The sequence below is a fragment of the Artemia franciscana genome, chromosome 3 (genome assembly GCF_032884065.1).
Source record: "Artemia franciscana chromosome 3, ASM3288406v1, whole genome shotgun sequence".
Taxonomy (NCBI): domain Eukaryota; kingdom Metazoa; phylum Arthropoda; class Branchiopoda; order Anostraca; family Artemiidae; genus Artemia; species Artemia franciscana.
Window position 1 is genome coordinate 43539934 of NC_088865.1, and position 64883 is coordinate 43604816.

Sequence of the window (64883 nt, forward strand, 5' to 3'; positions counted from 1 at the left end):
ACTATGTGGAACAAAATGGCTATCTCAAAATTTTGATCCGTTGACTTTGGGAAAAAAATGAGGGTGGGAGGGGATCTAGGTGCCCTCCAATTTTTTTTGTCACTTAAAAAGGGCACTAGAACTTTTTATTTCCGTTAGAATGAGCCCTCTTGCAACACTCTAGGACCACTTGGTTGATACGATGACCCCTGGGGAAAAAAAAACAAAAAAAAACAAAAAAAACAAATAAACACGCACCCGTGATTTGTCTTCTGGCAAAAAATACGAAATTCCACATTTTTGTAGATTGGGCCTTGAAATTTTTTATATAGGGTTCTCTGATATTCTCTAATACGCTGAATGCGATGGTGCGATTTTCGTTAAGATCCTATGACTTTTAGGGAATGTTACCCCCTATTTTCCAAAATAAGGCAAATTTTCTCAGGCTCGTAACTTTTGATGGCAAAGACTAACTTTGATGAAACTTATATATTTAAAATCAGCATAAAAATCCAATTCTTTTGATATATCTTTTAGCATCAAAATTCCGTTTTTTAGAGTTTCGTTTACTATTGAGCCGGGTCGCTCCTTACTACAGTTCGTTACCACGCACTGTTTGATTAATAAAAAGAGTCTCATCGATTATACAAACAGAATCAATAACGATGAAACTAATTTCATTGTTGGCTATATAACCTAGATCCTTCACCTCATGCCGAATATGCAGTGCATTTGAGTAATATAGCTCCTCTAGTTGTCGTTGATGACGATCAACGACAACCAAAGAAAAAAAATTCAACAGAAAAAGAAATTTGAAGGGAAAAAAATCCAATACACAAATCTTTCTTTTCGGTCTGCATATATTTTTTGTTAATAAAGAAATTTGCAAACATTATTTTTACTGCTAAAGTTTATTCTTTAAGGTACTCAGGTACCTGTCAAACAAATTCGAGAGTATGTTATTAACGGGAGTATATTATAAGGTACTCAAATACATGTCAAACAAATTCGAGAGTATATTATTAACGAGAGTATATTATAAGGTACTCAAATACATTTCAAACAAATTCGAGAGTATATTTTCCACTAGAATATATTTGCCACTTTTCTTGCAATGTATATCCCTATAAATTTTCATAAATGTTCATAACCGTATCTATAACAAAAGTATAGTAGGCATAACAGTGTGGAAACCACAGCTCTTGGCTGAAAAACCTTGCACCTTCTTCAGATTTTTAACTATACAGTTTCGTTTATTATGGGTGTATACCTCGGTTTGAGGGCTGTAGAATGAGTATGTAGACTAAAGGGAATGAAAAACTATATATATTTTTTTTATTACATATGTCCATATCCAAATATGTCCAATTACAAATACAATTGTATACTCTCATATTTTGTCAAATTTATTGACAGTAATTTTGCTAATGCGATAGTTAATACTATCAAATTTTGAAATCTGATCCTAAGTGATCCGAATATGCGCCTAAAATCCCTATTCTGAAGTTTCCCTATTCTGAAATTTTTTTCAGAAAATCCAGAATCAGAATCTTCTGATTTTCCAGAAAATCAGAAGATTATTCAGAAAATCCCTATTCTGAAATTTTTTGCAAATGCAAAAAATGAGTGTTGCTGCCATCCCTACTTACCAAACTTAAAAAGCTTTTGATAGAGCAAATTTTAGAGCTTAATTTCTAAAACTCTTTTTAATTGCACTGATAGAAAGCGTAGATCCACTGTTTCTCCTATCTCCAACTTCATGGGGGTTTTCGCGAATTTTCGTTAAATTGGTTTGTCTAAAGCCTCCCCAAGAATTAAAGTCGAAGAAAATTAACGATTTATATTTGGCACAAATGTTCAAGTACATACGAAAATTAATTTTGGAAGAGAATTCAGAGAGTCAAATTTTCTTTCGGGGAGATTCAGGAGAGCCTGACAAATTTAGGGTTTCTCCTTAAACAACTTTGGAGCTGCAGTGATGACAACAACTACGATATGTAATCCTTTGAACACTTTTTTCTAAGCCACTTTGAAGCTGTAGTGAGCACATTAAGCTGCAATATTTAATTTGTTTCCACCTAAAAATAAAACTCTCAATTTGACCTGAAATTCCCTCAGTTTGAATTATATCTAAGTAGAAAAACTTCAATCATAAGGTCATGAGAGCTCACATAAACACATGATCACATCAAGCAGTAAACATTGATCATTAGATTTCCAGAAATCAGATTTCTTGGAACGGTTATGGGCTATGAATTTGTCCAACTAAGAACTGTATAGAATTTTGCTATGTCCTTGGTCTACCACACATTCTACAGTTAAATCACATCAGGACCTTGAAACTGAAGGAAAAAGCATGGTTCAAATCTGAAGAGAGTGCAAAATTTTTAACCAAGAACTATGGCTTCCCCGCATTACTATACATTCTTTGTTAGGTGAATACACTCATAAAGGAATTCTAAAAACCTATACAGAAATACAATGTTTTGAATGACATTCTAGTTGAAAGTATACTTTATTGTTCGTATTATATTGATTTTAATGTCATAAGAAAAATGTTTAGTTGTAAAGATAATGTTAAAAAAATGATTAACAACAATACACGAACACGAGAAAAGAATTTTTTCTATTGCATATATTTTGTTTTCCTTCAGATCTCTTCTTTTGTATATGAATGCTCATCGAAAATAACAAGTAGAGAGGGTAGGTCACTCAGATTCACTGCATATTGATCTTGAAGTGATTTCCCACGGGGAAGTTTTTTGCCTTTGCGTTATCAGTGCGACTCTTTTTTTATTCATATTATAAAACTAGCTTTCCAGCTGTGCGTTGGTGCTATCTCAAAAGCAAGAAAATTCAAGGAACCCCCCCCCATTGAAAATTGCCCCAAGGAAAGCTTACCTCTGATGAAAACTCCCCCTCAACGGAATATTCTTTCCACAAAAATTTCAAGCGAAAAATCCTCACTCACGGAAAATTCAACTCCCCTAGAGATAATGTTCCCAGACGCATTAATATCGTATTTTTAAAATTCAAAAAATTAAAAAAATTCCTTATAGAAGGTTTCCACAAATTCTTCTCCCCCCCCCAAAGAAAAAAATCTTCCGGGCCGATTTCCTGATAAAAAAAATTCCTTTCCCCATGGAAAATTACCCCCTTCTTCCCAGTGGAAAATTCTTCCTTGCGAAAAATCTTTTTCGTCCACAACATTTCTCTTTCATTTAGGAATAAATTCAATGATTTGAAAAAAGCAATAATGTGCTGAATCGATAAACACCACTGTCGATTTTTTTTACGTCATGTTTTTTTACAATGGAGTGAATCCCATGCGGGAAAAAGGCGTCTTTTATCCTACATTTATAAAAATTACATAAACAATTAATTTTGATAACGTATACACACACACACACACACACACACACACACACACACACACACACACACACACACACACACACACACACACACACACACACACACACACACACACACACACACACACACACACACACACACACACACACACACACACACACACACACACACACACACACACACACACACACACACACACACACACACACACACACACACACACACACACACACACACACACACACACACACACACACACACACACACACACACACACACACACACACACACACACACACACACACACACACACACACACACACACACACACACACACACACACACACACACACACACACACACACACACACACACACACACACACACACACACACACACACACACACACACACACACACACACACACACACACACACACACACACACACACACACACACACACACACACACACACACACACACACACACACACACACACACACACACACACACACACACACACACACACACACACACACACACACACACACACACACACACACACACACACACACACACACACACACACACACACACACACACACACACACACACACACACACACACACACACACACACACACACACACACACACACCACACACACACACACACACACACACACACACACACACACACACACACACACACACACACACACACACACACACACACACACACACACACACACACACACACACACACACACACACACACACACACACACACACACACACACACACACACACACACACACACACACACACACACACACACACACACACACACACACACACACACACACACACACACACACACACACACACACACACACACACACACACACACACACACACACACACACACACACACACACACACACACACACACACACACACACACACACACACACACACACACACACACACACACACACACACACACACACACACACACACACACACACACACACACACACACACACACACACACACACACACACACACACACACACACACACACACACACACACACACACACACACACACACACACACACACACACACACACACACACACACACACACACACACACACACACACACACACACACACACACACACACACACACACACACACACACACACACACACACACACACACACACACACACACACACACACACACACACACACACACACACACACACACACACACACACACACACACACACACACACACACACACACACACACACACACACACACACACACACACACACACACACACACACACACACACACACACACACACACACACACACACACACACACACACACACACACACACACACACACACACACACACACACACACACACACACACACACACACACACACACACACACACACACACACACACACACACACACACACACACACACACACACACACACACACACACACACACACACACACACACACACACACACACACACACACACACACACACACACACACACACACACACACACACACACACACACACACACACACACACACACACACACACACACACACACACACACACACACACACACACACACACACACACACACACACACACACACACACACACACACACACACACACACACACACACACACACACACACACACACACACACACACACACACACACACACACACACACACACACACACACACACACACACACACACACACACACACACACACACACACACACACACACACACACACACACACACACACACACACACACACACACACACACACACACACACACACACACACACACACACACACACACACACACACACACACACACACACACACACACACACACACACACACACACACACACACACACACACACACACACACACACACACACACACACACACACACACACACACACACACACACACACACACACACACACACACACACACACACACACACACACACACACACACACACACACACACACACACACACACACACACACACACACACACACACACACACACACACACACACACACACACACACACACACACACACACACACACACACACACACACACACACACACACACACACACACACACACACACACACACACACACACACACACACACACACACACACACACACACACACACACACACACACACACACACACACACACACACACACACACACACACACACACACACACACACACACACACACACACACACACACACACACACACACACACACACACACACACACACACACACACACACACACACACACACACACACACACACACACACACACACACACACACACACACACACACACACACACACACACACACACACACACACACACCACACACACACACACACACACACACACACACACACACACACACACACACACACACACACACACACACACACACACACACACACACACACACACACACACACACACACACACACACACACACACACACACACACACACACACACACACACACACACACACACACACACACACACACACACACACACACACACACACACACACACACACACACACACACACACACACACACACACACACACACACACACACACACACACACACACACACACACACACACACACACACACACACACACACACACACACACACACACACACACACACACACACACACACACACACACACACACACACACACACACACACACACACACACACACACACACACACACACACACACACACACACACACACACACACACACACACACACACACACACACACACACACACACACACACACACACACACACACACACACACACACACACACACACACACACACACACACACACACACACACACACACACACACACACACACACACACACACACACACACACACACACACACACACACACACACACACACACACACACACACACACACACACACACACACACACACACACACACACACACACACACACACACACACACACACACACACACACACACACACACACACACACACACACACACACACACACACACACACACACACACACACACACACACACACACACACACACACACACACACACACACACACACACACACACACATACACACATATATATATATATATATATATATATATATATATATATATATATATATATATATATATATATATATATATATATATATATATATATATATATATATATATATATATATATATATATATTGATTTAGCCAATATAAATTTAGGGCGTATTATTTGCCTCTGTGCAAACTTGATAATCAAAAACAAACTTAGTTTATTAGAAATTAAATTTTATTCGACTGGATATGTAGCTATATCAGTCAAATCAAATAAAGGTAAATAAATATTAAAACAGCGGGGAAAGTGGGATCAAACAGTTCGTGGTAACGAACTGTAGCAAGGAGCGACCCGGCTCAATAGTAAACGAAACTCTAAAAAACGGAATTTTGATGCTAAAAGATATATCAAAAGAATTGGATTTTTATGCTGATTTTAAATATATAAGTTTCATCAAATTTAGTTTTTGTCATCAAAAGTTACGAGCCTGAGAAAATTTGCCTTATTTTGGAAAATAGGGGGTAACACCCCCTAAAAGTCTTAGGATCTTAACGAAAATTACACCATCGCATTCAGCGTATCAGAGAACCCTACAGAAAAAATTCCAAGGTCCAATCTACAAAAATGTGGAATTTCGTATTTTTTGCCAGAAGACAAATCACGGGTGCGTGTTTATTTGTTTGTTTTTTTTTTCCAGGGGTCATCGTATCGATCAAGTGGTCCTAGAGTGTTGCAAGAGGGCTCGTTCTAACGGAAATGAAAAGTTCTAGTGCCCTTTTTAAGTGACCAAAAAAATTGGAGGGCACCTAGGCCCCCTCCCACGCTCTTTTTTCCCAAAGTCAACGGATCAAAATTTGGAGATAGCCATTTTGTTCCGCATAGTCGAAAACCATAATAACTATGTCTTTGGGGATGACTTACCCCCCAGAGTCCCCGGGGGAGGGGCTGCAAGTTACAAACTTTGACCAATGTTTACATACAGTAATGGTTACTGGGAAGTGTACCGACGTTATCAGGGGGATTTTTTTGGTTTGGGTGTGGGGTTCAGGGGAGGGGGCTATATGGGAGGATCTTTCCTTGGAGGAGTATTTCATGGGGGAAGAGAAATTCAATGAAAAGGGCGCAGGGCTTTCTAGCATTACTATAAAAAAAACAATGAAAATATAAACATGAAAAAGTTTTTTCAATTGAAAGTAAGGAGAAGCATTAAAACTTAAAACGAACAGAGATTATTACGCATATGAAGGGTTCTAAAAATACTTTAGCATAAAGAGCGAGGTATTTAGGAGGAGATAAATACTTCGCTCTTTATGCTAAAAATTTTTTAAATAATTTCAACTATTTATTCTACGGCCTTTCTGATTCAGGGGTCATTCTTAATGAATTGGGATAAAACGTAACGTAAGTTACGTAAGTTATGTACGTTTGTTACATAAGTTAATTCTTAAGTTACGTTTTTTTTTACTAATAAAAACGTTCGTTAAAAATTAAAAGATCCTGTTGCCTTTTTGAGTAACCGAAAAATTGGAGGGCCACTAGACCTCCTTCCCCACCCCTTATTTCTCAAAATCGTCTGATCAAAACTAAGAGAAAGCCATTTAGCCAAAAAAAGAATTAACATGCAAATTTCATTTTAGTAATTTATGTACGGAGAGCCAAAATCAGACATGCATCAATTCAAAAACTTTCAGAAATTAAATAAAAAAAAAAACAAGTTTTTTTAAATGAAAGTAAGGAGCGACATTAAAACTTAAAACGAACAGAAATTACTCCGTGTATGAAAGGGGCTTTTCCTCCTCGACACCCCACTCCTTGCGCTAAAGTTTGATTCTTTCTCGCAACTCTACTTTTTAAAACACTAAAAAACTTTAGCGTAAGGAGCGGGGTGTCGAGGAGGAAAAGCCCCTTTCATATACGGAGTAATTTCTGTTCGTTTTAAGTTTTAATGTCGCTCCTTACTTTCATTTAAAAAAACTTGTTTTTTTTATTTAATCATCATTTTAGACTGTCTTTCTATCAACTCACGAACTAGGAAAGAATTCATCTAGGATTTATTGAGATACTGGGAAGTATAAGACTTGAAATTCCATAAAAAGAGTAAAAGAAAAATTAACCAATGACTTTTGCATTGCTGGCAATCCAGTCAAGGTAAGCAGTAACACGCACGAATGCTGCTGGGTAGTCTTTTTCACAGCCAGCTGATGAGCCAAAAGAGGTAATACCCAAAGTCTTGTAGGTACCGTCAGCCATTAGGTAGTTAAGTGGTCCTCCTGAGTCACCCTTAAAAGAAAACATAAACTAAAAATAGATCCTTTGAAGGGATTGCATTCTGCTTAATCTTCTAGAAAAATTACTTTTTTTCCTATAGAGAGACACTTTAATATCAGTTAAATATTTATAGGCAATAGACTTTTAAGTGCGCTAAAGCACTAAAACAAATTTACTGGTTAGTTTATATACACACAGACACACACATATATATATATATATATATATATATATATATATATATATATATATATATATATATATATATATATATATATATATATATATATATATATATATATATATATATATATATATATATATATATATATATATATATATATATATATATATATATATATATATATATATATATATGAAGAATGAATGAATGTATTCAATACCCATCAATGGAAAAACAAATGGAGCATAAAAAACAAAACAAACAAAGCACAAGACACTAATTAATCTGAGAAAAAAAAAACAAACGAAAAAACACAATCAGAAACAAATGCAAATTACTGCTTTAAAACATTAGCCCACGGGTGGGTCTTGACATATGAATTTTACAGGTCAATTTGCGACAGAATCGCTTCTTCAGGGTTGGTACCACTGTACTGGCGCGCAACATACCTATTACTTGTCCATAGTGGTAAACGCAGCAAAAGCTTTGCACACTTGTAGTGAGCGTAATTATAGTTTATCTATAGCCGTAAAAGTGTACCAAAATGGGCTAAGGTACAGATAATGAGGCAAAATCGTAGCATTTTATACCTGGGCCAGACGACGATCATACTTTCGCTTATTCGCCACTATACAGCTATACGTAAAAGAAGACCGGTTCTGAAAATTAGAGAGCAGTAGCCGACGTGTCTCTAATATTGACAGTCCAATAGGGAGGCCCAGATATACAATAACGTCCACAAGCTCAACAATAGAATCACCAAGTGTGACGCTCCGACCATTATCTTATTTCGTGTTAAAAAGCAGCAATTTAGACTTTTCAGCATTGAACTGGAGTCCAATATGGGCATACTCTTGCTGCAAATTGATAAAATTAGCTTCTAGCCTAAAAACGACAAGCCGAGGCAAAAGAAGAAGGTTTGTCCCACCTCCTGAAAAATTTCAAGAAACAAAGGTGGTCACCAATGACTACCATACCTCGGAAAATCAAAAATCTTGACTAGATAAATCTTTGGAAGAAAAAGAATTTTTTCCCAGCACCTGAACAATTAAAACAAACAAAGTTTCTGTGATATTTCTTTCATAACGACAGAAGGCAAGCCAAGGCAAAAGTCGAAGCTACAATAAAATATGTATCAATATGGTATCAATACTATCAACGGTATTCAATACCTTTTGAAGCCCGTTTGGGCATAAAAAAATTCGATATAATGAATATTTTACTTTACTTAACAGTACTTGCAGCAGAACTAAGCATTTCCGTCTCACTCGATATCTAAAAAAAGATGTTAAATGAAGACCTTCCACGACACACCTTTCAAGTAAAATAAATGTGTTTTTTTCAAATTTTACTTGAAAAATCAAATTCAATTTACCCTTAATTTCTTTTCACTCATAGCCATAATTTGCATTGAGGCAAAGGGGGCAAATACCCTTCCCAGACTTAGATTTGCACTCCCCAAACACCATTTTGCCTCACCACAGACCCCTGTTTGCCCTTCCCCTCCTAGCTGAAAGTAAAATATTTTTTTTATATATAGATAATTTTATAATAATAATTATATATAGATAAAACAATTTTATGTAGCCTATATATATATATATATATATATATATATATATATATATATATATATATATATATAAATATATATATATATATATATATATATATATATATATATATATATATATATATATATATTTATATACATATATGAATATATATATATATATATATATATATATATATATATATATATATATATATATATATATATATATATATATATATATATATATATATATATATATATATATATATATATATATATATATATATATATATATATATATATATATATATATATATATATATATATATATATATATATACATATATATATATATGTATATATATATATATATATATATATATACATATATATATATATATATATATATATATATATATATATATATATATATATATATATATATATATATATATATATATATATATATATATATATATATATATATATATATATATATATATTCAAGTAATAATTAATTGATTTCTTAAGTAAAATTAGCCGACTGTTCGGCTTATTTCTGAGTTGAAAAAAGCCAAACATGGGTACTAAATTTGTCCTCATCGTTCCTATCCAAGTTCTTCGTTGATCACCAAGAGGCTTCTTCCAGGAGGGCGGCGAAAAATGGACTAAGTATTTCCGCTTCAAATATTCCTTGGTTTATCAACAGACCTGCCATCCTATATATGCCAGGAATTTCTTTTCTTAAGTTCACTGTGTCAAACTTTTGAAGCCAATGCTCTCTTTATTCAGAATCCTGTAAGGCGAACATTGTCAAAGTCTCTTAGCACTTCTGCATTAGAAGCTTTTTTAGAGGAAACTATACTTCTCTGAAATAGTATTGACTAAGAATAAACAAGGTGCATGTAACGTAATAGTTGACATAAAATATAAAAAAAGAATCAAATAGTAATCAACCCCCTAACTTCCCATAAAATAAAATAAAAACGATATACTAACATTGCATGTGCTTTTTCCACCAGTAGTATCAATGCAAATCTGGCTATCAGTAACAATGCCGTAAACAGCATCACAATCAGCATTGGTCATAACTGGTGCGTCAACCTCACGAAGAACTGGTGAGATACTGTTGGTGCTGTCTGAAGGACGGCCCCATCCAGTTGGGGTAACCATTTCACCAACGAAAGTATTTCCGACATCATCAGAGGTTGGCAAACAAACTGGGCTAATTGTTTCTGAAATAAAAAAAAAAAAAACTTTTCATGACGTTGATCAAAAACCTTTTGGTATGATTTATATTTACCCTAAAATGTAAATATTAGCCCCCTGTTCCTGTGAACTATATGAATAAAGATTGCTCAGCTGATGTTGGTATTGATAAAACTGCGTTGATGCCTTATCAATACGCTTTAAAGTAAAATTTTGGCTCACTATTGATTTGTGCTTAATGTTTACAATACCATTTGAACCGTTTAAAATTGGATGTCTGCTGAAGGTCAAAATTAGGTTTACTTTGATACAATTTTGTATTATTTTGTTTCAATTTTCTTTTGAAATTAGTTGTAATTTGGTGCAATTTCGTATTATTTCCAATACAATTAGGTTTTTTCATACAGTAATATGACAGAACCGTGCTTTGATTTCATTAGTTAATGTCCGTGACGTATTTTTGCAAGCCACAGGCTTCTAAAAATAATTCACCACTTGGTTATAGTAAATAAAGCCATTAAATTGAACAAGAATCTAAATTTCACATTATTGGCTATCTTGCTTGAAATTTGAAGCCAGTAAAAGAAACACAATAGCTACATGATTCATTTTGCGTTCTTAGTTTTGGTAGCAATTACGTTCATATATCTTACAAGAGAATAAAAAAGCTGAAAAGATTACTTTCTTAGTTTTTCAACGGTTACCAGAAACCATATATTTACAAAAGAAGGTTTTTCATACATCCAAGATGCACCATAACATTTCTCATGTCAAAAATTCTATTCCCCATTTTTTTTTCAAGTGAGAAAGAAAACATAATATATAAAAAAAATCCCAAAAATTGCGAGAGAAGAGGGCAGGGCCAATCGACCGAATGTCTGATTATCAGAAAGCTATGTTTAGGAGGATGTGCTCCGGAAGACATTTATTTAACCGCGGTCAACATACTGTCCTTGGGAGTTAAAATCATAAAAAGTATTTAAGAAAATTCCCAAACATTCTGAGAGAAAGGGGCGAATCGACAGAATATTTGATTATCAGAAAAATTTAATTTTTAACAAGACGTACCAAATAACCAGTTTATTTAACTGCAGTAAACATAGACTCCATGGAAGTTAAAGCCATAAAAAGCGTCTTTTTTCCCACTATTTATAATTTTTCTTTGGTGAACGCAGGGGAGGTGGGGTGGTCCTCATGGTTTCGTCGCCTTGGTAATCTATGTGGCCTGTAATAGAGGAGTTGTCATGACCTGAACAATATGTACTGTTTTTAATTGGTATTTTAATTTGCTTTTTTATTTTTCCAAAAGTATCTTACTTCATATTTGTTCGTCTGAATTTCTTTCAGTTAATTCTATGTATTCATCAAGGCTCACGTTTTCCTCTAGTTCCTTGAGTAGCTCTAATTAAATTAAACCTTCAAAAATTTTACTTAAGGCTCTTTTTCGAGGATTCTCAAATGCTTTGTATGAGATAAAGAAAATAAAAGGTGTTTTGTAGGACATCATCACTGAATAATAACAGACAGTGACACAATCATCCTGCATAGGTTAAAGTTGGGAAAAGACAAATCTTAATTTTCTTTGAGGCAATTTTAAGTATTTGTTTTTGACAAACTTTATCTTCCGACATCCTTTACATAGGTATATAGACAATTCACACCAAAGGAATAAAACAAATACAGTTAAACGGACTTCCAGAGGTGCTTAGGGAATCCAGGAAGAATCACCAGTCATTCCTAATTGCTGCGGCCGCCAAGAGATCTTCCCATTCAAGGTTGGAAGGAAACACTGAAATTTGAGAGGTTAGTCCAGTAGCTACTCTGTAAGGTGTTGTTGGGGTATCTTTTCTTTCTGGTACTGCGAGGCTGCCACTAGAAGACGATCTTAAGCAGTTGAGTTTCGGGCATGTGAATCACATGCACGAGATACCTCCATTTCCAGCAATTAATAACTGCAGCAATCAGCGGCTAAGACGTCTTCTGTCATATATAGTGTTCGTTTTATCATTATTTAAGAATTAACGACGCTTCCTGACTACTAAGGTCCCTGTGTCGGCCCTGCAGTTCATAGGCAAGTGTATTCTCCTGATGATCCCTTGTGTTGGATTGTTGCCTCTGGATTATTTGTCTTTACTGTTTTTATTGTTTGGTAAAAGACGACTTATACTTATTGACGACATGATTGCCTGTCCATGGATTATTCTTTATGGTTGATTGTGTATGGCTATGCTGCTTGACCTATGTGATTGTATGGATGAGTAGGGTTAAGACCTTGTTCAAGTGCTGGTCTATATTAATCACTAATTTAGGAAAACAGTCTTCCTTTTCTCCTTCTGTCTCCTTTTTTTCAATGCGTTTGTGCTGTTGCATTGGTGATTTCTCTTTTCGTAATATTTCAAATACAGCTTAAATGCATTTCCTCAAACGCGGGGAGTTTCTTTCCAAGGTTTGGTTTATGTACCAGGTCTCAGAACTACAGCAAGGCGTCAAAAGGACGTTGCTTTTGAACCCTTTTCAAGACTCTTTTAAACACTGTCCACTTCGTTGTAATTAACTAACTTTTGTGTGTGCTGGTTTTCCGTGCTTCTTCCTCTCTTTACTTTATGGTATCTTTTTTTTTGCACTTGTAGTGGGTATTAAATCTATTACCACTTAAGGAGTTTGTTAAACGTGCTTTGAAAATTTATTCAGATCAAATTTTATTTTTAACCATAGGCAAAATGAATATCTGACAAGACTGACTGCAATTTTCTGCTAAAATATTCACTGAAAAATAAATCAGTATCAATGAGCAAAATATGAGTTTTGGTGTTTGGGTAATGTTTGCTGGAACAAACTGAAACATGTTATATAGATTTCTTATGAATCTGAGTTAAAGCTTGTTACCTATGTCTATTTACCTCACGTACCATTTGTCTACGAAAAAAGAACATTTGACGGGTTTGGTAAAGAACATTTACCTCATAAGCCATTTGTCTACGAACAAAGAACATTTGACGGTTTTGGTGTAAAGATGGACAATTTTGTTTTTCATTTTTACAGATCCTACTCGTCGCCATAAATAAACTACTGCATTTATCTGTAAATTCTTCAATTATGTTTTTAATTCATGGATTAGCTAAGATGCGTCAGTATTTAAAAGTCTTCAGGAAATATATCTAGACAACTCATTTTTTTATCATTGGCAGATATAGAGTAAAATCTCGGGGGTTTGGGGCAAGGGCACCAAAAAGAAAAATATTGGGGGCCCTATGTGACAAAGTTCCAAATAATTGATCAAACTGACACATTTATTCTAAAGAAGAGGGAAAAAAGGAAAAAAACAGGGAAAGAGGGTGCCAGAAAAATCATAGGGGCCAGGACCTCTTGCCCCCTGGATATGCCAATGTTACTTGGGGATGATTTCGAGTTGATGAAGTGATTACAAGTAAATATAAGTAAGAAGTAATCGGTAAAGACTGATTAAATTAACCAGTTGAAGCTAAAGGATAAAAATTCAACTAACAAACTAACCGGTGAAAGTAACTGGTTCTGGGAGTCTGATAACAGCAATATCATTTGAAATTAAAAAGGAGTTGTATCTGTTGTGTTGTTTGAAGTCGCTCGTGGTAACCTCAATACGTCCCGCCTCATTTCCGTTGTTAATTTCATGTGCTCCAAGGACAACGCGGAAGAAGGAGGCCCTGAAAATAAAAACACATTTCTTAAATCTCCTAGGTAACCGTCAGTAACCTTCAAGCACTAAAGAAGTTTTACATTACCAGTATAGCTGCCATTAATGCTAAACATAAATTATGCTACCAATACTTACTTCAGTTTGAGTTCAAAAGCCAAATATATCCCTGTATATTGTTTCACAAAAAATAATTTGGAAAATATGTGAAGGGTAATATTTGTGAAGGCTTGACAGCTGTAATCGGACCAATGATGAGGCCTAATTTATTAAGAAAGCCTGATTAAAATTAATTTTATTAAGAAAATTAATTTGCTTTTTTTTTAGGTGCGCGCTTTTTATTATTAAACTAATTGTTGACCGTATAATCAATCTTATAATGAAAAAAAGGCAGCAAAACTAAATTTAAATTAAACAAAATTTTTCAAATTAATCAACATAATTGTCAGCATTGTATTTAGGTTCCAATATTTAGCTGAATCCATGATTAACAATTCTAATAGATTGATTACATCAGTCTGAGCAAGTTGACATATTTTCTATTTTCAAGTTTGACATATTTAAAACACTGGAATAAAACCAAAAAAAAAAAAAAAAAATACAAGCTCCAAGTACGATTTCAGTAAAAAAAAGCTTCTTTTTTCAATTGAAAGTGATAAATAACATAAAAACTGAAACAAATGGAAATTATTATATTTATGATATGAATAGATTTGAAGGGGATAGCCCCTTCTACAGTATCTCGCCCTTCACGCTAAAGTTTTTCTCATAACTTTTGAAAAAGTTTATTGTTCTAAATAAACGGCACCATTGCTTCAGGAGTCATTCTTAAATAATTGGAACGAAAAGTCAAACCTTTTTTTAGTCAGTCAGATCATTTTTAAATAATGCCGAGAAATCTGGATCTCCCCTCCACCGCGGAAAATTACCTTCCCTCATGGAAATTCCCTGCACGGTAATTTCTTCACACGCAAAATACCCCTCCCCTCACCAGGAAAGTTCTCTCCAGACAATTCCATTCTAGCCTAAGTTGCCCTCTGAAAATTTTCTTGCTGACGACTCCAGCTGATTTTTTTTTCTTAGCACACTTTCATTTAAAAATAGCTTAATTTCTGATTGCTTTTAAAATCATATCAGAAATCCCCCCATGTAGAAACTTCTTCCTGAAAATATCCCACCACCCTCAAGTAGAAAGTTGTAAATTTTACAGTTCCTTCTGGAGAATCTACTTCGTGGAATTCCCCCGACTACGGAAAGATACTCTAGATAATTTCTACACGGTAAAAATTTGTTCTCGGAAAATTCCTCTTAGCAACTTTATATGTAAAATTGAGTCAGTAAATAGAAAGTAGAAAAAATAAAAATAATTTCCTATAAGGATTCTGGCAAATTTCCTCAGGGTAAAATTCCCTTGTAAAGTTCACCTCCCCCCAGAAAATTTCCTCCTAAAGAAAAATTATTTCCATGGAAAATTCCCAGCCTCCCCCCTCACAGAAAAGTCATCCCCCTCCCCAAGAAAATGTCTCTATATTTCCTTTTAGCAAATACTATACGTAAGCAACAGGCACATTTCACGATTTACAGACCTTTCCTAAGGGGCTGTAGGGAGAGGGTCATGTTATCCCCAAGGACATAGTATCTAGGCTTCCAAAGTGTGTTGAACAAAATGGTTACCTCAAAATTTTAATCAGATGACTTTAAGGAAAAAGCGAGTGGGGGGGGGCCAGTTACCGTCCATCATTTTGGTCAGTTGAAAAGGGATCTAGAACTTTTAATTATCGTTCGAACAAGCCCTATCGCGATATTCTAGGAGTATTGGTTCGATAGGATCACCATGAGAAAAAAAAACAACAGCAACAAAAATATACTGAACACGCATCCATGATCTCTCTTTTGGCAAAAAAAAAAATACAAAATTCCATATTTTTGCAGATGAGAGCTTGAAGCTTCAATAATTCAGTTTTCGGATACGCTGAATATGATGGTGTGATTTTCAGTCACTTGTTGTGATTTTCTTGAGTTTTATGAAGTGTTTCCCCCTTTTTCAAAAATAACGCAAATTTTCTCAGGCTCATGGGTTCGGATAGGTAACAATAAACTGAATGAATATTATATATTTGGAATTAATATAATAATACAATTCTTTTGATATATCTATTGATATCAAAATACCATCTTTTAAAATTTTGTTACTATTGAGCCGCGTCGCTCCCTACTTAGAGTTGGTTACCACGAACTGTTTGATAAGGATAAACACATACTTAAAGATTACTTTTTGCGGTAAAGGTCCTATCCAGTCTTGGACATATCCTTCCAAATGCCTTGTTTCTTCTCGTAACTGGTGCAGATCTTCCCTTTCGATATTAGCTGGGTATAGGCTATTGCAGTACTTGGGTTCACAAACTCTTAAAAAACTGATTTTTGAGAAGTGTAGTGTCCAAAAACACATATTTGAACCCACTCTACATTTCATTTTCAATATTTTATTCGTTATTTGGTCTTTCTTAGTCAATCAAACAGTTCGAGGTAACGAACTGTAGTAAGGAGCGACCCGGCTCAATAGTAACCAAAACGCTAAAAAATTGAATTTTGATATCGATAGCTACATCAAAAGAATCGCATTTTAATGCTGATTTTAAATATATAAGTTTCATCAAGTTTAGTCTTACCCATCAAAAGTTACGAGCCTGAGAAAATTTGCCTTATTTAGGAAAATAGGGGAAAACACCCCCTAAAAGTCGTAGGATCTTAACAAAAATGACACCATCAGATTCAGCGTATCAGAGAACCCTCCTGTAGAAGTTTCAAGCTCCTATCTACAAAAATGTGGAATTTTGTATTTTTTGCCAGAAGACAAATCACGGGTACGTGTTTATTTGTTTGTTTATTTTTTTGTTTGTTTTTTTTCCCCAGGGGTCATCGTATCGACCAAGTGGTCCTAGAATGTCGCAAGAGGGCTCATTCTAACGGAAATGAAAAGTTCTAGTGCCCTTTTTAAGTGACCAAAAAAATTGGAGGGCATCTAGGCCCCCTCCCACGCTCATTTTTTTCCCAAAGTCAACGAATCAAAATTTTGAGATAGCCATTTTATTCAGCATAGTCGAAAACCATAATAACTATGTCTTTGGGGATGACTTATTCCCCCACAATCCCTGGGGGAGGGGCTGCAAGTTACAAACTTTGACCAGTGTTTACATATAGTAATGGTTATTGGGAAGTGTACAGACGTTTTCAGGGGGATTTTATTTTGTTTAGGGGTGGGGCTGAGCAGAGGGGGCTATGTTGTAGGATCTTTCCTTGGAGGAATCTGTCATGGGGGAAGAAAAATTCAATGACAAGGGCACAGGATTCTCTAGCATTACTATAAGAAAACAATGAAAAATAAACATGAAAACGTTTTTTCAAATGAAAGGAAGAAGTAGCATTGAAACTTAAAACGAACAGAGATTATTACGCATATGAGGGGTTCTAAAAATACTTTAGCATAAAGAGCGAGGTATTTAGGAGGAGATAAATACATTGCTCTTTATGCTAAAGTATTTTTAGTAATTTCAACTATTTATCCTACGGCCTTTCTGATTCAGGGGTCATTCTTAAAGAATTGGGACAAAACTTACGATTTAATGTAAAGAGCGAGGTATTAACGAGGGTACAAACCCCCTCGTATACATAATAAAAACATAAGGTTATGAAAGTTTGTTACGTAAGTTAATTCTTAAGTTACGTATATTTTTTACTAATAAAAACGTTCGTTAAAAATTAAAAGTTCTAGTTGCCTTTTTAAGTAACCGAAAAATTGGAGGGCAACTAGGCCTCCTTCTCCACCCCTTATTTCTCAAAATCGTCTGATCAAGACTAAGAGAAAGCCATTTAGCCAAAAAAAGAATTAATATACAAATTTCATTTTAATAATTTATGTGCGGAGAGCCAAAACCAAACATGCATTAATTCAAAAACTTTCAGAAATTAAATAAAAAAACTAATTTTTTTAGCTGAAAGTAAGGAGCGACATTAAAACTTAAAACAAACAGATATTACTCCGTATATGAAATGAGTTGTCCCCTCCGCAATCCCTCGCTCTTTACGCTAAAGTTTGACTCTTTGCCACAATTCTACTTTTTAAAACAATTAAAAGCTTTAGCGTAAAGAGCGAGGGATTGCGGAGGGGACAACTCATTTCATATACGGAGTAATTTCTGTTCGTTTTAAGTTTTAATGTCGCTCCTTACTTTCAGCTAAAAAAATTAGTTTTTTATTTAATATATAAAAATAACGGTGTTAATATGATGAACTTAAAAGTCATCCAATAAACCTGTATTATTATGAAGGCCCATTCCTCTTCATTGCTCGCTTTCTATATTTCATTTATGCGACATTTTATATTTATTTCTTCAAAATATTTAATGTTTTATTATTTTTCATATATATATATATAAACGCTTAATACATAAATATAGTTATCATAATTATATCTATATTTATTCTTTCTTTTATTCTATATTTTGAAAGTAAAACAGTTCAAAATAGGGATGATACCTTTTTATTGACAGTGAAATATAAAATTATTTAACTGGATATTTCGAACACATATACAGTGTTCATCATCAGCAGTAAAACCATAAGCAGTAAAGCAGTAAAATCATCAGCAGTTTTACTGCTGATGATGAACACTGTATATGTGTTCGAAATATCCAGTTAAATAATTTTATATTTCACTGTCAATAAAAAGGTATCATCCCTATTTTGAACTGTTTTACTTTCGTCATGGAAAGGCAGTGTGGTCTTCGAAGTTATCTATTATATATTTTATTAGGGAATGATTTAGTTAATTAAAGAGGAATAAATAAACTTTTCTTGTTTTATTAAGGAATGATTCCTTTAATGTCCAGTCAAGTTAAGAAATGAAAAGAACTTGCTCCTGTGGCAAATACTTCGTGTTCTGGTGAATATCTTTGACTGCTATATTTCTGGTAAACATCTTTCTTAAACATTTCATAGAAATATGTGACAGATGAAACTCCCCCAGCTGTTCTTAGAGCTTTCGAAATAAAGAGAGTTAAATTGTAAATATAAACTTACCCATCAGTACAGTGAGCGGCTGTAAGAACCGTTGTGTCAGAAATCAAGGAACCACCACAGAAGTACATACCGTCAATGTAAACACCTACTTGCCACGGCCAAGAGTGGGGAACCACTTCCTGGCCACCAACAATTTTTGCTTCAGCTCGGTTGCCATTACCACAAACAGCTGGAATTGTATGATTCTTTCAATTGTAATTCAATTATTTGAAAAAAAGTGAAAAACCTTCTAAGCACTTGAATACAGGGTCCTATGGAATTCACTACTGTAGCTGGTAATGTAAGTGGTTAAACTTGTAAACTGTAACTTGTATCTAGTAACTGTTGCTCGTGAGAATTCCAATTGAAACTTACTAACTTCTATTTTAGTATAAGTGGAAGCAAACTAGCCCGTATAAAAAATCAAATGTTATATTCCTAACATTGTTCACAGATCTCTTATATGACAAACTTTCGACATAAATATTTAAGTTTTTTCAAAACAAGAAAGAAAAGATAAAGGAAGCAAAAAATAGGAAACAAGATATTCCTGAGGACTCTTAAATATTTGTATAATTATATAAACTTGAATTACACAATATACTGGAGACTTAAAATACGGAATTACATTATTTTTCATTGACCACCGTGGGCTAAGATGTGCCATGGTTCTTTTTCTCTTTTATATTTGAAAATTCTAAATTAAGGTCTCTTAATATAAACCCTCATCAGCACATTTAGAAATTATCAAGCATATGCATTGGATCTCAGCCCCCTCCCTCCAAACGTAAGGAAAACATACAATTTAATTAACAAAGTTATGTTTCAAATACATATATAAAGGGTTGGGGAGTGATAAAGGGATTGTGCGCCCTCTTAATACTGTCAAAAAATCTTCCTGCCGAAGAAAGCATGCCAAGAAACAGGCGATTAAGAGTGAACTTGATAAGAGGCCTTGGCTATGTTAGTTGGTTCTAATGGTGTACGGAAGTCAGCGGTGACCCAATCATTTAAATAGTACCCTTATATTATTTTAGCCAAGCTAAGCGTGTCTAGATGGCCTTGACGCCTGAACACATTTTATTTTGTAAATAGCATATCTTTGCTCAGGGAAAGAATTTCAAAATCCTCATTCCGAAATTTAATATTTTATCATTAATCAAGTAATGAATTTCACAAATGAATTAAAAATAAGAAAAAAAAGTTACCGTGGTTAACTACAAGAATTTAAACACGGGAGAAAATACTAAAGTAACGAACCACAAATTTCTATTTAAGTTCAATTCCAACGATCGATAGTGGGTCTATTTGCAAATCCCGGTCTGGTTTCACTGCAACCTTCAATTTATTTTCTGTAATATGCAAAAAAGAAAATATTTGTAACATAGTTCATTTTAGTAAAGCACCAAATGCGCAGTTGGCCTTGTGCTTTTACCATTAAAAAACGGGCAACAGCCAAATTCTTATTTGTAGCGAAGAATATAGGTGTCTTGAACAGTTTTGGAAAGAGCTAATAACATTAAACTCAATTCCCATGATTTTTGGAATAAAATACCGTTAATAAATTTTTTGGATGGAGGGAGGATATAGTCATAGAGGGAGGTCTGGGGTTCAGCTCCCATGATTTTGTAATAAAATATCGTTGATAAGCTGTTGTGTTTTTTTTTTGGGGGGGGGAGGACATCTCCCATGATTTATTATTGATAAGTTTTTCGGGGGAGGGAGGAGTATCAGGACATGGAGGACTAGGGGTCAGCTCTTATAAGTTTTGGAATAGAATATTTTAATAGGCCTAAGTTGTTGTTGCTGTTTTTTTTGTTGGAGGATTGAACCAAGTAGGGCCAGGGATTAGTTACTATAATTCTCAGAATGAAATACCATTAACAATTTTTTATTTTGCTTTTTCCTTTTTTTGGGAAGGGGGTCAGGTCCTGGAGAGAAGGCCACGGGTCAGCTCCCTTATGTTTTGAAATAAAATATTGTTCATAAGTCTTAATGGGGGTTGGGCTTATCTGATCTTTTATCTATTTTCAAAACCCTCACATAAGAACCTTATATTCCCCAGGGCATAACGTATAACACTTACCCCCGGGCTACAGGAGTTGTGTTTACCCTGGAATTTTTATTACCTGATCTTTTGACTTATTTTAACAAAAAGGCTGTTGCAAAAATTCGATCGGATGAATTTGAGGTAAAGAGGGCAGGAGGGCTAGTTGGCCTGTAGTCCCTTTTGATTCTTTTAAGGGACCTTGATCTAGAACTTTCAATTTCCAATCATTTGAATCCCCTTCGTGGTTTATACGACCTCTTCCATAAGAATCTTATATGCCCTTGGGGCACAATTTACAACCCCTATGTCTCCCGGGCTACGGGGGGCATATTGACCCCGAAGGTTTTTTTTATCTGATTGTTGGACTATTTCAAAGAAAATGGCTATCTCAAATTGATGGGAAGCATTTAAGGAAAAGAGGGTGTGGGGGGAGGTTATATCCTCTGAACAATTCAGTTTCCAATCAATTGAGCTACCTTTAAAGTTTATATAACCACTCCTTACATAAAAAGCTTATATGCCCCAGGGGCAAAACTTAAAACACTTGCCACTGGGCTTTGGGAGGTTTGTGTAGACCCCAGAGTTTTTATTATCTTATGTTTGAACTATTTTCAATGAAATGGCTATCTCAAATTTTTATTCGATGGTTTGGCAGAAAAGGGTGTGGGAGGGATTGTTGACCTCTGATCTCTTTGTAGTCTTAAAAAGAGAACTAGAACTTTCAATTTTCAATCAAGTGAACCCCCTCTGAAATTTATTCGAGCAGCCTTTCCATAAAAACCGTATATGCTCCAAGGGCATAACTTATGAAGCCTGCCCATGGGCCCTGGGGGACTGTGTCGAGCTCGGAGTCGGATTAATTTGGGTAAAAAAGGGCATGGGGGGTTATTTGCCCTCTGATCACTTTTGACTCTTAAAAAGTACGCTATAACTTTCAATTTCCCATAAAAAGAGCCCCTTCTAAAGTTTATACCACCATCCTTTCCATATGAAGTGCCTCTGGGAAAAAATAAAACACTGGGGCCTTATGGCTTTGGGGCTGGTGGGGAGGAGGCTAATTGTTTTTTAACTGTTTTAAAAAGTAAAATTGAGAGAAAGGACCAAACTTTAGCGTGAAGAGCGGGACGTTGAGGAGTTAAAAGCTTCTTTAATATAAGCTTCTTACTTTTTTCGCTTCTTACTTTCAGTTAAAAACTTTTTTTTTCATTTAATTCTTTCCAAGACAGTTCAAGACAAATGCAGCTTCACTACGAGCAAGAGTTTGAATATCGCCCCTTTTTCTAACTGTATAAGTCCAAAACCTACTGCGCCACTGGCAGTTCACTGAAAACAAATCATATTATAAAAAAAATTTTTTTACTCATTACAAAATTGGAAACAAACAGAAACTGGAAGTACAAATGAAAGCCAAAACGAACAGAAATTAAATAAACAATCATAGCAAAACGAACATACAATAGGTACTGATGAAAGTAAAACAGTTCAAAATAGGGAAGAAACCATTTAATTGACGGTGAATAGATACAAAAATTATTTAACTGAATATTTCGAACACATATACAGTGTACATCATCAGCAGTAAAACTCACCTGCTACTATCACCTACTGCTATCAGCAGTTTCATTCCTATTTTGGACTGTTTTACTTTCGTCATGGAAAGGCAGTGTGGTGTTCGAAGTTATATAGGTACTGATATAAACGAACAAATAAATCTTTAAACGAGTGAAACTCAAAATGAATGTTCAAATCAAGCTTAAAACGAACAAAAATCACTATAAACCACAGTTTGGGTTATGCCTCCTAATCCTACTAAAAAAGCCTTAAGCCTACTGTGCCATTGGCAGTTTACTGAAAACGAATTATATTACAACATTTTCTTTTGTACTCAATACAACATTGAAAATAAATATAAAGATTACAGTAAAATTAAATAATGCATTGATAAGCTTTCAGTTATTAATATAATTATATTTCTCCATTATACATCATTATTCATTCATTGTACATCACTATATTTTATTAGTTCTTTCCAAGACTATTTAAGACAAATACACCTTCACTACGAGCAAGAGTTTGGATACTGCCCCTTTCCTTAACTGTATTTCCCTTACAATCGGCAGTTTACTGGAAACGAATCATATTATAAATATTTTCTTTTGTACTCATTACAAAATTGGAAACAAACCTAAAAATTACTGTAAAATTAAATTATGAACTTATGAGCTTTCAGCAATTAATATCGTTATATATCTTTATTATATATCATTATTTATTCATTATACATCACTATGTTTTATAAGTTCTTTCAAAGACTGTTCAAGACAAATACAGCTTCACTTCGAAAAAGAGTTTAGATATTGCCCCTTTTCCTAACTGTATAAGTCTAAAACCTACTGCGCCATTGACAGTTTACTGAAAACGAATTGTAATACAAATATTTTCTTTTGTACTCATTACAACATTGGAAATAAACACAAATATTACAGTATCATTAAATTATGAACTGATGAGCTTTCAGCAATTACTATCATTATATATCTTCATTATATACCATTATATATGCATTATATATCACTATATATTCTGATGATCTTTCAACAATTAATAGCATTATATTTCAAACATTTAGTTTGATTTTATTTGTACTTTCCAAGACTTCTCAAGGCACATTTAGTTTTCAGTAAAGCGGCAATGAAGCAGTAGATTTAATGACTTTTAGAGTGAGAGAAGGAAGCAAAACCAAAACTCTTGTTTGTAGTGATTTTCGTTCGTTTCAAGCTTGCTTTGCATATTCAATTTAAGTTTCACTCGTTTTAAAATTTATTTATTCATTTATATTTGTACCTACGGTATGTTTGTTTGCTATGATTGTTTATTTAATTTCTCTTCATTTTAGGTTTCATTTATACTTCAGTAGCAAAATACTTTTAATCGTGTTAAGCTTGGTTTACATATTCAATTTAAGCTTTACTCGTTTTAAGATTTATTGATTCATTTATATTAGTAACTATTGTATGCCGTTTTGCTATGATTGTTATTTAATTTTTGTTCGTGTTGGGTTTCATTTATTCTTTAATAGTGATTTTTGGTCGTTTTGAATTCAAGTTATTATAGCTTTCTATTTCTTCTGATCTCAAGTTTAATACAGCCTTTACTTTTCTTTAAAAAACTTGTTTTTCGGTATATATCACTATATATACTGATGACCTTTCAACAATTAATAGCATTATATATCAAGCATTTAGTTTGATTTTATTTGTACTTTCTGAGACTGCTGAAGACACATTTAGTTTTCAGTAAAGTGCCAATGAAGCAGTAGGTTTAATGACTTTTAGAGTGAGAGAAGGAAGCAAAACCAAAACTCTTGTTTGTAGTGATTTTTGTTCGTTTGAATCTTGCTTTGCATATTCAATTTAAGTTTCACTCGTTGTTATTTATTTAATGTTCGTTATTAGTTTTTCGGAGTTTTCTTTCAATTAATTTTTTAAAAAGACACTACTTTAAACATTGATTAATTTGAATACTTATGCCCAGCTAGGCATAATGCCAAAAAGAGGCAAATGTCCACAATATCAACGCATTATCTAAAGCCAAGTAAGCGTCGAGTACATTACGTAACCATATACATCTTTAAAAGTTAGGAAAAATAGTGAGCTCAAGCTTTAGTGCCAAATTAATAAAAAAGAAATGTAATGGAAAAATCCGCAAATTAATCAAGGTGGCTACACTGATTGAAAGCCAGTATTACCCTAAATTCTTTATAATTTTGTAACAAACAAAGTTAAATACTCAAAAACCATGGTTTCCATGTGTGAAAAGGTCTAAGATGGGTTAAGGGGGAAAAATGTTTCAATTATGACGTCCTAGGTATTATATATGACTGCTGGGAGAGCAGTTGCTGTTTTTGGAAAAAGCTAAATTACGACCATTTGGTATTACAACGCTTACTAATTTATTGTATTTACTTATTTATTGTTTCACTTTCTATAGTAGTTAATAAAAAAAACTTGCCACGGAAGTTTTTAGCATCAGATGGTATTTCGTATGTTTCTTGTGGCTCGTCGTGTTTGATAAGCTTTAGAGTATGAGGTGGGACTTTGGGTGTCCTGAACTTAATCTTGCTCCAGTCAATATCCCTGTAGGGCCGGTACGGGGAAGCAAGTGCCTGTAAGATATATACAATTCCATAGAAAACTGTTAAAATTGATGAATACCGGACGAAAATACTATTTAATTTCACAGAGATTTTATCCTAAAATTGCAGGCTTAGAAATTGCCAATTAAATGGGTAACCAACGGATTTGTAGAGGATAGATTAAGAACCCTTTGAGGTATTGCTCTTCAAGGTTCTTTTAATATAACCAAAATATACAATATATTAGGTATCTCGAGGCTGAGAGTATAGCTCGAATGCAATTGAGCTTCCTTTAAACAACACTAAATATGCACAAAAATTAAAAATAAATAGTTCTCTTAACCAATCTTGGCAGAAATAAATAAAAAACAAATCTCATGCCGTACAATACCATTTCCATCCTCCGCGCACCATTTTGAGACACAATTAAATTTACAACTTAAAAACAAGTGAGTCATAAGGCATCTGGAGGCCTCATGGGCGAATCCCGGAGACCAATCCAATACTCAAAAAAATAATAAACATCCTTAAAGAAAAGAAAAAAAACATTTTTTATATTATTTAGATTTATAACTTTCAATCAGCACTCTTTTCAACTTCCGTCTTATAGCATCTATGCTTACATTAAAATCAATCTCATTTTTCAATCTTTCCCAATGTAGAGGAATCAAATACCTCAGGCAAAAACGCGACCTCTCTGTAACTACCTTAGGAGTCCACAGATTATATTTACCACGGGTTTCAACTTGTGAAGATGAAGGAGAAAAAATAAGACCCATCGATGCTAAATATCTGGGGAGCTTTTCTCGTTCAAGCTTAATCTTAAACATAACACTTAAAAATTGAATACTTTGCCAAACAGGAAGAATATTATGAAGTGAAAAAAGGGTCTCTGTTGTGGATTTTAAGGGGAATTTTGAAGGCGATGGCAGAAAAGGTTTAAGGATACGAACTACTTTATTTTGGATAGTCTGTAAAGGGGTAAAATTACTTTTAAAAGTGTTAAAAAAATAATAGATGCATAATCAAAATGGGATTGCACAAGGGAAATGTAAAGGGATTTAAGAGTGCAATATGGAAGAAGGTTTTTCAGTCTGCACATTATACCAACTTCACGGGCAGACTTGCTCTAACCAAATTGATTTGCTCTTTCCATGACAAATTCTCATCAAACACAACTCCCAAATATCTTATCGATACAACCCTTTCAATAACAGGCTCAGGTTCATTCGCAGAAAGGGAAACTGATTCTATATCTGGAAACTTGTGACCCGTCCTTCTGTAAACAATAAACTTCGTCTTCTTTTTGTTCAGAAGTAGTCTATTATCAGAGAGCCAAGTAGACAATCTATCATATGTGGAAGTTAAATTGACCACTAACTCTTCATGAGATTTACCAGAAACGGTTGCTGCAGTGTCGTCAGCAAACTGAGTGTCTATAGAAGAAACTCCAGTAGCTGAGCACAAATCATTAATATAAACTATGAAAAGCAGAGGTCCTAATACGGATCCCTGGGGAACACCAACCTTATCTGACTGCTGTAAAGAATAAGATCCAACATCATTATATACAAGTATCTGCTGCCTCCCATGAAGATACGATTCAAGTAACCTAAGGCAATTACCACGAATACTAGCATTCGAAAGCTTATACAAAATAATTTGATGAGAAATGGAATCAAAAGCTTTCTGTATGTCTAAAAATATAGTTGCAGGCGTTTCGCCACGGTCAAGACAATCACTAGTATGTTGGACAAAAATAGCCATAGGATGATCACTGCAATGTTCTTTTCTAAATCCAAACTGAAGTTTAGAAATGTAATCAAATTTCTCAAAAGAAGAATAAATTCTGTTATACAGTGTTCGCTCTACAACCTTCGAAAAAGCAGAGAGTATCAATATAGGACGATAATTAGCAGGAAGCCTCGGGTCATCACCTTTATGTAGGGCCACAAATCTTGCTGATTTAAATGTTGAAGAATAGACACCAGTTACAAATATAAGATTAATAATGTGGCATAACACCGGTGATATAAATGGGAATATTTCTTTGACCAATTAGTCGAAGATCCATCAAGGGCTTCAGATGAACCGTTCTTCATTTTAGATCTGATGTGTTTCAGTTCAATTTCAGTGACCGGGGAAAGGAACATGCTTTTATCAGAGGGAGGGGGCATGTGATCTTTAAATAAATCATAATTATTATTTGGAGAAACATGAGATGCATTAGCTGTTTATTCACCGATTCTTACAAAATGAGCATTGAGCAAGTTCACTATTTCCTGCTCATCGAAAGAAAAAATACCATCACCACGTAACATTTCATTCGGAAATGAAGATTTCTGAGACCTTCCCAACAGAGAGTTAATAAGTCTCCAAGTGTGTTTTTGATCCCCACGAGCTTCTAAAAATGATTTTTCAAAAAATCTAGCTTTTGCTTTCCGAATTAACTGTGTAAGGATATTTTTATACTTTTTAAACTCTTCTTTATTTTTAGTAGATGGGAATGACATAGATATTTTAAATAGCTTATTTTTTTATTGAAATAGAGTGTAGAAGCCCGCGTGAGATCCATGGTTTTTTAGGGAGTGTACATTTTTTTATTTTAATGCGCCATTCCTTGTGCTGCACCATTCCTTCGTCTGCACCTGCACAACGACTTTTTTCGGTAGGTGATGAAATTATTACTCGGAAAAGAAACATGCTCGGAATTGGTATGTGTGAAAAGCTTTTGCTGTTGAAAGGGGCAAGAAAGCAATAAAAAATTACGATGAAACTGTAATGACAGCTCTTTGTGATTTTTTTTCTTTTATATCTTAATTGAAGAAAAATTCAAGTAAAATCGAAACACTTGGGTACTTAAGTACTGAAGTATTTTTTCAAAAGTACTTATTACTTAATTATATTTTTAGAGAAGTATTTAATACTTGTACTTAAGTAAAAATTTCTCTGAGTATTTGGTACTTCTACTTAAGTAAAAAAAAAAGTACTTGGTACAAAACTGCATGGTAGAGTAGAGGTCTTAGTGGAATATTTGAAACTGACTTCTATTTCAAAATTAAGGATTCAGAAATAAAGTGAAGTGGTTTTGGAAAAATTGCTGTTTTTTCCTTTAAAATTTGTGCTTCACGAAATTTGGACCAAAAAACTCAATTCATTTATGCACTTATGAATTAATAACAGACCAGTTTCATATTTTACCCTTTCCCCTTTATTGTTCCAACTTGCCCTTATTTTTTATTAGTATTTGAAGTTTTGTGCACATTTTCTCTACTTTATTTGCATTTTAGGGTTCCATCTTTAGTTGTGTATAAGATAATATTGTTTCCCTGAATTGTCAAAACAATTTTTTTTTTCAATAAAAATTTTAGACTTAGAGATGTTGAAGAAAAAGTATTAGAAAGGTTTTAGGAAGGGAAGAGGAATTATCAACAAAATTTTTATTCTTAGATTAATAATTTAGAAGTGCCTGAGCAATGAAACACCTTTAGTCCTCTGTTTTATAATTTATGAGCAAGCGTTTGAATCAGCTGATGGAAGAGCTTTATCGAAGGCTTTATCCTTATATGGTACACCGCACAAAAAAAAAATTAAAGTTGTGAGTGGTATTTATGAAAATAGTATTGCTGGGTATAAGGTAAGAAATAAGGTTAGTAGCTGGTATCGTAATAAATCGGGAGTTGAGCAGGGTCGTGTTTTATCCCTATTTATATGAATGATTTTAGAAGGCTTTATATTAAGGAACACAACAAAGACAATGGAAGAACACGGAATAAAACAGGGAAGTAAAATTCTCCTAGACTAGTCATTATGCTGGTTATATAAGTGTCTTTTATGAAGGTGCTAAGAAAATGAATGAACTTTTAGAGGTTTTGCGAGTTAATGTGCGAAAATAGGTGCCTGGAAAATCAACAACCTTTCAAAGGTTTTGCGAGTTAAGGATATCAGAAGCTGCAGTAACGACAGCGGTGAAGTGTGTTTCCAAAGTATGGGTGCTCCGAAAAGCGGAAGTAGATATTTTCCAGAAAAATTGCCTACGGATTGTTTTGGGTATCAGACTGACTGAACATATCTAGAACTGTAGATTGCATTAATATTACGATTCACTCCCGCTGTCAAGAGCTATAATTAGAGAAAAGTTAGGATGGATAGGGTGAGTTCTGTGGATGAAGGATGACAGATAGCCAAAGACTGTCCCTTTAGGCCAACCGTATAGGGCGAAAGGAAAAAGCAACTGTTTATGTATGTTGATGCATACTTTTTTCTGTTGAAAATAGTTCAGTTTATTTTTTTTCTAGAAGTCCGCACGCTGATTTTTTCTGGCATGAAAAGCCACGAGTTTGAGAAAATTTGTTTAGTGGCTTAATTTTGGTAGATCATCTTTCATGTAAGTAACGTCACATGGCTATGAGTCTCTCCTCTTGAGAAGATGCTTACGTAAGAATGCTATTAAATGAAGACAATAAATAAAATCTTTATTATTAACAACTAAAAAAAATTCCTTTTAACTCTTGAAAAATTCGAACTGTGTATAAGCGAAATCACAAGCAATTGACAAGCGAGATGTGTCAATGTAGTGACAAGCAAAAATCTTGATTCTTAGGATATCATCAGCGTCACGACATAAAATTTTAATAAACTTTAAAATCCAGTGCCGTATCTTTTAATTATTTTAATGAATCATACGGAAAATACGGAACGATATGGAAAATGTGAGCAATATATTAGATTATTCTGCTTCTACTTCCAAAAGAAAAAATATATTCTACCTCAGTAAACCCATTAAAAACTATATAGTGATTATTAACATAATGTGGATTCAAATTATACTTACTTAATAAAAAGTGTATTTCTACAAACATCTGGCATAAATTAATTTGATCCTCACATATTTTTAATCCTTCGCACTTATTATAAAACAAGTAGGTTCAGCAACTTTGAAATGGAGTAAATTCTAACAAAGTATTCATTTTTTAAGCAAGTATAGTCTCTAAAACTCATAAAATATCTTACGGTAACCGCCAAGAGTAGAAGAAGAGCGAATTGTTTCATTTTCAAATCCCACTAAAACAATTCAATTGAACAGCAATATTTATATTAATTTTCCACTGATAAAAGTGTCTATTTTCGAATCCGGTTGATATTGGTTCGTAGAAATCAAAGTAAACAATAAGAAACTAGAAAATTTATACTGAACTTTATACAGCAAAAACTCTTCATCAAAAAACAAATAAAGATATATTTTGGACAGATGATAAAATGCAAATATAAGATTTTTTCAGGTGCGTAGTTTGAACAGGGATATATATAATCTTCTTTGAGCTGTTTATTCAGAGTGATTTCCCCAGAAACATAACTTTATCTACATCTTTTCGTTTATCTACACCTAAAAGAAGAAAGTTCTTAACTTCTTGCCAACGAATCCCTTAAGGAACAGTCAGAAATTGCAATGCAATTTCAAGTGAAAGCCATGAGGGCCAAATATGGCTTCATCAAACAGTTCGAGAAAAAGAAACTGTTACTAAGGAGTGACCTGGGTTAACAATAACCAAAAATCTAAAGAAGCTTTGAGCCTGAAAAAATTCACCTGATTTTTGCAAAGCGGGAAAACACCCCCAAGAAGGCAATTGATCGTGATGAAAATTACAACATTTAATTCAAAATATCAGCGAATCAATTCAACACATCAGAGAATCAACCCTATTGATGAGGTTTCAAGCTCCCGTCTACAAAAATGTTGAACTGGCATTTTTTTTTTTTTTTTTGACAGTTAAGATCACCAATGCGTGTTTGTACGTGTGTTTAATTTTTTTTTCATAGGTGTGACCCTATTTAACAACATGAGAATTTCATAGAAAAACATAAGATTTCCACACAAATGGAAAAGGAAGTTCTAGGGCTCTTTTTACGTAGGAAAAAAGATTTAGTCATAGCAAAGTGGTGTTTTCTGACATTTACTGACATAAAACTATAATCAGGTCATGACCAGTGGCGTCGTTTGGCAGGAAGCAGAAATAGGGGAGTCATTTGCCCCCCCCACCCCAGATAACATAGAGAAAAAATTATTTGAACATCACCCTTTTTTGTTATTTTTTATTAAAAGATGAAAAAAAATACAAAGTGCTTTTTTTTGGGTGTGATGTGGCACTTTATGACTGCTTTATTTAGCCAAATTTATAAAAAAAAGCAATTAAATATGAAAATTAGCTTATAAATGAGCTCATAATTAGCTCGCAATCATAACCATGTGTCCGGCCTATCCTTTCCATTTCAAAAATGTCTCCATTAAAAAAATATATATTAAATACAAAAAAAAGCTTTTTTCAACTGAAAGTAAGGAGTGACATTAAAACTTAAAACGAACAGAAATTATTCCGTATATGAAAGGGACTGTCCCCTTTTCAACGTCCCGCTCTTTACGATAAAATTTGACTCTTCGTCTCGGTTCTACTTAAAAAAGAAAATAATACACTTTAGCCTAAAGAGAGGGACGTATAAATTATTATAAAATCCTATAAATTAAATTACCTACAAATCCTATAAATTATTAATTCAGAATAAGCGTGTCTGTAAGCTCAGCAATGTAAGACGGCCAAAATTTCGGTTTGTTAAACAGTACTACTGCTACTACTACTACTGCTAACAACTAACCGCAGCACCAAGCCGCCTGAGGCCAGCATATTTGACCACTGTTATCACTGTTCCTTCCAAAATTCTAATCTTGATTAGCAGACATATCTTCCTATTTTCCAAACATTTTTTAATTTTGAAAAAAACACCCTGAGCCTTCGATATTATACTTTTAACACCTTCAATGCTCCCACCGTCTTTGATAATAATACAACCAAGGTAAGAGAAGCTACCATCCTGATTAATCTTTTCGTTACCCAACGTCACCTTTAAATCATTACTTATTCCTATCCTTAGTAACTTTGTCTTCTAAACAATAATTTTCAAACCAGTTTCAGCAAACTGATCTCGCAAAACCTATAAAACCCATTCATTTTGCTCAATCTTTCATTTAGGATGCTTAAATCATCAGCAGAATCTAAGTTGAGGAGATTTTTCCTCCCCATCCGATTCCAAAGTCTCCCAGTGCCATTCCTGTCCTCCTTAAGACAGAGTCCATCAAGATGATCCATATAAAGGGGGATACGATACAACCCTGCTTAGCTCCTGATTTAATACAAAACCAGCAAATAACCTCATCTCCTAGCTTAACCGCTGCACTTTTAATCTTGTCTATAGCAAAAATCACTTTAATGTATTTTCTGGTATACCATACACGGATATGACCTTTTCTAAAGCTCCTCTATCAACAGAATCGACCGCTTGATTATAATCTATAAAACTGAGGACCAAAGGTGTTTGACAACTAAGGTATTTCGCAATTATTAATCTAAGAGTGACAATTTAATCGACACATCCTGTACATCTTGTAAAACCACACTGTTCTTCTCTTAAAACTTTGTCTAAAGCTTCTCTCAGTCTAAGAAGTACCATATTACTAAGTAATTTGCTACCTAACGAGACCAGAGTAATGAATCAATAATTATGATACTCACTTTTATCACATTTCTAATACAGTGGTTTAATGAAGGTTTTCCTAAAACCGTTAGGTATTTCCCCTTTTTCAAAAATCATAGTCATTATCTTCAGTAGCAAATTTCTAACCTCAGAGCCACCATATTTAAGAAACTCATTTACCACACTATCAGCATCTGGAGTCTTATTATTTTTTAATTATTTTAGTACTGTCACTATTTCTTCCTCAAAAAACGGTCTTCCTTCGCATCCAAAGTATTAGAAACTTTTTCATTTTCCTCTATATTTTTCCTGCAACTCTATCTCGGTTCGGAACATTCCCAAAATGATCTTCCCATCTCTCTTTAACTCTTGCCTTATCAATTATTGTTGCCCTGTTCCTATCTTTAACAGGGACAAGTCTAGATTGACTACTCCCTCTCAATTTATTAACATGCCAGTAAAATATTTTACTATTGTGCTGTCTAGCTCTATCTTCCAGATCCTCGGTAATTTTATCCATGGCCTCCACTTCACATCTCCTTAGTTCATATTTTAATGCTTTCTCCACTTTCCTTACATTCCTTTTGTTCCCATATGTTCTATCACTCAGATAATTCTTGTACAAATCCCCTTCCCTCTCTATTAAACATAAATCTTTTAAATATAAAGCTTTTTCACTGATATTCCTAGCTGCAGTCTTAACTTTCTTCTCTAAGACACCATCAGCTTTTTTACAAATTTTTTTCAAAAATTATTCCAAATATCTTCCACATTGTCAAACTTTAAACTCTCAAGTTTAGTATTAAATTGTTCCTGGAAAGTTTCTCTCAAATTCTCGTCCTGGAGTCTAGCAATGCCATAATTTCCCGGGAGGTAATTACTTTTTCGAATTTTCAGCTTTAAATTAACCCTAGACAATACTAGATGGTGATCTTTGCTTTTAACATCAATAACAGAACTCCTATATATCGTAGCATCTTATATTGATCCTAAAGTCTTCGGTTTACTACAACATAATCAACAAGGTTTGCTGTCTTACCTTCACGTGAATACCATGTCATCTTGTGGGCAATTTTATGGTCAAACACCGTATTGGGACCCTGTCTATTTGCTCCTGTAAGTAAAATTAATCTGAGTCACTAGTATCTGCGTCAGTTGGTTCAATAGGATTATATACTGCTATAAATGATACCCTAAACTTTTTAGTCATAAAATGAGCAATTAGTACTCTATTATTAACACCTTTCCTGTCTATACAAGACTTAGCAGCTTCCTCATTCATCATGAGCCCTACTCCCCTGTCTATATACCCCATCCTTCCTGCCTGAGTTAATGAATTCTATATTACCTATCTTCATGCTTCCTACCACTAGGATATGATTTTCTAGAACTCCTAATATGTCTTAGATAACTTCGAAGACCACACTGCCTTTCCATGTCGAAAGTAAAACAGTTCAAAATAGGGATGATACCTTTTTATTGACAGTGAAATATAAAATTATTTAACTGGATATTTCGAACACATATACAGTGTTCATCATCAGCAGTAAAACTAAAAGACATGAATAAAAATAAACAGAATTTAAACCTAATAAACTAATTACATATAGTTTATTGCTCTTATTTTTTTCAATGCAACAGCCGAGGCAAATCTCCTTGACCTTTTCGGTTCCGGTTCATTAGATTTAACTGACGTATTACGTGGACAGAGGTCATAGCTCTTAGGTGAAGTGATATTTACTTTATTTGACCTCAGTAAATTATCATAAATTGAGTTCAATCCAAATTCACCTGTATCTCTGTTTATGGAATTATTCTTGAATAGAATTTTTTTAATTTCGATTGTTTCCCTGAAAGTTTGCTTTAAACCTTGGTCCCTAGAAATCAAAGAAACATTTTCAAACAAAATAAAATGATTTGGAAAATTAAAGATATGCTCCGCGAGGGCCGACGTGAAATCTTCAGGTTTGGTATTTTGCTTTAAAGACGATGAAATGGAATTATGATGTTGTAGCAATCTCGTTCTTAAATTCTGGTTAGTACGTCCCACATAAGAGCTTCCACAAGTACATGGAATTTTATAAACCCCACTTTGTTGCTCTACGGAAGTTCGATCCTTTCCAGAATTTAAAAAACTTGCCAAAGTATTACTAGCTCTTAAAGCTACCTTTAAACCATTATTTTGTAAAATTCTTTTAAGTTTTTCACTCAAACCTGGAACATATGGTAGAGAACAAAAGATATCTTTCTTTTCTGTTGTTTCCAGAATATCGTCAGAACATTCTAGAAATTTTTTCCTTCTTTTCGAAAAAGTATGGTCAACTAACCAACCCGGATAATGGTTACTTATTAAAATGTCTTTTAGCAATAATAATTCCTCCTCAATGAATTTTGGAGAACAAATTCTAAAAATGCGGTCAGTTAAAGATATGATTAAACCAATTTTTACTTGGCGGGCATGACCGGAGAAAAATGATAAAAATTTTATCATTGTGGGGTTTATAAAATTAAATGTACTTGTGGAAGCTCTTATGTGGGACGTACTAACCAGAATTTAAGAACGAGATTGCTACAACATCATAATTCCATTTCATCGTCTTTAAAGCAAAATATCAAACCTGAAGATTTCACGTCGGCCCTCGCGGAGCATATCTTTAATTTTCCAAATCATTTTATTTTGTTTGAAAATGTTTCTTTGATTTCTAGGGACCAAGGTTTAAAGCAAACTTTCAGGGAAACAATCGAAATTAAAAAAAATTCTATTCAAGAATAATTCCATAAACAGAGATACAGGTGAATTTGGATTGAACTCAATTTATGATAATTTACTGAGGTCAAATAAAGTAAATATCACTTCACCTAAGAGCTATGACCTCTGTCCACGTAATACGTCAGTTAAATCTAATGAACCGGAACCGAAAAGGTCAAGGAGATTTGCCTCGGCTGTTGCATTGAAAAAAATAAGAGCAATAAACTATATGTAATTAGTTTATTAGGCATAAATTCTGTTTATTTTTATTCATGTCTTTTAGTTTTACTGCTGATGATGAACACTGTATATGTGTTCGAAATATCCAGTTAAATAATTTTATATTTCACTGTCAATAAAAAGGTATCATCCCTATTCTGAACTGTTTTACTTTCCTAATATGTCTAATTCGAATCGTCTGAATTCGTCAGTTAAAATATCGGTACAATAGTCGATTTAACGTCGTAACATTCCGAGTTCCAATCTCATGTTCTTTCTATCATTAAAATTATTTTGCCTCAGGAAAAGCAATGATCACGGATACAAGTGCAGGAAGGGGATCAGTATATTTTCTCAATTCTACATCGAAGCACTTAAGCCGGCTTAGAACCGGTCAGCAAGCAGTTCCTGGGACATTCAGTATGAATGAAGGCTCTGTGCAATCCTGGGCCTATCTTTAAAAGGGCAGTCTTTGGTCATATGTCATCCTTCATCCGCAGTACTCATCCTATCCATCCTAACCTTTCTGTACTGCTTGATATCCGGTCAATCAGTCTGGTACCCAAAATAATTCGTAGGCAATTTCTCTGGAAAAAATCCTCCTCCGCTTTTTGGAGCATCCATACTTTGGAACCATACTTCACCACTGTCATCACTGCAGCTTCTAATATTATAATCTTAGTTTCAGGACTTATCTTCCTATTTTTCCAAATTTTTTTTTAACTTCGAATAAGCACGCTGGACCCTAGCTATTTTACTTTTAACATCTTCACTGCACCGACTACCTTTGCTAATAATACTAGCTTGGTTAGTGAAGCTACCCACCTCAGAGATCTTTTCGTTATCTTTTCATAATTATTTACTCCTACTTAGCCTTCTCAACATTATTCTTCAAACCTATTTTCGCACATCAACTCGCAAAACCTTTAAAAGTTCATTCATTTTCCTAGCACCTTCATCAAAGATACTTAAATAACCAGCATAATCTAAGTCTAGGATAGTTTCACTTCCCTCTTTTTTTCCATTTCTTCCATTGTCTTTGTTGTATTCCCTAATACAAAATCTATCAAAATGATCCATATAAATGGGGATAAAACGAAGCCCTGCTTAACTCCTGATTTACGACAAAACCAGCTACTAACCTTATTTCTTGACCACACTACTAACCACGACTTGACAGCTACTAACCACAGCAATGCTATTTTCGTAATTATCATTAATCACTTTATTGTTTTTTGTGTTGTATACCATAGAAGGATCAAGCCTTCGATAAAGCTCGTCTATCAGCTGAATCAAACCCTTATTGATAAATTACAAAACTGAAGACTAAAAGTGTTTGATTACTCGGACAGAAAGAGAAAAGTTTGTTGACAATTCCTCTTCCCTAAACCTTTCGAAAACTTTTTCTATAGCACTTGGAGAAAGAAGAAAATATTTAGGAGGCTAAGGGTAAGGATAGTCCCTGCTCATTCCTCCTCTGTGGAGAAACTAGCGAGGGTCTACCTTACTTAATGACAGAGGCGCCATTTGGGCCAAATCTTGTGGTGGGCATGGGGCATTTGACAGAACTTGAGACTTTTATTATGAATCTCACCTACTTTCAAAGTTTACAATGGTTAATAGCAAATAGTGTAATTATCCCAAGGGTCGTCAGGTAATTACACTCTTTGGCTAATAGGCATGCAGTTACTTCAAATCATTTGAACAGAATGGATTATGTTGGACATAATGGATAATTCTGGCCGAAAAAGGGCCCTTTGTGGTGGAAGCTTGGGTCCTCTGGAAAATCTGGGGTGGGCAGTTGCCCACCCCTGACACCCCTAAATGGTGCCTCTGCTTAATGACCCTTTGTTCAAATTACAAGGTTAGAGAAATAAAGAGCAAAAATAGAGAAAAAATTTGTAAGTCAGGGGAGGCTTGTGAGAGTGGGAAATATTGATAAATATGCTTTAGGTTTTTTTTATTTTCTTTTGCGTATGTGTTGTGGAAATGTTCATTAATGTGTTAAAAGTATTGATCATTGCATAATGCTGTTTGTTGCCAGGGACATATGGTTTTTTTTGCCATAGTAAAATTTCTGAAATTGCTCCTAGTCACTCAAAAAGGAAGATTGACTAGAATTAGTTGATAGAATATTTGTAATTTACATCAATCACAGTAAATTATTTATTTGCAAGCTATTATCTATTAACTACGTTATATTTTACTCATTTTTAATAGTAATTTACTTTTCTGTTATGTTAGTAATAAAATGGATATGACTTAATTATTAAAATTATTAAATGTCACATTAAGTATTCTAAAAAATAATGGTTTACTAACAAAACTAGAGCAATAGCTCAAAGGGTCACTAATCTATCTATATATATAAAAATAAGTTGTTTGTCGACTGACGTCATATTTGTCCACTGACGTCATTATAAGGATTGAGCATTGTGACGTCATGTATGTATTTTGTATGTTTGTATATGGCGTCAAAGGCTTTGTATATGACGTCAAAGGCTTTGTATATGACGTCATTATAAGTATATAAGAAGGCTTTTCAAAGAGAAATTTATAGTATAGATCTTAAAATGGCAGAACAAACAGCCGAGGAAGCTGCTCAAGTAGTTAATTCAAAGAGAAATTTTAGTATAAATCCTAAAATGGCAGAAGAAACATCCGAGGAAGCTGCTCAAAGAGTTAATGCCAAAAGGCTTGTGGCTAAAGAGCGCAAAACCGCGCAGTTAGATGAAAATCAACCTGGACAGCGAGAGTCAAAGCGTATCAAAACTGAAAATGATAGCAATGATGATTGGGTTTGGGATTTTGACTTAGATAAGGTCATCAATGCCTACCAGATTTTAGTTTAAAAAACAAAGGTTCGGCGATATGTATTTCATAGTGATGAAAGACAAGCCAAGGTAACACAAACCAAACAACTTGAAAGTGATACCGACGATAAAAAAACGACGTTGAAAGGACTGTCGTTTCCCAGTTGCAACATCTTTTCCACAAAAATAATAATTTAGTGCTTCTGCTCAAAACAGCAATCGAATTGATGCCTACTGATAAGCAACTATCAACGAAGTGGCAATCGTTATGGTTGGTGATCAGTTCTTACCTCGAGATAATATTCTTTATAGGCGAAACAATCAGTTGACAAGAATTGATTAAACTCATCGATGCTACGATGCCCTACAATATCCTATCATTTTTTTGGGATGGAGCCGACGGCTATCACTTTTTTATTAAATTGATAAATCCAGCCACTAACAAAGAAATGGATAAGAAATGCAGTGCAATGAAATATTAGGCCTATAGATTAATGATACGTCATTTATTACATTTACATATAACCCATCTTGGGATTAGATACAACAGCTTTTACATCCTGGACAATCGCCGGTTCATAGACATGACATTACGGCCCGTGTCTTCCGGCAAAAGTTGCCCTCCATCATCTCCTACAGAGTTATGGGAGAAATACAAATCGCAAATGGCCGAGAATGTACTCTACCGAATACAGCTAGAAAGGTCAGATATGACCTTGGACTTTACAACAGAAAGTTATAACTGCACTTTAGTTATGATTGAAGATTTGTGCTTATCTATTGCAAACAGACTTCTCAAGCATTTGGGAATGCCTTCACCTAATCTTACTGCTTCTATTTCTACATGTGTAGAATGGCATCGTGAACAAAGTTACAACACAATTGATCTATTGTCGTATGTTACAGACCGGGACACTGGGACACCGGGACACAAGGAATATAAATGACGACCGGGACACTCAAAGAGAAATTACAGACCGAGACACCGGGACACAAATGACAACCGGGACACAGGGAATATAAATGACGACCGGGACACAGGGATACAACTACAACGGGGACGCCGGAAGGGCACATGGGGGATATATAAAGGACGACGGGGACACAGGGAATACTCGATTAGCAATTACCATAAAAAAAGCCCAAGGGCAATTATTAGAAAAATGTGGTATAGATCTGAATACGGATTGTATTCCAATGGACAATAATATGTTGCATGTTCAAGAGTCGGTAAACCTGACAATCTATTTATATGCACAGACAATGGGACAGCGAAGAATATTGTATATTCGCAAGTTTTACGTAGTTAAAAACATATATATATATATATATATATATATATATATATATATATATATATATATATATATATCACAGGTGGGACACAGGGACACAACAACAATGGCGCGTAACTAATATGGCGCGTAACGACTTAGGCGGGGGGAGGGCTGGGGGGCACGAAGCACCCCCACCTACTAGGTTTTGGTAGCTAGTCCTTTATAAATCTGCTAGTCCTTTATAAATCTGTTGGTTACCTATTTTATTGGTAATTTTTAAAGGATGTTGACTGGATCAAGATTAAGTTCGACACCTAAAGTCCCACTTCATACTCTGAAACTTATCAACGACGAAGAGCCACAAGAAACACATGAAATATCCTCTGATGCTAAAACCTTCTGTTTTAAATTCTTTTATTAACTACTATAAAAATTGAATCAATAAATACATAAATACAATAAATTAGTAAGCGTTGTAATACCAAATAGTCGCAATTTAGCTTTTTCCAGAAAATCAGCAACTGCTTTCTCAGCGGTCATATTTAATAGCAAGGATGTCTTAATAATTTTTTTCCTTAACATATCTTAGACCAATTCATACATGAAAACAACGGGTTTTAAGCATTTATCTTTTCGTTTTTACAAGATTATAAAGTATTTAGGGTAATATTGGCTTTCCATCAGTGTTGCCAGGTTGATTGTTTTGCTGATTTTTCCCTTACATTTCTTTTTTATTAATTCGGCACTAAAGTTTGAGTTCCGTAAATTTTAAAGATACATATGGTCAAGTAAATTATCACTTAACCAATTCAAAACAAGCAGGTTCATTTTTACTATCCTTGTAACTTTAATGGATTGAATTAGCAGGTTAAACTTAGCATCTAACGGTTGAATTAGCAGAAGTAAATGTACTCGACGCATACTTGGCTGTCGATAATACGCTGAGACTGTGGACATTTGCGTCTTTTTGGCATTAAATACCTGTTTGGGCATAAGTAATCATATAAATCAATTGTTTAAAGCAAATTGAATACGCAAATCAAGCTTGAAACAAAAAAAAAACACTACAAATAAGATTTTGGGTTTTGCCTCCTTTTCTCATTGTAAAAAACCTAGTGAGTCAAAAAACCTACTGCGTCATTGGTGCTTTACCGAAAACTAAATGTGTCTTGAACAGTCTTGGAAAGTACAAATAAAATCAAACTGAATGTTTGATATATAAAGCTATTAATTGTTGAAAGATCACCAGTTCAAGATTTGGGCACTCTCAAGACGCAGATGTTATTCAAATTTTTCGAGACGCAGGTGCATATTACGGCATAGGTTTTTATGACAAACATATCCATGGATTCTATGACACACATATCCATGGATCCTACGACATCCCTCCCCCTGGATTCAACGACAGCCCTATTCTTAACAACTTCCTTATCCCTGCTTTTAACAGCATCCCTATTCCTGCTCTTAACAACCTCCTTATCCCTGCTTTTAACAACATCTCTAGCCCGTCATTTTGAGGACATCCCCTCTCTGGTTTTAACGACAGCCCTGTCCCTGGATTCCACGACAACCCCATTTTTAAACGGAATCCTATCCCATCATTCTGACGACAGCCCTAGTTTTAAAAGCATCCCTCTCCCACCATTCCGCGACAGCACTATCCATGGATTTTATTACAGCCCTGCCTTTAAACACACCCCTATCCTGGGGCCCGGGGGAATCCCAGTTGTAACTGAGCACGGCCTACACGTGGGTGTTACGTAATGATGGGGCACACACGGGTGCTACAAAATGGCAGCACACACGTGGGATGTAACGCAATCTTACAAGTGGGTGCTACGTAATGACGGGGGCCACAAGTGGGAGTTACGTAATGATATCACACACGTGGTATTTTATGTAATGATGGTACACACATCGGTGTTAATAACGCTTTAAGAGATTTTCAAGAGGTTTTCAAGGGTTTTTTTCAGGGAACCTTTATATTCTGATGTTTTTAGTACCCATTAGGATCCGAAAGGGTCATTTCCATTCAATAGAATATCACCCTAGACAGCTGGACCAGCATTATCTTTCTAATATTATGATTCAGGTAATAGACTCTACGAAATAACTAATTCCACACGCAGAGAATTCCCATGCCCAACTTACTACAATGATTAAGCTACTGTTTACGTGTTTCCAGTGACTGAAGTAATTGAGGTGCTGGTGGAAAAATCGATTGTTAGGGTTTGATTATATTTGAAGTGCACCTGCTTCCTTAAGTAATTCTTTAGAACGGTATTAAACCCAGAAAAAGCAATTCTTCAATTCTTAGTGATATGATCCTACCATTTTGGAGGGTCCTTCTTAGAGAATTTCAAGAGATGCCTTCATAGAGAATGATATAAACTTGTTCAAAACATAGGAAAATACTCCTTCTTAGAGAATTTTTGGAGATGTTTCTTAGAGAATGATCTTAACTTGGTGAAAATATAGGAAAATGGAAGCAAAAGACATATGACTTAATTTCATATTTTGTTCATTTTTTCTTGGTATTATTTACTCTCAATTACAAGCCTGTGACAATCAATGGCTAATCACCACCACCTAGCGAGCAATTTCAAAGGGAAGAGAGGGCTAGCAACCAATCCTAGCGGGGGGAAGGGCTCAGCGATTAGAGATAAATTTAAACCAAATTAAGAGTTATTTCTGAGAGATTTTAATGGAAATGCTAAGTTTCATTTTAAGCCAAGGCTATGTGTATTCACGCAATATGTGACAATATGCAATATATGACAATATGTGGCTGACCCAGCCCCTAGTGAGCGATTTAAGTGGCCCCCTAACATCCAATTCCACCAAGGGCCTAGAAAAAATTTCAATGGGACCCTAGCAAGCAATTCTAGCGGGACCCCTAACATCCAATTTCACTAGAGCCCTAGTAACCAATTCCACCGGGGATGGCAAATCTCAGTGCCAGCACACATCTATAAGGATTCGATTCTCTTTTGAGGCAACCGGGAAAGGTAATAAAAAGGGATGTTTATTCTATCCATAATTGAATCTACTGACACGGTAAAAACCGCTTGCTCGAACTTCGACTATGTCATGACGGTGTAAAGGCACTGAAGGACCAAGAGATGTACTATAATGACCAAAAGATGGCAAAGTGATGGGGCAGGCTACGGAATGATGGCCTTTACTGTATTGAATTGCAAATCACTCGGTACTGCAACGTGAACCAAGTTGGATCCTCGTAAGGACCTATAACATACGTAAAATCAGACTTTTGATCCCAACAATCAAGATATCGATCAATATACTCTTAACTAGTGTTGTACGTGGCGAAGCTTAAAAATTTGGCTACATTCATCTTTACACCCATCAAGAATTATAAATACAATTTTTGACGCTTAAGGAACCTACACAAAGAACCACCGACCCTTCTCGATAATAGCTGAAGCTCTATTATATACAACTGTAAACAATTTTTCCAAGCTTCAACCGAATTATTGGTTCATATGAAGGGTTAATATAACTGTCTATGTTGCAGTTTATTCTGTGGAACTACCCGCACCTTTAGAAACTAATAAGCCACCGTACGACATTGGTATCTCTGAAATAGGAGGCTCAATATGCGTATAGTTTTTCGGTAATACTAAATCAATTGGCCATCTCAGAATTGTCACACAATAGCTATGTGGCCTTCTTTTGGCTACAATTGTTGTTTTGCTTCACGAAATGACTGAAAACGACGATTTCCTTTGGGAGAGTCTTTTTGGCTAAAATAAATGTCTTTGTTGACCGTTATTTGTATATTTGTAGGACTACATGCACCCTTAGAAACGAATGCACCACTGTACAGCATTACCACCTCTGAAACAGGAGGCTCAGTACGTTTACAGCTTTTTTTGGTAAATCTAATCAATTGACTATCTCAGAATTTTAACACAATAGCTTTTTGGCGTTTTTTTGCCTAGAATCATTGTTTTGCGCCCCAAAATGTTTGAAAACGCCACTTTGCTGTGGGGCTGTCTTTTTGGCCAAAATAAACATCTATCATTACTGCTTATTTTTTAGGACTACCTGCACCTTTTGAAACGAATTTGCCACCGTAAAGCGTTGCTGCCCCCTCTAGCAGCCCTCATCATTCCTAAGACATTTTTAATTTTTTTATAACGTGATATATAATTTCCTTCCCCCGCTTCTGCCCCCGGTTACAACGGTTCCTACCTTGATTCTCTTGGCTTCCATCCCGATTCAACCAATTCTAGTTCCCAATGTGCGTTCTCAGATCCCAACTGCAAATCTGGCTCCGGTTGTGTCAGTTCGGGATTTCACACTTCTGCCCTCCGATTCCATAATTCCGATCTCGTCAGTTCCGCTCCAAGTTCCATCGATTGCAAGATTTTGTATGCGACTGCCTTCGTTTTAATCTAAGACTGACAAATGTCATCCTGCTCGCCTACATTATCACGCCTAAGCGCTTTGCAACCTTTGTCCCTTGAAAATAAACTTGTAAACTAAACAATGACCATTGTTTTATTTGAACTTGTTGTGTGTTGATTTTTGTTCATGAACATTGTCGCATGTTGATTTTTCTCTTTGTGAAACTTATTTTATTAGTGGAACTTATTGCGTGCTGATTCTGTTTATGGAACTTGTTGCGTGCTGATTTTTTTTCTCGAAACTTGTTGCTTATTGATTTTTTCTTCGTCAAACTTGTACATTGATTTTTTCCCTTGTCAAACTTGTTTTATTAGTGGAACTTATTGCGTGCTGATTCTGTCCATGGGACTTGTTGCGTGCTGATTTTTGTTCGTTAAAATTGTTTTGTGCTGATTTATTTTCGTGAAACTTGTTGCATATTGATTTTTCTCTTCGTGAAACTTGAAACTTGGACATTAATTTTTCTTCTCGTGAAACTTATTCTGTTCATGGAAATTTTGCGTGCTGATATGTTTGTTCATAGAACTTGTTGCGTGCTGATTTATCTTCGTGAAACTTATTGCACATTGATTTATCTCTTCTTGAAAATTGCATATTGATTTTTCGGTAAATATGTGGCAGTTCTTATAATTGACTTACCAAAAAAGTGAACATACCACCAGATACCTTTTTTATGTTCTTTACGAATATAATAATCGCTTCTGTCGCAATTCAAATTGAAGCACCTTTTGAGTTCTTGAAAATGACCAAAGTACGGGGTATAAAAAGGCTGAAAACATCGGTCTCTAACTTTAAAATATTGGTCTCAAACTTACTGTTTCGTTATAAATTCATTTTTTTAATGCTATATGATCCAAAAGCACTGCTTTTCCACGATTAAGTTGGATAAATAAATTTTGTTTTGTCTTTTATGCCGTTTTCATCTTCCTTGATGCCAAATTTTCAATTATAGTATCCATTTTTGGTCGTTTTCGACAAAATAATACTGTGTTTTCTCAACGCGAAACTATTTACAGTTAGGTTAGATTAAATTGGGTTAGTTAGGTTAGGTGAAAAAGTGTTTAAATTTGAATTTGCAATAGATGCAATTATTATATTCGTAAACCGACGCAGGGACCTTAGTAGTCAAGAAGCGTCGTTAATTCTTAAATCAAAAAATTATATTCGTAAAGAACATAGACAAGGCATCGAGTGGTATGTTCACTTTATTGGTAAGTCAATTATATGAGCTGCGAAATATTTACCGATTTTTCTCCTCCTGAAACTAATTTTGCTCATGGAACATGTTGCGTGCTTATTTTGTTCGTGGAACTTGTTGCATGTTCATTTTTCTCTTCGTGAAATTTGTACATTGATTTTTCTCCTCGTGAAAATGATTTTTTTTTTCATGGAGCTTGTTGCGTCCTGTTTTTGAACTTCTCTTTGTGAAACTTGTACATTGATTTTTTTCTCCTCACAAAGCTAATTTTGTTCATGAAACTTCATGATGGTTGATTTTTGTTCCTGGTATATTTTGCGTGCTGATTTTTTGTTCATGAAACTTCTTGCATATTGATTTTTTTCATCGTAGAACTTGTATATAGATTGTTTTCCTCGTGAAACTGATTTTGTTCATGGAACTTGTCTTGAGCTGATTTTTATTCATGGAATTCTTTACGTGCTAATTTTTGTTCGTGAAACTTGTTGCATCTTGATTTTTATCTTCGTGAAAAATGTACATTGATTTTTCTCCTCGTGAAACTGATATTGCTGATTGAACTTGTTGCATGCTGCTTTTCGTTCGTGGAGCTTGTTGTGTACTGTTTTTTTTCGTGAAATTTGTTGCATAATGATTTTTATCCTCTTGAAACTTGTACTTTGATTTTTGTCTTCGTGAAACTTATTTTGTTAATGGAACTATTTACATGTTAATTTTTGTTCCTGGAACTTTTTGCGTGCAAATTTCTTTTTGTTCTTGAGCATTCTTGCATAGATTTTTTTCCTCGTGAAACTGGTTTTGCTCAAGGAACTTCTTGCAAGCTGGTTATTATTTGTGTAACCGGTTGTGTGCTGATATTCACTCGTGAAACTTGTCACATCTTGATTTTTGTCTTCGTGAATGTTATAATTTGATTTTTAGCCTCGTGAAACTGATTTTACTCATGGATCTTGTCACAGGCTTATTTTTGTAGGCGAAACTTGTTGTGTGCTAATTTTTGTTCATGAAACTTTTTGTATGTTCATTTTTCTCTTGGTGAAATTTTTACATTGATTTTTCTCCCCGTGAAACTGATTTTGTTCTTGGAACTTGTTGTGTGCTGATGTTTGTTCGTGAAACTTGTAAATTGAATTTTTCCTCATAAAATTGTTTTTTATTCATGGAACTTGTTGCATGTTGATTTGTCTTATTGGAACTTGCTGCATCCTGAATTTTGTTCGTGAAACTTGTTCCACGTTGATTTTTCTCCTATTTTCATGAAGAGAAAAAACAACTAGCAACATTTTTAAAGAGCGTAGATCAGCAATAAGCAAGTTCTACGAAAAAAATCAGCAGGCAACAATTTCCAGGCAACAAAATAAGTTTCACGAGGAAAAGAACCAATGTAAATGTTTCACAAGGAGGAAAATCAATATGCAATAGGTTTTTTTCAAAAAGAAAAAACAGCACGCAACAAGTTACAGGAACAAAAATCGCCACGTAACAAATTCCATGAACAAAATAGTTTTCACGAGGCTAAAAATTAAATTATAAGATTCATGAAGACAAAAATCAATATGCAATAAATTTCACGAACAAAAATCAGCTCTCAACAAATCCCATGAATAGAATCAGAACGCAGTATGGTCCACGAACGAAATGAATTTCATCCCACCTCAGCACCGTCATTACATAACATTCCACTTTTGTGCTGTTATTACATAACACGCACATGTGCCCCCATCATTACGTAACATACATGTGTAAGACTGTGTCACTCCCAATAAATCTACTAAGTAACGTAATATTACGGCACCCTCGGCTCCAATTACGTAGTATGACCTGTATCGTTTAGAAAATACCCTCCCCCTATGACGTAACGAGCATCTGCTGGCTGTCGTCAGAATTACGAGATAAAGATACGTTTAAAACTAGGGCTGTCGTCGGAATGAAAGGAAAATGTTGCGTTTAAAAGCAGGGATGTCATAGAATCCATGGATAGGGCTGTTGTGGAATGGTGGGACAGAGATGCGTTTAAAACGAGGGCTGTCGTCGGAATGACAGGATAGGTTTCCGTTTGAAACTAGGGCTTTCGTGGAATCTAGGGATAGGGATGTCCTCAAAACCAGTGAGGTGATGTCATCGGAATGACAGAAGAGTGATTCTGTTCAATCAGGAATAGAGATGTTGTTAAAAGCAGGGATAGGGATGTTGTTAAAACTAGGGCTGTCGTGGAATCCAGGAGTAGAGATGTCGTAGAACCCATGGATATGTGTTTCACAAAAACTTGTGTCCTTACATGCACCTGTGTCTCGAAGAAGTTTAATAGCACCTGCGTCTTGAATGGGTCGCCTTTCAACTTAAATCGTTAAAGGAAGAGGGGAGTGGTGGGTATGGCTGCCATCAAAGCCATTGAGGGGATACTACTAATAACTAGAAAAGAAAATACTTGTAATATAAGTCGTTTTCAGTGGAGGACAAATGACTCAGTATGCTTTAGGCTTATACAGTTAGAGAAAGGGGCAGTATTCAAACACTTTTTTCGTAGTGAAGCTGTATTTCTCTTGAATAGTCTTAGAAAGAACTAATAAAATATAGAGACATATCATGAATATATAATGATATATAATTATCATACATAATAATATTAATTACAGAAAGCTCCTCCGTCTATGATTTAATTTTATAGTAAGTTTTATGTTTATTTTCAATGTTTTAGTGAGTACAAAGAAAATATTTGTAAATAGCTGTTGGTGTGGCGCTTCACGCCCCCCAAGTCCCCCCCACGTGCGTAAATCGCTACGCGCCATATTAGTTACGCGCCATTGTAGTTGTGTCCCTGTGTCCCACCTGTGAATATATATATATATATATATATATATATATATATATATATATATATATATATATATATATATATATATATATATATTATATATATATTTATATATATATATATATATATATATATATATATATATATATATATATATATATATATATATATATATATATAGATATATATATATACATATATATATATATCTATATATATAAAAATAAGTTGTCTGTGGATGGATGGATGGATGTGTCAGGTGACGTCACCTGAAAAAACTGGATTAGGTGACGTCAAAACTGAAAAAACTAAAAAAAGGCAAAAACTACAAAAAAAACTAAAAACTAATAAAAAAAATAAAAAAGCTAAAAAACTAAAAAAACTATAAAGGTAAAAACCAATAAAAAACTAAAAAAAAAACTGAAAAAACTAAAAAAAGGCAAAAACTACAAAAAAAAACTAAAAACTAATAAAAAAAGTAAAAAAGCTAAAAAACTAAAAAAACTAAAAAACTAAAAAAAGGTAAAAAATTAAAAAAAATAAAAAATAAAAAAAACTAAAAAAAAGGAAAAAACTGAAAAATAAGCTAAAATAAAGGTAAAAACCAATAAAAAACTAAAAAAAAAAGGAAAAAACTAATAAATGACGACACTCAAAGAGAAAGCGACCAGGACAAAAGGAATGTTCGATTAGCAATCAACAAAGCACCGGGACACAGGGAGTATAAATGACGACCAGGACATAAGTAAAAAAAAAAAATTAACAAAACTAAAAAGAAGGTAAAAACTACAAAAAAACTAAAAAGCAAAAAAAACTAAAAACTAATAAAAAAACTAAAAAATCTAAAAATCTAAATAAACTAAAAAAGAAAAAAAAGGAAAAAAATAAAGGAGAAAAACAAAACTAAAAAACGAATGTATATACAGACCGGTACACCGGGATACAAATGACGACCGGGACACAGGGAATATAAATGACGACCGGGACACAGGGACACAACTACAACGGGGACACCGGGGGAAACAGGGGGATATAAATGACGACCGGGACAAAAAAACTAAAAAGAAAAAAAAACTAAAAACTAATAAAAAAACTAAAAAATCTAAAAATCTAAATAAGCTAAAAAAGAAAAAAAAAGGAAAAAAATAAAGGAGAAAAACAAAACTAAAAAACGAATGTATATACAGACCGGGACACCGGGATACAAATGACGACCGGGACACAGGGAATATAAATGACGACCGGGACACAGGGACACAACTACAACGGGGATCTATTTATATGCAAAGACAATGGGACAGCAAAGAATGTTGTATATTCGCAAGTTTTACGTAGTTAAAACCATATATATATATCTATCTATATTCACAGGTGGGACATAGGGACACAACTACAATGGCGCGTAACTATTATGGCGCGTAACGACTTACGCGCGCGGGGGGGCTTGGGGGGGGCGCGAAGCGCCCCCACCAACTAGGTGTTGGGGTGGCGCGAAGCGCCACCCCAACAGCTAGTATATATATATATATATATATATATATATATATATATATATATATATATATATATATATATATATATATATATATATATATATATATATATGTTTTTAACTACGTAAAACTTGCGAATATACAACATTCTTCGCTGTCCCATTGTCTGTGCATATAAATAGATTGTCGCGTTTACCGACTCTTGAACATACAACATATAATTGTCCATGGGAAAACAATCGGCATTCAGATATAAACTGCATTTTTCTAATGATTGCCCTTGTGCTTTGTTGATGGTGATTGCTAATCGAATATTCCCTGTGTCCCCGTCGTCATTTATATATCCCCTCTGTGCCCTTCCGGCGCCCCGTTGTAGTTGTATCCCTGTGTCCGGGTCGTCATTTATATTCCCGGTTTCCCGGTCTGTGATTCCTCGGCATGATTTTTTTGGTAATTTCTCTTTGAGCCTCCAGCCTGATTTCACGTTGTTCTTGTGATTCCTCGGCACGATTTTTTTTTGTAATTTCTCTTTGATACGCAAGCCTGTTTTCACGTTGTTCGTGTGATTCCTCGGTACGCTTTCTTTTCTTACTTTCTCTTTTAGCCGCAAGCCTTTTGGCATTACCTCTTTGAGCCGCTTCCTCGGCTGTTTCTTCTACCATTGTAGGATTTATACTAAAATTTATCATTGAATCGCCCCCTTATTTACTTATAATGACGTCATATACAAAGCCTTATATACTTATAATGACGTACGCTTCGCGCCACACCAGCCCCCCAAGCCCTCCCGCGCGCGTTAGTCGTTACGCGCCATATATATATATATATATATATATATATATATATATATATATATATATATATATATATATATATATATATATATATATATATATATATATATATATATATATATATTTATATATATATATATATATATATATATATATATATATATATATATATATATATATATATATATATATATGTGTGTGTGTGTGTGTGTGTGTTTTTAACTACGTAAAACTTGCGAATATACAACATTCTTGGCTGTCCCATTGTCTGTGCATATACAAAGCCTTATATACTTATAATTACGTCATATGCAAACGCTCTTCTTAAAAACAAACAAACATGCATACATACAACTTATTTTTATATAGATAGATAGATAGATCGATATACATATACAATACAAATTAACTACGTAAAACTTGCGAATATACAACATTCTTCGCTGTCCCATTGTCAGTGCATATAAATAGATTGTCAGGTTTACCGACCCTCGAATATGCAACGTACAATTGTCCATGGGAAAAACAATCTGTATTAAGATCTTTACCGACATTTTTCTAATGATTGCCCTTGAGCTTTGTTGATAGTGATTGCAAATGCTAATCGAATTGGGAATTGCAATCTTTTAAATTGAAAAGGCAGATCCGTTGGAATCATGGGAATACAAGGAATAAGAACAGCCTCCCCCTCAAAAGGTCCTGTTAAGATTGTTGCCTCTATTACGTTTTCCATTGTTTTTTTACGGCAAGTCACGTGCCATTGCAAAGCTTTGGTGGGTTAATATTTCGTAACAATATTATTGGTACGCCTATTTTTAGTTATAGCACGTGTAGTGAAAACCCTGGGAGATCCAAGAAATTTAAAAATTCAGATGGATAATTAACCACCTCATTTGGTTCCAGAACTGTGTCGACTGACTTGTAAAGGAATTCCTGGTCTCGAATCTTGGTCAAAACAATATTGTTGATTTCGTGGACGTCTTTATTCTTAGCTTCCAGAATCGCTCGTACACTTAGCCATTTATGATTTTTATAATTGGTTAGAATATTCGGAAATAGTTTTTCAACCAATTCATTTTTGGACGTCACTAAATTACAGAATTCAGCAGGCAGTTGTATACGTCCTGAAATTGAGTCTATTGGGAGCTTTCCGTTTCCAATTGCCAGCAATTGATCTGGAAATGTTTGACCAGAGTCATCGTTTTGCAATCGGACACTCATATTTGTAGTTAATTTTAATGTCTTTACGTGTGCCCATAAATTATAATTTTTCAGGCAAGCATTCATTTCGTCTGCAGGGGTTGATCTTGGTATTATAGGTAATGTTTGCCTGAAATCTCCCGAAAGTAATAGTAATGTGCTGCCAAAGGATTTCGAATTTCCTCGCAAATCTCTCAATGATTGATCTAGAGCCTCGAGCGATTTTTTGGTACGGTAGCGATTTTTTGGTATTATTGGTACGCCTAATTTTAGTTGTTGCACGTTTGGTGGAGACCCTGGGAGATCCAGGAAAATTTAAAATTCTGGTGGATAGTTAAAAGCTTCATTTGATTCCAGAACTGTGTCGACTGACTTGTAAATGACTGCCTCTTCTCAAGTCTTGGTCAGAATAATATTGTTGAGTTCGTGGACGTCTTTGTTATTGGCTACCAGAATCGCTCGTTCACTTAGCCATTTATGATTTTTATAATTGGTTCATTAAATTACGTCATTAAATTACAAAATTCAGGAGGCAGTTGTATACGTCTTCAAATTGAGTCAAATGGAGAGATTCCGTTACCAATTGCCAGCGATTGATCTGAAAATGTTTCAGCAGATTGATCGTTTTACAATTTATTGATCGTCAATTTAATGGTTTTACGTTTAGCCAAAAATAAGAATTTTACTGGCAAGCATTAATTTCATCCGCAGGTGTCGATCTAGGAATAATAGGTAATGTTTGCCTGAAATCTCCCGAAAGCAATAGTAATGTGCTGCCAAAGGGTTTCGAATTTCCTCGCATATCTCGTAATGATTGACCAAGAGCCTCGAGCAATTTTTTGTGTGCATTTGTGTACTCGTCCCAAATAATAAGTTTGCATTGCTGCAATACTTTACCCATCCGAACATACGCAATAGCATCTTGAGCGTATTCATGCATATGACGGGGACTGCCAGCATGTGACGAAGGTAAAATCGTCAATCTTCCAACGTTTGTGGTATTACCGTCATTTACAACTGCATCTCGCAAACGAATGTATTGTTCAGAGCGGAGCTTGGTCTGATTCAGACGGATAAATAGCAAACGTTCTGATTCAATGTTTGCATACATATCAACGATGTATTGGTGAAACAACTGACGGCATTTTAAAATATAATTGTCTTCATCCTGACGAATCATTAGTCTATAGGAATAATAATTCATTGCGCTGCATTTCTCATCCGTTTGTTTGTTAGTGGATGGATCTTGCAATTTATTATTAAAGTGATAGCCGTCGGCTCCATCCCAAAAAATGATAGGATATTGTAGGGCATCGTAGCATCGATGAGTCTCAGCAATTCTTACCAACTGAGCGTTTCGCTTTATAAAGAATAATATCTCGAAGTAAAAACTGATCACCGACCATAACGATTGCCACTTCGTCGATAGTTGGAGCATTGTATCTACGCATATGTTGGCCAGTAGGCGTTTTGTCAGCGGAAATAACAATTTCATGCGTATCAGTAGGCATCAAATCGATTGCTGTTTTGAACAGACGCACTAAATTATTATTTTCGTGGAAAAGATGTTGCAATTGGGAAACGATAGTCCTTTCAACGTTGGGAGAAATTTCGCAACGTGCATTCAATTCAGAATTTCTATCACTGACGAAGTACAATTGTAAAAATTTATGATTCTCGCCTGAGAATGGTAGAAGGGACCCTGCTCTATGATAAATTTGCCCTTTTACATTTAAAGTAGGCATAAATTGATCTTGATTTTCGATTTGGGCACCAAACGACGTCATTTGGAAACATGAGTTATATTTTCTGATGTTTAACAAAAAACGCTTAGATTCTGACGTAGTTCCAGTAAGCAAAGTCTTCAATGGCTCTGGTGGTGCAGCCAGTTGAGGAAGTTTAACTTTTCCTGAGGTGCAACATATTCCCATTGTTTCACCATTAAATTTCAAGGCCTTGCAATAGGGACAAATTTTAGACATAGTCCCGATTTGAACATATCTACTCAATCTATAATCATCGACTGGGCTGTACCTGAATGCCGGGCGAAAATTTTCAGGTTGCTTTTGTGATTCCTCGGCACGCTTTCTTTTGGTGATTTCTCTTTGAGACGCAAGCCTGTTTTCACGCTGTTGTTGTAATTCCTCGGCATGCTTTCTTTTCATACTTTCTCTATTAGCCGCAAGCCGGTTTTCACGCTGTTGTTGTGATTCCTCGGCACGCGTTCTTTTCTTACTTTCTCGATTAGCCGCAAGCCTTTTGGCATAGACTCTTTGAGCAGCTTCCTCGGCTGTTTCTTCTGCCATTGTAGGTTCTTCTGTCATTTTAAGATCTTCATTAAAAATTTCTCTTTGAAAGGCCTTCTTATATACTTATAATGACGTCATATACAAAGCCTTTGACGTCATAACAAACATGATGTTAGTCGACAAACAACTTCATGACCGCATAATGCTCAATCCTTATAATGACGTCAATTGACAAACATGACGTCAGTCGACACACAAAAAACTTATTTTTATATATATCGATATATATATATATATATATATATATATATATATATATTTATATATATATATATATATATACTAGCTATTGGGGTGGCGCTTCGCGCCACCCCAACACCTAGTTGGTGAGGGCGCTTCGCGCCCCCCCCCAAGCCCCCCCGCACACGTAAGTCGTTACGCGCCATATATGTTACGCGCCATTGTAGTTGTGTCCCTATGTCCCACCTGTGAATATAGATGGATATATATATATATATGTTTTTAACTACGTAAAACTTGCGAATATACAACATTCTTTGCTGTCCCATTGTCTGTGCATATAAATAGATTGTCAGGTTTACCGACTCTTGAACATGCAACATATAATGGTCCATGAGAAAACAATCCATATTCAGATCTATACCTCATGATTCTAATGATTGCCCTTGAGCTTTGTTGATGGTGATTGCTAATCGACAATTCCCTGTGTCACCATCGTCATTTATATATCCCCCTGAGCCCCCCGGCGTCCCTGTTGTAGTTGTGTCCCTGTGTCCCGGTCGCCATTTATATTCCATGTGTCCCGGTCGTCATTTGTGTCCCGGTGTCCCAGTCTGTGATTTCTCTTTGAGGGTCCCGGGCTTCATTTATATTCCTTGTGTCCCGGTGTCCCGGTCGTCATTTGTGTCCCGGTCTGTATATACATTCGTTTTTGAATTGGTCTTTTTTTTAGGTTTTAGTTTTTTACCTTTTTTTAGTTTTTTTAGTTATACCTCATGATTCTAATGATTGCCCTTGAGCTTTGTTGATGGTGATTGCTAATCGAACATTCCCTGTGTCCCCGTCGTCATTTATATATCCCCCTGTGCCCCCCAGCGTCCCCGTTGTAGTTGTGTCCCTGTGTCCCGGTCGTCATTTATATTCCCTGTGTCCCGGTATAAATTTTTGTATTTTCCCCTTTTTTCTTTTTAGTTTTTTTTGGGTTTTTACTTTTTTTTTAGTTTTTTTAGTTTTTTTTCTTTTTTCTTTTTATTTTTTTTTATTTTTTTTAGTTTTGTTTTTCTCCTTTATTTTTCATTTTTTTCCTTTTTTATTTTTTTCTTTTTTAGTTTTTTTAGCTTTTTAGCTTTTTTAGTGTTTTTATTAGTTTTTAGTTTTTGTTTTCTTTTTAGTTTTTTTGTAGTTTTTACCTTTTTTAGTTTTTTAATTTTTTTTACTTATGTCCTGGTCGTCATTTATACTCCCTGTGTCCCGGTGCTTTGTTGATGGTGATTGCTAATCGAACATTCCTTGTGTCCCGGTCGCTTTCTCTTTGAGTGTCCCGGTCGTCATTTATATTCCCTATGTGCCGGCGTCCCGGTCGTCATTTGTGTCCCGATGTCCCGGTCTGTAATTTCGTCAGTCAAAACATGACGTCAGTCGACACAGAAACATGACGTCACCTGACAGACAGACACACAGACAGACAACTTATTTTTATATATATATAGATATACATATCTTCTATATATATAAAAATAAGTTGTCTGTCTGTGTGTCTATCTGTCAGGTGACGTCATGTTTCTGTGTCGACTGACGTCATGAAGTTAGTTGTCGTCATTTTTGCTATGACGGTGACGTCATTAAAGACATTTAAGACATATATATTCACGTAGAAATCTATTAATGTTTAAGTTTAAAATGACTGATGAACTTACAATGGCAAAAGCCGATGAAGATGCTCAAAGAGTCTATGCCAAAAAACTTGCTGCTGATAGAGAAAGTCAGAAAAGAAAGCGTGCCGAGGAATCAAAAGAACAGCAAGGAAACAGGCTTGAGGCTGATAGAGAAAGAAAGAACAGAAAGCGTGCCGAGGAACTACCAGAGCAACGCGAAAGCAGACTTGCTGCTAAAAGAGAAAGTGAAAAAATAAGGCGTGCCGAGGAATCACAAAAACAGCAAGAAATCAGGCTTGCTGCTGATAGAGAAAGCAAGAAAAGAAAGCGTGCCGAGGAATCACAAGAACAGCAAGAAATCAGGCTTGCTGCTGATAGAGAAAGTAAGAAAAGAAAGCGTGCCGAGGAATCAGAGCAACCTGAAAGTTATCGCCTGGCATTCAGGAACAGCCCAGTCGATGATTATAGCTTGAGTAGGTGTGTTCAAATCGGGACAATGTCTAAAATTTGTCCCTATTGCAAGGCCTTGAAATTCAATGGTGAAACAATGGGAATGTGTTGCGCCTCAGGAAAAGTTAAACTTCCTCTATTGGCTGCACCACCAGAGCCATTGAAGACTTTCCTTACTGGAACTACGTCAGAATCTAAGCGTTTTTTGTCACAAATCAGAAAATTCAACTCATGTTTCCAAATGACGTCGTTTGGAGCCCAAATCGAAAATCCAGATCAATTTATGTCTACTTTCAAAGTAAAAGGGCAAATTTATCATAGAGCAGGGTCCCTTCTACCATTCTCAGGCGAGAATCATAAATTTTTACAATTGTACTTCATCAGTGATAGAAATTCTGAATTGAATGCACGTTGCGAAATTTCTCCCAACTTTGAAAGGACAATCGTTTCCCAATTGCAACATCTTTTCCACGAAAATAATAATTTAGTGCGTCTGTTCAAAACAGCCATCGATTTGATGCCTACTGATACGCATAAAATTGTTATTTCCGCTGACAAAACGCCTCCTGGCCAACATGTGCGTAGATACAATGCTCCAACTATCGACGAAGTGGCAATCGTTATGGTCGGTGATCAGTTTTTACCTCGAGATATTATTCTTCATAAGCGAAACGCTCAGTTGTTAAGAATTGCTGAAACTCATCGATGCTACGATGCCCTACAATATCCTATCATTTCTTGGGATGGAGCCGACGGCTATCACTTTAGTATTAAATTGATGAATCCAGCCACTAACAAAGAAATGAATAAGAAATGCAGTGCAATGCATTATTATTCCTATAGACTAATGATTCGGCAGGATGAAGAAAATTATATTTTAAAATGCCGTGAATTGTTTCACCAATTTGTCGTTGATATATATGCTAAAATTGAATCAGAACGTTTGCTATATATCCGCCTGAATCAGACCAAGCTCCGCTTTGAACAATACATTCATTTGCGAGATGCAGTTATAAATGACGGTAATACCACAAACGTTGGAAGATTAACAATTTTACCTTCGTCATATGCTGGCAGTCCCCGTCATATGCATGAATATACTCAAGATGCTATTGTGTATGTTCATCTCTATGGTCGTCCAGATTTATTTATTACATTTACATGTAATCAATCTTGGGACGAGATACTGCAGCTTTTACTTCAAGGACAATCGGCGGTTCATAGGCATGACATTACGGCCCGTGTCTTCCGCCAAAAGTTGAAATCACTGACAAACTACATAGTACAACTTGAACTGTTTGGGTCAGTGCGATGCTGGATGTACTCAGTGGAATGGCAAAAACGAGGTTTGCCACACGCACATATACTAATCTGGCTACATAAAAAAATTACTTCGAACGAAATTGATGATGTGATTTCCGCTGAAATACCTGATAAAAATGTCGATAAGGGGTTACATGATATTATTGTAAAAAATATGATACATGGACCTTGCGGTGCACTGAACGAAAATTCACCATGCATGGCCAAAGGATGGTGCACAAAGCAATATCCTCGATTTTTAGTATCCAACACAATTACTGGCAATGATGGTTACCCACAATATAGAAGAAGGTCTACTGAAGATGGCGGTAAAACAGCAATAATAAAGAAGCGTAACGGTACCACCATCGAAGTAGATAACCAGTGGGTTGTTCCATATTCCCCATTATTATCAAAAACATTTAATGCACACATAAACGTTGAATACTGTAACTCCGTAAAGGCAATCAAATACATATGTAAATACGTCAACAAAGGCAGTGACATGGCAGTTTTTGGCTTGCAGCCCGAAATCAAAGATTTCGACGAAATCGTACAATATCAGGCTGGAAGATACATAAGCAGTAATGAAGCTGTTTGGCGAATTCTTTCATTTCCGATACATGAACGTAGTCCAGCTGTTGTTCACTTAGCGGTACATTTACAGAATGGTCAACGTGTTTATTTCTCGGAAACCAACGTGCAACAAAGAGCCCTGAATCCACCGGATACAAAATTAACAGCTTTTTTTTCGCTTTGCAAAAATGATTCTTTTGCAAAACAGCTGCTGTATACTGAAGTGCCTTCGTATTACACGTGGAATACTAAAAATAAAGTATTTGAACGTCGAAAACAGGGTAAGTCAGTCGACGGCCAACCTACCATCTTCAAAGATACCACGATAGGAAGACTCTACACCGTTCACCCCAATCAACATGAATACTTCTTTCTACGCCTGCTTTTGGTGAATGTACCCGGTCCGACATCCGTTGAGTATTTGAGAACTGTAAACGGTACTATACATGACACTTACCGTAGTGCATGCCAAGCTCTGAATTTATTGGAGAATGACCAACACTGGGATAACCACATCAATGACGCGTGCGAAACGTCAACCCCAAGTCAAATTCGTGCATTGTTTGGCATCATTTTAACAACTTGCTCTCCATCAGCTCCTACAGAGTTATGGGAAAAATATAAGTCAAAAATGTCCGAAGATATACTCCATCGAAAACAGTTAGAGACGTCAGATATGACTTTTGATTTTACATCAGAAATTTATAACTACACTTTAGTTATTATAGAAGATTTGTGCGTACGTATGGCAGACAAACCTCTTCAGGATTTGGGAATGCCTTCACCTAACCGTATCGCTGCTGTTTCGACATGTGTAGAATTGGATCGTGAACAAAGTTACAGTACGAGTGATCTATTGTCGTATGTACAAAATAACATTTCCAAGTTAACGTCGGAACAAAAAGACATTTATGATACGATAATGCATTGTGTCGATAACAACGTTGGAGAAATTTTCTTTTTGGATGCGCCAGGAGGTACTGGTAAAACGTTTGTGATAAAACTGATTCTGGCATCAATTCGATCAAAAAATGATATAGCGTTGGCAATTGCGTCGTCCGGAATAGCCGCAACATTGCTGCCTGGTGGAAGAACTGCTCATTCCGCTTTGAAATTGCCTCTGAATTTGCATTCTACAGAAACTCCCACGTGCAATAATTCCAAATCATTTGGGATGGGTAAAGTATTGCAGCAATGCAAACTTATTATTTGGGATGAGTGCACAATGGCACACAAAAAATCGCTCGAGGCTCTGGATCAATGCTTGAAAGATTTGAGAGGGAAGTCGAAACCCTTTGGCAGCACATTAATATTGCTTGCGGGAGATTTCAGGCAAACATTACCTATAATACCTAGATCAACTCCTGCAGACGAAATGAATGCTTGCCTGAGAAATTCTAATTTATGGGCACACGTAAAAATATTAAAATTAACTACAAATATGCGTGTCCGATTGCAAAACGATGACTCTGGTCAAACATTTTCAGATCAATTGCTGGCAATTGGAAACGGAAAGCTCCCAGTAGACTCAATTTCAGGACGTATACAACTACCCGCTGATTTCTGTAATTTAGTGACGTCCAAAAATGAATTGATTGAAAAAGTATTTCCGAATATTCTAAAAAATTATAAAATAATAAATGGCTAAGTGAAAGAGCGATTCTCGCACCCAAAAATATAGACGTCCATGAAATCAACAATACTGTTTTGACCAAGATTCGAGACCAGGCAGTCCTTTACAAGTCAGTCGACACAGTTTTGGAACCAAATGAAGCGGTTAATTATCCATCTGAATTTTTAAATTCCATAGATCTTTCAGGGTTTCCACCACACGTGCTACAACTAAAAATAGGCGTACCAATAATAATTTTAAGAAATATCAACCCACCAAAGCTTTGCAATGGCACGCGACTTGCCGTAAAAAAAAAAACAATGGAAAACCTAATAGAGGCCACAATCTTGACAGGGCCTTTTGAGGGTGAGGCTGTTCTTATTCGTCGCATTCCCATGATTCCAACGGATCTGCCTTTTCAATTTAAAAGATTGCAATTCCCAATTCGATTAGCATTTGCAATCAGCATTAACAAAGCTCAAGGTCAATCATTAGAAAAATGTGGTATAGATCTTAATACTGATTGTTTTTCCCATGGACAATTGTACGTTGCATGTTCGAGGGTCGGTAAACCTGACAATCTATTTATATGCAGCGACAATTGGACAGCGAAGAATGTTGTATATTCGCAAGTTTTACGCAGTTAATTTGTATTGTATCTATCTATCTATCTATCTATATAAAAACGAGTTGTGTGTATGCATGTTTGTTTGTTTGTAAAAAGAGCGTTTGCATATGACGTCATTATTAGTACATACGGCTTTGTATATGCACAGACAATGGGAAAGCCAAGAATGTTGTATATTCGCAATTTTTACGTAGTTTAACTCCTGCAGACGAAATGAATGCTTGCCTGAAAAATTCTAATTTATGGGCACACGTAAAAATATTAAAATTAACTACAAATATGCGTGTCCGATTGCAAAACGATGACTCTGGTCAAACATTTTCAGATCAATTGCTGGCAATTGGAAACGGAAAGCTCCCAGTAGTGGGAAAGCCAAGAATGTTGTATATTCGCAATTTTTACGTAGTTTGAAACACATATATAAATCTATCTATATTCACAGGTGGGACACAGGGACACAACTACAATGGCGCGTAACTAATATGGCGCGTAACGACTTACGCGCGCGGGGGGGCTTGGGGGGGCGCGAAGCGCCCCACCAACTAGGTGTTGGGGTGGCGCGAAGCGCCACCCCAACAGCTAGTATATATATATATATATATATATATATATATATATATATATATATATATATATATATATATATATATATATATATATATATATATATATATATATATATATATATATATATATATAAGTTGTTTGTGTACTGACGTCATTTTTGTCGACTGTCGACTGACGTCATTATACCGTCATGAAGTTGTTTCTCGACTGATGTCATGTTTGTCGACTGTATATGACGTAATTTTAAGTATATAGGAAGGCCTCTCAAAGAGAAATTTTTAATATAGATCTTAAAATGACCGAAGAAACAGCAAAGGAAGCTGCTCAAAGAGTTAGTTCAAAGAGAAATTTTAATATAAATCCTACAATGGTAGAAGAAACAGCCGAAGAAGCTGCTCAAAGAGTTAATTGAAAGAGAAATTTTAGTGTAAATCCTACAATGGCAGATAAAACAGCCGAGGATGCTGCTCAAAGAGTTAATTCCAAAAGGCTTGCGGCTAAAGAACGCAAAACCGCGCAGTTAGATGAAAATCAGCCTGGACAGCAAGAATCAAAACATATCAAAAGTGAAAATGATAGTGATAATGATTGGGTTTGGGATTTTGACTTGGATAAGGTCACCAATACCTACCAGATTTTAGTTAAAAAAACAAAGGTTTGGCGAAATGTATTTCATAGTGCCGAAAGACAAGCCACGGTAAAACAAACCAAACAACTTGAAAGTGATACCGATGATTGAAAAAAATTCGTTGAAAGGACTATCAAAATGGCAGAAGAAACAGCCGAGGAAGCTGCTCAAAGAGTTTATTCAAAGAGAAATTTTAGCATAAATCCTACAATGGCAGTAGAAATAGCCGAGGAAGCGACTCAAAGAGTTAATGCCAAAAGGCTTGCGGCTAAAAGAGAAAGTTAGAAAAGAAAGCGTGCCGATAAAAACAGGCTTGAGGCTCAAAGAGAAATTACCAAAAAAATCATGCCGAGGAATCACAAGAACAACGTGAAAACAGGATTGCGGCTCAAAGAGATAATACCAAAAGAAAGCGTCCCGAGGAATCACCACCAGAGCCATTGAAGACTTTAAGACTTACGGACCGGGACACCGTGACACAAGGAATATAAATGACGACCGGGACACTCAAAGAGAAATTACAGACTGGGACACCGGGACACAAATGACGACCGGGACACAGGGAATATAAGTGACGACCGGGACACTCAAAGAGAAATTACAGACTGAGACACCGGGACACAAATGACGACCAGGACACAGGGAACATAAATGACGACCGGAACACAGGGACACAACTACAACGGGGACGCCGGAAGGGAACAGGGGGGATATATAAATGACGACAGGGACGCAGGGAACATTCGATTAGCAATCACCATCAACAAAGCTCAAGGGCAATCATTAGAAAAATGCGGTATAGATGTGAATTCGGATTTTTTTTTCCTATGGACAATTATATGTTGCATGTTCAAGAGTCGGTAAACCTTACAATCTATTTATATGCATAGACAATGGGACAGCGAAGAATGTTGCATATTCGCAAGTTTTACGTAGTAAAAACATATATAACTAGCTGTTGGGGTGGCGCTTCGCGCCAGCCCAACACCTAATTGGTGGGGGTGCTTCGCGCCCCCCCCCAAGCCCCCCCGCGCGCGTAAGTCGTTACGCGCCATATTAGTTACGCGCCATTGTAGTGTGTCCCTATGTCCCACCTGTGAATATAGATATATATATATATATTATATATATATATATATATATATATATATATATATATATATATATATATATATATATATATATATATGTTTTTAACTACGTAAAACTTGCGAATATACAACATTCTTTGCTGTGCCATCGTCTGTGCATATAAATAGATTGTCAGGTTTACCGACTCTTGAACATGCAACGCATAATGGTCCATGGGAAAACAATCCGTATTCAGATCTATACCTCATGATTCTATTGATTGCCCTTGAGCTTTGTTGATGGTGATTGCTAATCGACCATTTCCTTTGTTGCCGTCGTCATTTATATATCCCCCTGTGCCCCCCGGCGTCCCCGTTGTAGTTGTGTCCCTGTGTCCGGGTCGTCATTTATATTCCCTGTGTCCCCGTCGTCATTTGTGTCCCGGTGTCCCAGTCTGTGATTTCTATTTGAGTGTCCCGGGCGTCATTTATATTCGTCAGGATATTGTAGGGCATCGTAGCATCGATGAGTTTAAGCAATTCTTGTCAACTGATTGTTTCGCCTATAAAGAATATTATCTCGAGGTAAGAACTGATCACCGACCACAACGATTGCCACTTTGTTGATAGTTGCGTATCAGGAGGCATCAATTCGATTGCTGTTT

The 64883-nt window shown here is 35.6% G+C and overlaps 1 protein-coding gene across 1 annotated transcript; it reads right to left on the minus strand.

Annotated features, from left to right (window-relative positions):
- Positions 1-8629: 8629 nt before the first annotated feature.
- Positions 8630-31896, minus strand: LOC136025296 (brachyurin-like). Its single transcript, XM_065701187.1, has 6 exons — positions 31739-31896; positions 26602-26755; positions 20562-20730; positions 15323-15492; positions 11600-11835; positions 8630-8873 (listed from the first exon to the last, which is right to left on the minus strand). The coding sequence occupies exons 1-6, from the start codon at positions 31775-31777 to the stop codon at positions 8703-8705; spliced, it is 939 nt and encodes a 312-aa protein (XP_065557259.1). The 5' UTR covers positions 31778-31896; the 3' UTR covers positions 8630-8702.
- Positions 31897-64883: the final 32987 nt, after the last annotated feature.

Excerpts from the sequence above, each read along its gene's own strand:
- LOC136025296 (XM_065701187.1), bottom strand. The coding sequence starts at position 31,777 with ATGAAACAATTCGCTCTTCTTCTACTCTTGGCGGTTACC. Across the intron at positions 26,756-31,738 it reads TTCTACTCTTGGCGGTTACC|GCACTTGCTTCCCCGTACCG; the intron begins GTAAGATATTTT and ends TATATCTTACAG. Across the intron at positions 11,836-15,322 it reads AGAACCAGTTACTTTCACCG|AAACAATTAGCCCAGTTTGT; the intron begins GTTAGTTTGTTA and ends TTTTTATTTCAG.